A 57,195-nucleotide genomic window follows, 5' to 3' on the forward strand; every position below is an offset into this window, starting at 1 on the left:
AGAGAGAGAGAGAGAGAGAGAGAGAGAGAGTATATACACTGCTCAAAATACAATAAAATAAGGGGAACACCTAAACAAAACAATGTAACTCCAAATCAGTCTCACCTTTGTGGAATCAATGTCACCAGTTGTGTAGTAACACTTATTGTGAATCAGTGTCACCTGCTGCTGTGCAAATGGAACACACAACAGGTGGAATGAGAGGCAATTAGCAAGACAACAAACGAGTGATTCTGCAGGTAATGACCACAGGTCATTTCTTTGTTCTCATCCTTTCTGGTTGAACTTTTAGTCACTTTTTCATTTTGTCAGTGCTGTCACACATAGAGGCACCATGAGGCATCTTTTGCAGCCCACTGAAGTTGTTCAGGTAGTGCAGCTAATCCAAGATGGAACATGAATGCAAGCGGTGGCAAGAAGATTTGCTGTGTCTCTCAGCACAGTGTCCAGAGCATGGAATAGGCACCACGAGACAGGCCAGTACACCAGGAGACATGGAGGGGGCCATAGGAGGGCTACAACCCAGCTGCAGGACCGCTACCTCGTCCTTTGTGCAAGGAGGAACAGGAGGTCCTGTCACGAATCACGTCCCATAGATTATATTTTCTGTCACCCTGATCACCCTTTAAAGTTTGCAATAGATCTTTTCTGTAAGTTTCATTTATTCTGTCTTCTCCAGTAGTGTTTATTTATACATGTGCATTTTAGTTTGTCTTCTTTGCATGCAGGTCGAGGGCGACATCACGGTTGTTTAGTTTTGTCTTCACTGCAGCCAGCAGCAGCTGATTAGAGCTCAACTGGCTGCACCTGTCACTCTAACCCTTTAAAAGCTTCACTCTTTCTCCTCTTCGGTGCCCAGTAGTTGAAAACAGTTCTCTGCAAGTAGATACCTCGCGTTCATGACCCTGTCTTGTTTCCCTTTAGCCATGGTGTTCCCCTGTCATAGTTTACCTGTTCTCCTGGTTCCTGTCCCGCTCCTGGTTCCTGTCCTTACCTCTCGGCTCGACCTCACAGCTCCTGGACACTCGACTCACCTGGACATCGTCTCGCGCTCGACCCCTTGGATTATTAAGCCTTCTGTCTTCGGTTCTGACCTTCGCCTGCACGAATACGCCTCATCGTCTTCTCCTCTGGTACCTTCAGTCATCTGCTCTCTGGACTCTCAGTTTGGACTTCTTCAGTCTCCAGAACCCCCAAGATCATCTGAGACGACTTGTTCCTGATCTGGAACTAGTACCAGAACCAGAACCTGAACCAGTACCAGAACCGGCCCAATCTGCAACATTTCAACTTGAAAATAAATATCATTTAATTTTCATATTGTGTGGTGATTTTTGTCCAACATTAAGGGGGTTTGTTACAGAACTACCGGGCATGTATGGACCACTCACCACCAGCAGATTGGCACTTTGGGGTAGAAGGAGCTATTATGAAATTGGAGTCTGGCATGGAGGACATGATCCGCATGCTTAAGAACTTAAACCCTCAGACTTCTACTCAGGACTGGTGGTCAGACCCCACTCTGAACCCATGCAGTTGGGCAGGAGCCGACTCACGCAGACTGAACGCGAGAGGAGACGCAAAGGACGCCTCTGCTTTTACTGTGGAGAGCCAGGACACATCGTCACCAACTGTCCGGTAAAAGGGGTCTTTTGAACCTTTTGGAAACTTTAATTCCTCTTTTTCTGTATGTAAATCACATTTTTTTGGATGATGGTTTCCTCTGGTATTGGATGCTGTGAAGCTGGAAGGATTTTTACTGAAACTTTTTTTAGATTTGGACATTTGTTATGATGCGTAACCATGGCAACAAGGCAGTTTTCTACAACCAACAGCAGCTGATTAACATCTCAAAAGCTCAAATAATATCTCAACTACAGCCCCAAATCTCAAATGAGTTGAAAAGGATGTTCTGTGGACCCATTCTCATCTACCTGCCAGCTGTGCTCGAGTGTCTGACCACTGAGATCCTGGAACTAGCAGGAAACATGGCTCATGACAGCGGAAGGATGGGATCGTCCCTTGGCACCTACAGTTGGCTGTCCGCAGCAACGAGGAGCTCGGCAGACTGCTGGGAGGAGTGACCTTTGCTCTGGGAGTTCTACCTGGCATTCGGGCAGTCCTACAGCCCGGGTGAACTGAGGCCAGCCGAGTCTGGGTGGACGGATCGGATGGCATCTGCAGCCAGTTTCTTAGGATCCACTGTGGGATGGACCTTTACAAGAAATCCTTCCTATCTACAGCCATCAGTATCTATAACATCTCGTAATGAAATGAGGATAACGAGTTACAACAACAAATAATTTCCCTTTGGGATTAATAAAGTATTTTTGAATTGAATTGAAAACATAGTAATATGTGATTATCACATTCTGTGAAATCGAGTAATCAAAAGAGTTAAGGTTTCAAAGTTTAGTGGTGAATATTTGGCATGAGTGATGTTAATTTTTAGTTAAAATGATACATTTTATTCGGCTTACCTCCTCCTGTCTGTGGGAAAAAATTTTAGTAAACGCCTGCGCAGAAAATATATTTTCATTGATCACCCTGTCCTCAAAACAACACAATACAGCATTAAACATTGAGTCTGCTGATAAATGGAGCTGGAAAAAAATTGAAGGAAGTCAAAATCAGTTATTCAGCTCTGCCATAGCTCCTCCAGAGATATGTTTAGGTAAAACAAAAACAAAGAAAAGTTTCAATTAATTTCTTTCAGTCCAGTCAAGTCAAATCCAATCAAATGTATTTAAGAATACAGATCAACCACATTTTCATTGACCTTTGACCAAATCCACAAAACGTTGGTTATGTACTGTAACCCCAGATTCTATGAGTACAGGTGTAGCCCTTTAAGACTGTCGCTGGTGGGTTTATCCCTAGGCGCTCAGCGCTGCACTGAGAAACTTTAGTCCACGCCCACCTGCTGTGTGTGGGCCTCACCCCTGGTCCGTATAAATTACAGTGAGACCGGGTAATTGGCTCCCAAAATAGCTTTTTTTCTTCAGCCATTTAGGAACCAGTGACGCCCCGTGCTTAAAGGGCTACGCCTATACTCAGAATCTGGGGTTACAGTACGTAACCAACGTTCTATTTCGTATAGGCTTCACCCTTTAAGACTGTCGCTGGTGGGTTAAAGGCGAAGCAGGATGTAGTCTATGCCTCACTGGGTCCACTCAGACACAACATGAAGCACCTGCTTCCACACAAAAAAAATAATCACTCAGCCTTATGTGTGCGTAATTACGCACTGCGTAACTGCGTGCTCCATGCGCAGGAGCGCACTGTAGAAGATCTCTGGTGAGGAAAAAAAAGGTAGAGATAGCAGACCTGCTGCTGTGAATAGGAGCAACAGTGAATACGAATTGTAACAGTGTAACGATAAACAAAGCAGACCAACAGCTCCTCAGGATGAACCGGTTAATAACCATAAAATCAGCAGTCATGACCTTGTGACTGCTAATAAATATCTCATACTGCGACTGCATGCAGGTAGGTGTGAACTCAAAAATGAGGCTCCATGTAATAAATAATCATTCTGTCAGAACCCTGAGAACAGAATGAGTTATGGAGAACGTAGAAACATCACGTAGATAAAAAACAAATAATTGAACATGGCAATGACCAGGCAGCCGCCATACAAGTATCCTCCACTGTCATCCCTCCATGCAGAGCCATGGAGGATGAAAACCTTCTGGTGGAATGCACTGAGATTTTCTGGAGGATCCAGTTCAGATGAACTGTAAACTTTAGAAATAGCCTCACACAACCAGCGTGAGAGGCGCTGGGTGGATAGAGGACATCCTGAAGAGCTGTCCCTGTAATGCACGAACATACGCTGAAAGTGGCGTAGTGCGGCCGTGTATGCCACGTAACATGAAAAATGTGCACATGGGACAGAAAGAGGTGAGATGTTGCTTCCTTCTCAGAATTATGAGGAAGAGGATAAAACCCATCCAAGGTTATCACTTTCGATCTGAATGAGCTTGTGATGCTTTTCAGAGCAGGGTTAAAACGCAGTACAGCTGAACTGCCGTCAGCTTGAATTCTGAGACATGAGGGAGTAACAGAGAGAGCAAACAAACACTCACTCTCTTTGCCGACGTCAGAGCTAACAGCAGGGCTGTTTTAAATTACAGAATTTAAGTAAAACCTGATTTAAAGGCTCAGAAGGAGCTTTGATCAGAGCATGCAGGACCATCGTTAGGTCTCACTGTGAAGCTAGTGGACGTGACACCGGTCTGTGTCTCGGTACACCTTTCAGGAAACGCTTCATCAACGGGTGATTAAGAACTGTTTTGTCACCGAAGCCCTCGTGACAGGAAGAAATAGCTGCAGCATAAATTTTAATTGTGCTGAACGCTAGATCTCTATCTATCAGCTGCTACAGACGGGACAGCATGCCACCTAGTGGTCATGAGATGGCCTTCTAGCACATTTTGTAAAGCGACATGTGGTCCAGCCACTGTGCTCTCACTGCTTGGGACAGACACATTCCTCCCAGATTGACAGGAACGCATCTGTGAAAAACTGAGATGTGTGACGTAGGCCTGCTGATGGGAACTCCCTCTGACAGAATGAGGGGGTTTCCCCAATGATTCAGATCGGTTCTCACGGAGGGGGGGCACAAAGATAATCCACTTCTTCTGGCGCACAGGATCTATGCGGAGGCAGGTGAACCACCTCTGAAGGCGTCTCATGTGAAGAAGACCCAGCGGAACCATGATGTGGACTGCTGACATCGTCCTTACAGCAGGTGGGTGTGGACTAAAGTTTTTCAGTGCAGCGCTGAGCGCCTAGGGATAAACCCACCAGCGACAGTCTTAAAGGGTGAAGCCTATATGAAATAGAACTAAACTAAACTAAACCAGCGGAGCCATGTAATAAATAGCCAACTTCAACAAATTACGTATCATTTTGAAGCTTTTGAGATGAACATTCAAAAACCAATAATTAGCTAATCAATATTGAAAGTGTTTTTAGTACAGCTCATTTTGCTAGCACAGGTCACATTTAGTGTTTTGGTTCACCTCTGACCACAAGGACTCCTCCATGAACACCAGTTTTTACAGATTCAACTGGGCTTTTATTAACTGTCCTCCTCTTTTTGTTTAGATGAGTTTGCTTGTCTCTGGAACGAATGTGAATTTGTTTCCATGGGCAGCCCTGCAGAACTTGAGGTCCATGCAAATTTCCACAACCACCACTGTAAAGTCAAGTTGATTGACTCTCGTGCACAGCATCAACCGCTGCATGAAGGTTCAAACCAATTCACTGGCCAGTGGGAGCATTGTGATGTCGGCACTTTGAGTTGAAATCAATTACTTATTTATAAAACAACTAAGACTGTCCCCATGTATGACATCTTCGTGTTGCACGTTCTCCAGCAACACAAAGATGTTCCACCACCTCCTCAGGCAGGCCGAGCCGATCGGTGGTGCAGACTCTGGATGTTTATCTGAACGCAGGCGCTGTGAACGGGTCTTATCGTGCGCTTGTTTGTTTTCCAAGCAGAGTCTCTGAACTTTGTGGCAAAGCATTTTCCAGTGATGGACTGCTGAGGGATCACGTTCGTCAGCACGGTAACAACATCCAACAGATCTACTGAACTACTTGTAAAATATGAAATACTTTTGTGCATTCCTATGAAACGAGTTGTTTTTTTGTCCAAGCTATTAATCTTCCAGCTGAATATTCTTTGCACTTCCTGCTTCGTTTCCTGTATCTGCAGTGAACCAGGTGAAGTGTCCTCTCTGCCACATGACCTGCACCACTTCGGCTGCTCTAAAGATTCACATCAGGTTTCGTTTCTGTGACGAGCGGCCCTTTTCCTGCGACTTCTGCAACAAAAGGCCTTTAAAATGATTTGTTATTATTTATGCGTATTTACAGCAACAATACTCCACAAAGTCCTGCACAGAAAGTACAAACCAACATAAAATAAAGTGGAAGTTCTTTAGAAGAACATTTTGCCTCTTGGATCTCTAACTTCCTCAGGTCACACCTCGAAGTGTCCTGCAGTCAGAAACATATTTATTTTATAGTTTATTTTGTCCAGGGTCAAACTAGAAAGATAAACTTTGACATCACCCATAAACTGTCTAAATTAAATTTGACATATTGCCCGTTTTGTTCCTGTTTTTACAGATTTAAGAACCACATGATCTCCAGAAGCACGCAGATGCTCACACTGAGGTCACAGGTCATCACAGCACAGTTGAGCGACGGTCGTATTCCTGTCACACTTTACAAACCAGGAACTACCACTTTAAGAGCTCATGAGTTTGTTGGCACCAAGTAACGTCCAGCTGTTCACGTCTTCTTTATAACTTTATGTAATTCGGATGTGTAAAGATTCTTTTATTAATCAACAGGTTGGGGGGGACGACCAAATATAAATCTGTGATAAAGTCTTCTCCTGGTGTTATGTTCTCACACTTCACCTGCGTAAGAAGCACAAGCTGAAATGGCCTTCTGGACATTCAGGTGGGCTGCATGCACGTTCTGATGTCTGATAGTGTGAATGCTGAGTCAGCATTTTAAAAATGTGAATGCTGAGTCAGCATTCGCTCTATTGTTTTCTGTACGTTTTTTCCAATCAGACTGCTTCCACAAAGTTTGTGTTATTTTAGCTATTCATTTATGAAAAGGGGGGAGTGGTGGCGCAGAGGTTAGAGAGGGTGGGCCTGTGATCGGAAGGTCGCCGGTTCGACTTCCCAATCGGACATCACAGTGTGGGTGGGAAAGGTGCAGCACCCACATATGTCTCCATCCTCATTTGCCCCATCCTGAGCCCTTGAGCAAGGCGTTAACCCCCACTCTCCCCCGGGCGCCCTTTATGGCAGCTCTCTTCTCCGCACAGAGGGCTGTGGTTACATCAGGAAGAACACCAGGTGTAAAAACAATTGCCAAGTCTTTGTGCGAGTTAGTTCACTGGGGCGGCCCCTAAAGAAGAGAGCAGCTGAAAGAAGAGGGGAATACACACACACACATGTGCGTGTGTGTGTGTACAGCTACAGCGTGCGCTCCCAGGACATTATTACATGCAGTGTCCCCTCAGTGAGGACCGAACTTGGCAAAATGGCCTTCTCCTACTCTGCTCCTGTTTCCTGGAATATCTTGCAAAAAGACCTGAAGCTCTCGACCTTGACCTCTGGCTTTAAGACTCCTGGCAAGGAAGCAGACATGTTCCTGTTTTTAATTTACTACATTCGCCTTATAATCTAGCTGTTTTTGTTACTTTTTTTGCCATCTTATTTGTATTTAAAAAGACCTGTATGCCTTTTTATAACTGTCCATTGTTGTCATCATTCTTTGTTGAAATCAGGTCTCTCTTGTAAATGAGTCCTCGAGGCTCAATGGGATTTACCTGTCTAAATAAAGGTTGAATGAATGAATGAAAATATATATATATATATATATATATATATATATATATATATATATATAATATTATATATATATCCAAATTAAAGTAATTCAGAAAGCTATCTACAACAGGTAAGGTAATAATTGTTCATAACTTATCCAAAGTATTTCATTTCAAAAGATCTGAAATGTATTTTTATTAACAAAGGTGTACATTTGTGTGCATTAGTTAAAGCTAAGAATGAGCTCATTTCCCAAAAAGTCCCACTTCTTTGATTTTATAACTAGACCATTTTTGAGGTTGTTTGCTTACAAATAGGAAGCCTCAGCTTTTATTTACTATGACATCGCAGCTCCAACCTGACACCAGCTCACCTGTCCATGTAGACATAACTATCCACTCTTATCATCAGTGTGCGTACAACAGATCAAGTGCCACCTCAAAAAGTGAGCTTCATAAATATTAATGTCTGCCTCATGAATATTCAGAGTGGGAGCTATGAATATTTAAACTATGATGGAGCATGTGGCTGGATGAGTTAGACAGTCGGAGACCAGAAACAGATAAATAGACTTCCTCCTCTGCGTCTTCCCCTCAGCGACACACAGCAGCCCACCCGTTCTTTAATGCTACATTAATTCAAATTAGAACATATTTTTTGTGTTTTGTTTTTACGTGAACTTTTATGGAGAAACATATTAGCCTAAATAGTGCTCATAGACACATCACCAGCTTGTTTAGTCAAAGTAAACCTGCTGAGTGGAGGCTATTTGGGTCAAACCTGAACAACATGAAGATGAAATAAAAAACTATTTTAATTCTTATATATTTGGAATATTTTATGCAAAGCACATAACTCATTGGTTTAGCTGACTTTTAATAGACAAAAATGTTCAAATAAAGAATTAAAGTAATATGATTATGCTATTTATAACACAAAAATATGTAAACCGGTAGCTCAAATCTTCTGAAGTGAGGTTTTGTGGACAGTTTCTAAACAAATAATATCTTACCTGTTGTAGACTGCCCTTTCAACAGACATAAAGTTTAATTCTGACTGGATTGACCAGGTAATGGCTAATCTGAACATGGCCAAGACTAAAGTGGATTGCTGCCATCAGAAAAACCCCAATCTGAAAGATTTAACTGTGATTCATGTAAAAGCTCTTTTATAAAGTTTGTTCTTTATCTGTTAAAAAAAATCGGTTAATTTCACATCACATGGTTATTCCAGCAGAATTATTCTGATATTCCTGATGAAAGTGCCCCCGACCACACTGAACGTGCTACTGCTAGCCGCTGCTGCTAATAACAATCATATAAATTTATGCAAATAACCATGTGATGTGAAACTTACCTTAAAAGTAAAGATTTATAAAACAGCGTTTGCATGAACCAAAGTGACATTTTTGAGGGTGAAGTTGTTGATTTAGTACAGCAGCAATACACTTTGATCTTGACCCGCTCAAACTAGCCATTAGCTCATCAGTTTGCTCAGAATTGAACTGTTTCACCGTTAAAACAGGTATCTACAGCAGGTGAAACGATTGTTCATAATTTACAGAACCTCACTTGAAAAAAATCTGAACTATTGCTTTAATAAAATAATTGAACGTGCATTTCTCTCCAAACATTTCATCCATCCATCTTTACCCATTTCTGCTTTCTGGGTCAAGGGGGTCACTGGTGTCCATGTCCAGCAGTCACTGTGCGAGAAGCAGAGGACACCCTGGACAGGTCTCCAGTCCATCACAGGGACATAGAGACAAATGAGACAAACAACCATTCACTCTCTCACTCACACCTAGAGACTACTGTTGGAGTACTCAAGACCAAGACCATCAAAAAGTGGTCTTGAGACCAGTCTCAAGACCACTTTTTGATGGTCTTGGTCTTGTCTCGGACTCGACTGCATTTGGTCTCGGTCTTGTCTCGGACATTGAGGACTCAGGATTTTATTTCAAGACCAGTCAAGACCACAACTGTGGAAATATCACTAAATTGTTGGAACATTGTCCAGTTTATTTGTTTACATCTTTGTTTTTATTGGATGCAAAACTTACTGATTCAAATCCAAGCGATAACGTGACTCATTTCTAAATACATGCTTTTGTTATCGCTGTCACGCCCACCCTCTTTCACTCGCACGTGGTTCTGTACCAACAGAACAATACAGACAACAGAAGGTAACGTCACAACCAGGGGTGAAAGTACACCAGTACAGTCCAGTACTGCGTACCACTAAAAGATTTTGCACCGGTACTCAGTACCTGGAAGAGAGGCTGTCTACTATAAAGCCGTCACTCAGAACCAGTCACGGCTGCACTTTGGGTCAGAATAGATTCACCAGCAATAATCAGTCTAAAACATAACTTAATAAGTTAAAAAGTAGCTTTTATTTCTCATTTCAAATTGTTTCTGAACTGTTCATGCTGGAACCTCAATTCTCTACCACGGTGAAGTTAGTTTTACGTTGGACGTTGGACATTGGACATTCGAGCCCCGTGGCTTCAGCGGTGTGTTCCTCTCATTCGATTCGAAGCAGGCAGTTTGATTTCAGTCATTATCTTTCAGTTAATATCTTTTACATCATTTGACCCACTGACACAAAACTAAAGTTAAACTACTCTAATAGACCTGACACACAAGACACCATCATTTATTTCTCAGTTTAAAGCATTTTATAATCAGTTATTGAGCGAAAACCACGATTTTTGAACAAATAAATTATGTAAAATTAGAAAATTTTAAATGAGAAATAAATGTGGATGCCTCGTCTGTCAGGTCTAGTAAATTAGTTTCATATAAGTTTTGTGTCAGTGGGTCACATGACATGAAAATTATTGTGCAAAAACCACTGAATGTCTGATTTCTTTGTGTAGCTTTGAAAATGTATAAAAGCTGAGACATTCATTCAAAAGCAAACTTAAAGTTGCAGTATGTAACTTTTATAAAAATATATTTTTTATAAAAGTTGCATATATTTTTTACACATTTGTTAAAACTGTCACTATGTTGTGACAGTATAGTATAAGACAGATAATCTGTGAAAAACTGAGCTCCAAGACTTGAGGTCTTGGTCTTGACTTGGCCTCGAGTTAGGTGGTCTTGACTACAACACTTAGTTACCAATTAGCCTAACATGCATGTTTTTTGGTTTGTGGGAGGAAACCCATCGTGCACAGAGAGAACATGCAAACTCCACCCAGAAAGGCCCCCAGTCGGGATTCATTCCAGTGACCTTCTAGCTGAGAGGCAAAAGCTCTACCACTGAGCCACCATAACTCCAAATGTTCCATACTATTTAAAATAAGATTCAAATTCTGGCCCAAAAGATCTATTTTAACTCTGTAATTCCCTCAGGATTTTATACAAACTGCTTTAAGTTTATTTGTCATATCACAGTAAGTTTAGTGGTAAAAACACAAGATTGTCTCTTATTAAAGGTAATTTTGTGCGGCCCCCCCTTCAGTAATGAAGATCTTCCAGAGTACTGGCTTTTTAAGACTTTACCTGAAACTTTTCACTTTTTTATTTCCTGCCATTTCCATATCATCATTTTTACATAACTTTAAGGACAGGCAGCAGATGACGGAGTCCATATTTGTTCATTTTTGGGAGGAAAACTGAGAAATGTCATCAGAAAGTGAACAGCTAATTAATTAATTAATTAATTTAGAGAGACTATTATTGCTGGTGGTTGAAAGGCTTGTGTCTGTCTGTTAGCAAAACATCTCATGGACCACTGCATAGATTATATTAAAACTCTCAACAAATAACCATCTATACCTGGATAACTTTTGAAGCCAACATGATTTAAGATGGTCACCACAAACAACTGTACTTCTGAAACAGTGCTTCCCAACCACTGTCCTTGAGGAACACCATCCGGCATGTTTTACTTGTTTTCCTGGTTTGACACACCTAATTTGAATGAATGGGTGATTAACAGACGTCTGCAGAACTTTAAGTAATTAAATCACTGAATCAGGCGTGTTGGGGCAGAGAAACAACTGAAACGTGCAGGATGGTGTTCCTCAGGGAGCAGGATTGGGAACCCCTGTTAAAACAGCAGAAATGGCTGCAGATCAGTCCATTTTACAAATGCTGAGCTAAATCTTGCGTGGCTATTGCTGAAAGTCATTCACAACATGTACTCAAATCAAAGAGCCACTTGTTGCATAAGATCTTTGCTCAATAACTGCTGGAGTCAACCCTGTTTGGCTGTTAGCAAAATATTTACCCTGAACTACCTTTAACAAGTGCGTCTTTAGTTCTGCAAGCTTCTGTTCTCTCTGAAACTGGACAGAGCATAGCTTCAGAGAACCTCCTGCATCTTCCAGCTGTGTTCTTGACCCAGAGTGGACGTCCAAACTTATGCACGTCACTGCCACACATGTTCTCTTAGCAAATTTTATTTCTGAAGTTCGTGAACAAGTCCTGACCGATCTGCTGAGAAGGTTCCTTCCTAAAATAGCGAACAGCGAAGCTTATTCTGCATCACAACAGGGTTCACATTAGCAACACGGATCCCACAGATCTCATTGGTAGGATGCACGCAGATGTCACTGATGCTGTGCATCCATTGCAGCTGCACGTGTGAACTGGTAATGGAGTCTTTCTAATGCAGGATGAACGGGGGGGTGTTTCCACACACCGCTTTCTCAGTAACCACAGGAACTTCAGTGTCATTTCTGATATGTCAGAGCCTTTATGTATCTATAGCTGAGGTGTAAAATCAAATAAAACCTGCTGTAGCGCCTGTATAAAGTGGGTGATGCAATTAGTGCGTCAGCAGTCAGAAATACGAGGAATAAAATGGGTTCAAACGTGGGATGGGCTGAAAAAGTGCGCACTCAGGTTGTGCTGAAATAGTTAGGAGGGCTGTGGGGGAAGCACGAAGACTGGTTTTATATTCTGATCAATGAGGGTGACTCACTGCGGATCACCTTTCACTACAGGGAAATCAACCAGGAGGAGAGAAGCCCTGTTGGACAAGGCTGCGTGAACGTGGCCACCTACATGCACATATAGAAGAAACCGTATGTGAGGTTGGGAGACGTGCACCTGTTAGTGTGATGTCTGTGTGGGTTTGTGGTCTATAACGGATGTTTGACAGGCTGATGAGCTGTGGCACTCTCACACTGCCTCCTCCACACCTTCTCCCCTCCTCTGCCTGTCTTCTTGTGTCTTCAGGCAGTGGGCGTAAGCTCCCCCTTTCTCCCTTCTTCCTTCTTCCTAAACACCATCTTTGCACCTCCAATGTTTCTCTCTCCTGCTCCTCCACTTCCATCCCTGCACGTTGTTTTTTTAGCTGATTATGAGCTTGACGGGCCTTCAGAGAGGGGGGGGGGGAGCACACAGAGGGAGAGGAATCAAACAATCTCTTCAATTAGACGGCCCACACAAACGTAGACGTCTGAACTCTGCGCCGTCTTCATCAGCCGTCGCAGGTTTTTCATCTTTCACTCTCAGGCACCTTTGTTCCAGAGCTGAAAACACACTGTTCACAAACAAAAGGCAGAGGAAACCATTTAGCTTTGAAGCACGGGAGGCCGCGACGAGCTTTCTGAAGGTTTATTTGCATTGAGGAGAGGGACTCTCCCTGCTTTAATTGACCCATCAGTTAGTCTGAAATGTGCAAAGTCTGCACGGAGGCTCCTGATGCAACAGCTTCACACTGTAAATAATTTTAACATCACATTTAAAGGGCTATCATTCTGGTTTTACTGCAATTAAAGACAATGAAGGCGGGACAGAAAAAAGATCCTGTCAGGGAATATTACAGCTGCGGTCACAGATTACATCCACTTTTCATGAGCGTGAACTCATTTTCATGTTGGGCTTTTAAAGATTAATGATGCGAGCGCTGATTATTGTTCTGCTCCTTTAGGAGATGTGACTTTTGGGTTTTTAACTTTTATAATCTTCAAAATGTTTTACTTTATTAAAAATATTTCCCTGTAGAGAGATACTTTAAGATCTTTTCAGTTCTTTCAAAAACGTTGTTCTCTTTGAAATCTGCTTTAGCATCCTTGTTACATTTTTGTCTTCTTTTGCTCCTTTTAGCTTACAAAGTACATTTGGCTCCTTTTAGCTTACCTTTTGCTCCTTTGCACTTACCTTTTGCCCTTAGCTTATCTTTTGCTCGTTTTAGCTTATCTTTTGCTCCTTTTAGCTTACGTTTTGCCACTTTTACCTAGTGTTTTGCTACTTTTATCTTATCTACCTGGATGTCTGAGCCTACAAACCTTCTTTTATTTAGTGTTTTGCAATTATCTTCTTGCTACCATTTCTCTTAACTTTTAGCTAATCCGCTACTTTAGCTTTTAGCTTGTAGTTAGCTACTTTTAGCAGTTAGCTTGTGTTTTGCTACTTAGCAAGCTTTTTCCTACTTTAGGATATTTTTAGGATATGTTTTTGTGTATTTGTATTTTAGCTTGTGCTTTATTGTGTTTAGATAGTGTTTTTTGCAGCCATTTACCTGGCTACCATTTTGTTGCTTTAGGTTCAGCTAATATTCTGCTACTTTTAGCTTGTAGCTTACCACTTTTAGCTAGTGTTTTGTAACTTTTAATATTTAGCTATTGTTTTGCATCTTTCAGTTTACTTTTTGCTGCTTTTAGCAATTATTTGCTTTTTTCTCGTTCACAGCCTTTTGCTACTTTGCTACCATTTAGCTGCTACTTAGGTAATATTTAGCTATTATTAGTATTATCGCTTTTAGCATTTTGTTACTTTTAGCTTTCTGCCAGCAGTTTGTTTTTCTAGCTAGCGTTCTGCTACCTTTATCTAGTCTTTTGGTACTTTCAGCTGGATCAAAATGATGTATACACGCTCATGTTTTCATACACCCACTCTAACATTTGGTTTAATGTTTCTTAGCGTGTTGTACCCTGACTACAGGCCGTTTGTCTCCATCAACAAGCTTCTGGTTTACAATAATTAAATGATTACTGACCTTGCTCCTCGGCAGAGTTGGTATCTTGGCACAAACATGACTTTTCACCATAGTCCATGAATTTTCCATTAGGTTAAGGTTGGGGTTTTGTGAACGCCATTACAGAAGCTTAATGCTATGATGCTTTATCCAACCAACAATGCAGTAAAGGACTAACACAGCATGATGCTACCACCACCCTGCTTGACAGCTGGCACGGTGTTCTTCACTGTGAAAGCCTCACACTGACTCCTCCAAACACTCACTTTTTTATTGTGGCCAAACAGCTCAATTTTTATCTCATCAGACCAAAACATTTCCATGATCGTGTCCTCGAAGCAGGGTCTCCCTCTCTTTCCACAGTGATGTAAAACCATCAGAGACACTGATGTTCCAGCAGGATCCAGCTCATGGCAGCCTTAGTGGTTCCTGGTTTGTTCCTGAACACCCTGACCAGTTTCCTTTCATCTGAGAATAACAGAGAAGTATTGGTCGGTCCAGTGAAAGCTCTCAGACAAATCTTTTTGTGCTGGCCAAGAGAAACTCTCAGTTGCAGTCAGGCGTTGGGAGCTTGCATGAAATCCTCAATAAATTTGAACTTGTGCACAAGATTCTTGTTTGTAAAAATCACTGAAGTTGTACGTTGTGTAATCTTTGGTGTGCAGATTGAAATAGAAGCACGGCCTTCCTGCCCCCAAGCCTTGATGATAAAAATCATTGAAACACATAATCTAAAGATGTGGGAACCCAGAAATGAAACCAGAGGAGGAGGCAGATGACGTCCTCACTGAGCCGTCGGACAGTGACCACAGTGAGACAAAACTGTTGTAACACTGTGGTGCACTGCAGCATACCTGGAGAGAGGGGGGTGGGGGGGATTAAGACCTGTTGATGCAATCTGCGCTGAACTGTCTTGAGTTTTTCACTCTTCTCCCATCTGTCAACCTCTCCCATCTTTCCTCCCACAGCTCCTGCTCTCCTCCTCGCTCATTACTGCTGTGAAAGCATTCTTGCAAAAATAAAAAATAAAAAAAGCACGTTCTTGGAGTAAGAGAGAAAAAAAAAATCCTCAGGAGATATTCACACCATCTCCTCGTGCTATTTTGCACATCTGTTCTGTGATCTCACTTGTCATGTACCGGTATCTTCTTTTTGTAATGTAACTGCATGTTAACGCAGAACTATCACAACTCTGAATGTATATATAAAAAAAAAAAAAAACTAGCTCACATTGTGGTGATTTGTCCTCATACAGGAGTGAAAACTTAATATCTGCTTCCCATCATCATGAACTGAATCTTGCCTCTCTCTTTATTTTCTCTTATTCCATTGATTTCTCACTTTTTCAGCGCTCTGCTCTGTTGACCTGCAAACCTCCGAGCTTGTTCTCTCAGCCGTGGGCATCACGACCAGAATCTGAGTCGCAGGGCTATTTATATTTGTTCCTAATGAGGTGAGATTTCTCATCGTCATAGCAACAGTCTCTATGGATACCCTGCACTTGGATACCAGATCCCATCCTGTTTTAAATGTCTTATTATGGGCTGCGTCTTCCCCAGTGTGTCATAGCCTAATTAATTCTGAATTGCCATCCTCCGTCCCTCTCTCTCCTCCTTCGCGGCTTGTATGAAGCTCAAAGCTTTGCGACATCAGCACAAGTTTACATAACAAACGAAGAGTTCAGCCGGGCACAATTTGCTGCATCAGGTTGGTCAATAACCAATCAGATGTCCACAACCTGAAGCACAAATCAGCTCGTGCGAGTGGCGATGCTTAAGGATGGTACAGAGTGGCAGCTGCCACCAGGAAAAAATCACTTGTCACCTTACTTTTAGGTTAGTTAATATATTTTTGTACATTTTTTATCTTGTTGAAAGTCTCTGTCCTAATTCACTGTGGTGTACCTCAAGGCTCCATTTTTAGTCCTGTTCCATTCTCTTATATTTGCTGCTTTAGGGATCATCATTCAGAAATTATATTTCTTTTCACAGTAATGCTGATGACATCCAATTATATTTTCCCATTAAATTTGTTTTCTCTGCCCCTCGTTTAACTGTTTTTCAAGATGTCAAAAACAGTTTAACTCTGAATTATCTGACCCTGAATAAAAACAAGACTCAAATTATTGTATTTGGAAACCGTCGCCCTCTCAGTGAGTTAATTCCAAGTAGGCCTATCTACATTTGTCCTAACCAGTTTATCAGTTATACTAAATTGCCAAAGCACAACCTTAAACTCCTTCAAAACCCTTGAAACTCTTGTCTATATGCAGGTTTGCTCACCTTACAGTGCTCGTTAATTTGGTTGTATAATTTTCACCATTACAAAAGCTAGTGTTTTCTGTTGTTTTATAATCAAATTTTACAGTTCATCTTCACTTAACCAAGGTTTACCGAACTGTCTTGAAGACCTTTACGAGAAACTGAAATTTGCTACAATCTTTATTCTATACACAAATTCATGTGTACCCCTTAATTAACTGCATGATTATGTTAAATTGCACTGCAAATGGTTTGCAAAAAATCTTATTTACAATTCAAAAATTATGATAAAAATATTCCATATTCCTAATAAAGTGATTGATTGACAGATTATATCTGTTAATATCTTTATCTGTCTAGTAATGGAATGTGGGTAGTTCTGACTCGACCGAGTTGGGTCATCAGATTGACTCAGCATAGGTTTCCTGCTTAAAAAAATGGATTTAAATAACTAATTTCTTGAAACAAGGCCAAAGAAGGGTTGAGTTGGAAATAACAACCCAAAATGAGCCTTTTTAAATAGTTACAGCTTGGATTGGTGGTGGTTAGCAATGCCCAACTTAAAACCCAGCAACTATAACCCAGCAGTCTTTAGTGTGTGTGTCAAAATAATTGATTACCATAAACAACCAGTTTTATTGATTCTGGCTGGAAAACATTATGTTGCTGACAAAACACTCAAAGTGTTGTTCCATGTAATTTGTGTAACTGACACTCAAACTGAATTTTTTTTTTAAAGTGAACATTTCTTGCAACAATAAATTTCGTCTCACCTTTGACATTCAAAGAAAAGATCTTTATCTGGGGGGGGGGGGGGGAATTCTGGTCCTCGAGGGCCACTATCCTGCATGTTTTGGATGTTCTCTGCTCCAACACACCTGACTGGATAATGGGTGATGAACAGGCTTCTACAGAAAGAGGTAATTCATTCGTTGACACAGGTGTGTTGGGAAAAAAAAAGTAAAACGTGCAGACAATGGCCTTCGAGGACCAGGATCGGACACCCCCCGATAGATCCACCACTGACTCCTGCAACAAGACGACGAGAAGACTTCTACAGGTGCTCTTGTTATTTGATCTGAAACACACACAGGAAGTGTGAAGCAGACACTGATGGACATGTATTGATCAGGTATAAACCAAGTGAGGAAGCAGCTTCACACTCCAGACCCCGGCAGCCGAGCTCAGATCATTAGAGAGAACTCTGAGGATGTGTGTGTGTAGGGGGGGGTCACACAGGTGTTGAGCTGCCAGCGTCTCACTTCCTGCCACAAAGCAAGACAGCCAATCAATACGGCGACAGAGCAACTTCAGGAGAAAGCCTCGGTGATGACAACACACACAAACACACACATGCACAGAGAGAGAGTACAGCATGGCTGGAGTGTTTTTAAAGCAGGACTGGAAATGTTTCCCGCTCCCTCCCTCCTGATGACAGATGCTCTGAGACAACTGCATGCTCATGCACCCACACAGGTACACACACACAAACACACACACCCTGACAGGTGCTGCACTGTTATGGCATGTCCAACCCTGGCAGCTTGTTTTCCCTCAGACCTCTCACCTCGTGTGACGACTCAGTGACGGGGGGATAAAAGGACACTCCGGAGGAGGGAGAGGAGAGGAGGAATCTGACAGGAGGGATAAGTTGAGGGTAAAAAGTAAATTACATCATTATTACCCACAGTCGACGGGCGAAGCAGTGCGATGATGTTTTTGACTGCATGTGTCTCATGAAGCACTGGACCGATTTAATGCAACTTGCAGAATTCAACCCAATTCAAGATGGCTGCACAAAAATGGCTATAACTCAGTCAGTTTGACACGCTCGGCTAAAAGTTGACGTCTTTCACATTTGATCTCGGTGATTACAAATCAGTCATTTCTCCATGAGACGATTTTAGTCCAAAGCTCTGGGAGGAATAAAGGAGCCGGGCCTTTAATGAAAACATAGCTTTGACCTCTGTTTGGCTCTCTGCGTATGCAAATGTGCACGTCTGGCCCAGTAGCGCCAGTGATGCTAGTCTGCAGCACCTTCTCTCTGCATCCCTGATGTCACTATAGATCCCATTTAAAATTCACTCATTATATCAGGTGGCCTCGTTGACACAAATGTGTGCGCAAAGACGCCCACGCTCGCACGCAGGAACCCGGCACGGTGGACCGACTTCGTTACACAAGTGGAAACAGCTCAACCTGACAGAAACACAGGCACCAAAATAAAAAAGGGAGAGACGAAAAAGAAATATAAAAGGCTTATATGTGCCCGTGTTGTGTAAGCGTGTTTCATCTTCCCACTCTCGCCTATCCCCTCACCCACACGGGTTAGATCCAATAGCTGGTGCCAGGCCTCTATCTTTGCAACACACACATCTCCGTGTGAAGGAATATTGCAGTCGAGCTCTTTTTCATAATCCCCCCCCCCCCCCATGTACGCCCACACATGCACATGGTGAGGGGGTAAAAAAAAAAAAGGGAGAGTGAAATTGAAAAGAGAAGAGGTGGTGATGGTGGGGAGGGAGGATGGAGGGTGCTGATGAGAGCCAGGAGGTAGTTGTTATAGTAACTGTGTTTCTATACCTGTCAATCAGAGCTATTTCAGGCATGCTGCTTCTGAGGGGAGGGCGGGAAAAAATGGGGGCTGGGGGGGCGCAGAGGACAGCGAAGGTAAAACGATCAGAAAACGAACACGACGACTTGGGTGAGCAACGCCTGGGCTGAAAGTTGACCAGTCATATCAAATGAAAGTACAAAAGATTTAAAAAGTTTAAATTAATCCAAAAAAACCCCAAAAAACCATTTAGCTAATTTCTGCTTCATTAGCAACTTGAGATTTAACTTTTCATAGTTCACTCACAGAAATACTTAAAAGCATTCTGACTTTTATTGGAAGTGTGTTTCTGTTGTGCAGTTATGAACAAGTAGTATCTTACCTGTTTTGGATAGCCTTCAGAACAACCTCAGTTTGGAGGAAAAAGTTTAATTCTGACCGTATGAAGTGCAGCCAAAACCAGAGTGATGTCCCAAAACAACTTCAAAATTTATCAGTTCATGAACTTCACAGTCAATTTTAGTCACACATATATATTTATAGATATTTTATTGCCTGTTGCCACAATCCTTTTACTTGTGTCTGTCGCTGTAGCGTTAGCAAAATATCTCATTAACCTGTGAATAGATCTTGAAATAATCATTGGACTGCTCAGTAAGAGTCAAACCAACTCAAGATGGCCGCCACACCTGACATAAACCAGTTTTACAGATACGGAGCTAAACTTTGAGTGCTAGTCCTTTAACCTGAACTACTTCTATAACCCAAATATATTTTATATAAACTGTTCAAAGTATTTTCACTACAGTTTACTCATTCCTCCTGCCATGTGGTGGCTCTTCGGTAGCTTTCGTCATCTTCTCAAGCTGTTGAACAGCTGCATGAAGTAATTATTCATTCGCGACACCTATTCAGGTGCGAACGTTTTGACTCGACGTGCGCCTCCTCCCCAGTTTGTTCTCGAATTAACAGGAGTTACTGCGCACAACACGACAAACGGAGCGTCCCTAATGGAGTCTATTTAATTATCGACATCATAGCCAAAGAAAAAGCCTCCATTCAGCCCCGTTATAAACACATGGTGAGGAGGAGAGGGAAGCGAAGGACACAAAAAAAAGTGGGGGAGTAAGAATAGTGAGAGTACCAATGAATGTGAGATTGGGGAGTCGTTATGCAGGAGGTAATTAATACCTGTCACTGCAGTGCTCCGTTCACTGCCTTTATTCTCCTTCAGACCAATTAAAATATGACACTCCTCCGGTGGAGGAACGTCTTGTTAAAATTAAACGCCTGAGATGCACAGACACCTTTGATAAACATATCCAGAGCTACAATTGGCTTTGGCAGCAAAGGCATGGTGTATGGATAGAGTGAGGCGGGGCGGGGGTGGAGGGGTTGGTGGGGGGGGACATGGCAGCAGTTTTGTGTTGTGTCACTTCCAGTAGGAGCTGTTAGATCTGATTAAAAGTGCGTGTGCGTGACTCTCGCTCTCCTCTCAGAGATGAAGCGCACACCGGAGATTGACGTAATGTTGAGGAGAGGAGACGGACGGTGTGAGGCGAGGACGGACAAACGGTGAGCAAAAACCCATGAGCCGTGAGAGCAGCTGAAGATAGAAAAAGACAGGTGGTGCGCAGGGAGGGGATGAAAACAAAAAACAAAGAGGAAAACAAACCGGGGCGAGGAAGAGAGAGCAAAGGATGGGCGAAAATGTTCACTGCAATACGGCGAAAAGTGTGGCAATAATAAAACGAAGAACGAAACAAAAAGACGGAGGAACAACGAGAACGGAGAGAGGTGGAGTGATGGATGCAGGCAGGAGACCAGCAGCTTTCTGCCAACATCTCCGTGCATCCATCCAGACATCACACTGTGCTGCCATCTGCCACACACGCGCGCACACGCACGCACACACGAAGGGTATATACAGAATCATTAGTGTCTCCTGACGCTGAATAAATATCCAAGGATGAAATTCGTCTGTAGAGAAATCACCTGCAGGGAAAATATGACTGGATGAGATCGCGACCTCACTGCAACGTAATTTGCATGTCATCTAAATAGGATCTCCCCCCCCCCCCCCCCCCCCAGCTGGAGGGGGGTCAAACAGTGGTTCGATTAGTTAGATGGAGCAACAATAGCAGGTGAGGTGAGGCTTCTCCTGTGAGCTGCAGGACTGCCCCCTACTGGCTGCTTCACATTCAACACCATCGAAACATCTTCAAACAAAAAGGCGGTTCTGTTTTCGTTTTAATCACATTAGAGATAAGGAATAAAAAAAAACAAAGAGCATGAAGAGTGCAGCACACAGTATTCTGGTTAACCACATACAGAGTCTTATTTATACATATATTTATATACTAGAACAATTTCTCCCACCTATACAGCCTTTGATTGTAAAAACCCCCATTCCCCCGGCTGAAAGAAAAGAAAGAGCAGAAATCACAGCAGTCATAGAAAACCTACAGCATGTTTCTTTTTTATATATAATCATACATGAGGCATCAGTATTCATTACAAAAATAGGATTAGAGTCGATTCGGAAGCAGTGAGGGTTGATTAGGTGGGTGAATTAATTATTGGAAATGACGGCCCACCCACTAACCCACGTGACAAACACGACCCCAAACATCTGGGATCCTTTCATGAGACGCACAGCAGTCCAGCTCAGTGAGGAGGCATCGGTGAAAACGTGTTAGGGCTCGACTAAAACTCAAAAACCGTAAGAAGAACAGAGAGTAACGAGGTAACGATGAGCGAAAGTTCAATCCAGAAAACATAAAACGAAGGGAAACGTGAAAATTATTTTTTTGAAATACAGGAATAAAGAAAAATTTTTAGATAAAAAAAAAAAAGTGCAAATAAGCTCAGAGATCTCGCTTCCTAAAGCTGCTGTTAGTGAGAGGAAGCAAAGCTGAAGAGGGGCTGATGGAGGCCGAGTGTTATTGCTGAGGCCGCATTTTATTTGGTGTTAACGTGTCAGAACAGGAACGAAGGGCTGAAGAGGAGAGTTATTGTTGAGGGTAGTACGGATGTTGTTGTTGCTGGGGGGGCTGCTGTGGGTAGCCAGGGTAGGGCTGTCCTGCTGGAGGGGCTCCTGGGTATCCTCCCTGTCCTGGGGTGGTCTGGTAGGGCATGTAGGGCACGTTGTACTGACCGTACGCATACGGGTTGTAGCCCATGGGCATCTGGTAGAACCTGGACGACACAATCAGAGAAAACTCTAATTCAACTAGAGAAACTTAATTTCCCGTGAAAATGCAGTGTGAATACTTATTGCTGAAGAACTTGCTGAAAAACAGCTGAAATTCACAAAAACATGCTGAAATGTAGCTGAAATGGGAGAAAAGGACTAAATTAGCAGAAGAAAACAAAAAGAAGACATATTTGCTGAATTAGGTTTAAAAAAGTAGAAATTATCACAAAAAAGGCTGAAATTAGTAAAAAAGTAGCTGAAAATGCAGAAAGAAAACACATTTCCAGATGGAAGTGGAAAGAGCTGAAATAAGGTAAAAAAATGTCGAATTAGCTGGAAAAGCTAAAATTAACATAAAACAGCTAAATAGTAGCTGAAAGAGCAGAAAAAGCTAAAAGGAACATAAGCTGAAATTAACACAAAAGTTAATTAGGCTGAAAGTAGCAGAAATTATCAAGTAAAACTTGAATTTATGTGAAAACAGCTAAAATTAGCTAAAGGTAGCTGAATAGGTAGAACAAGCTTAAAGTAGCAGAAGAAAGCAGAAAGAACACGTTTGCCCAGTTAAGCTGAAAGAAGCAGAAATTAGCACAAAAAGTGGAGATTATCTGAAAAAAGATTTAATTTAAAAAAACAGCTGAAAAGTAGCTAAAAAAGCAGAAAGAAGCTGAAAATACAAGAAGGAAGTGGAGAGAGCGCATTTTTGATGGATTAGGCTGAAAAGTTTAAATTACTGCAAAAAAAATGTGGAATTAGCTGAAAAAGCTTAAATTAGCATAAAAACAGCTAAATAGTAGCTGAAATAGTAGAAAAAGTTGGAACTTTCAGAAATGAGCTGAAAGGAGCATAACAAGCTGAAATTAGCAGAAAGAAGTTAGAAGAAGTACAAAAATGTTGTAGTTAGTTGAAATAATCTGAAAGGAGCACAAAACAGCTGAAATTAGCTGGAAAAAAGTTTGAATTTGCACAAAGTAGCTGAAGCAGAACAAAATGTGAAAGGAGCAGTAAATGGCTGTAAACAGATGTAAAGATTAGAAGGATGTAAAATGAGCTCAATTCATGTTCTATGAGAAAAAAAGTGGCAGAAAAGGCTAAATATATCACAAAGCTAAAGTTGCACCAATACCAAAAGTCATAGGAGGATTGTCCTGAAAGAGCTGAACGTTTTGATTTGTTGAAATAAATTGAAAACTGTGGGACGAGAACCATGCCAAAAAATGTACTGAAGAAAAATGGATCACAGTAGTGTAAATGTTTCATAAACATTCACACTATGATGCGTTTTATGTCACTCGTAGGTAAATCATCTTAAATTTAATGTTCGGATAATTCGGTTGTACAGACACTTTTATTCCAGATGATCTGTTTGCCACATTAAGGTGCCAGTGGTCAGAGCTGAAAGATAAGTCCAAGTGCAGAAAGAAGTGCAGGAGTTCAGGGAGTAGAGTGAGCAGTTCAGTAAATAATGACAATAAAACATGAAGCACAGCCAGTTAGATTTATAGACCAGCACCTGGAGTAATCCACATGGTGCCAGAACGCTACTTTATTTAATCCCTGTAGGTTTTACAACTCAAACTGCTCCATGGAGCAGCTGGTTAAGTGATGCTGCCTCACTGCATTCAAACTTTCTCTGGGTTTCTTTAGGTTCTCTGGTTTTCACATGCATGCTAGGGTAAGAAGAACAGTGCATCATGTGCCAGTGCTGGCTTCACAGAGAACTTCTGTCATTCATTTTGTGTTGCTTGTTTTATGTAACTGTGCAAATGGTGTTGGAAACTTTACTCCTTCACAGAAACAGAGTTCTATGTTTTGAGAAACTGCATGTTTGAAACGAGTGTTGCAGCTACGATTAAAGAGGCTGTAACTGTTGAGACTTGTTGGTGACACAAATCGAGGGAAAGCTGTAAGAAAAAGGTCATTTTTCATTGCAGCCTCACAGAGGGTGTGGGTCTTTGCAACTGGGTGACCATCAAGTTGGTTTTAACAGATAGTTTTTAAAAATCGTGGCCTATTTTTATGTGCACGGCTTGTAAAGCTGCATTCTTGGCCATGCACATTATTTTGTTGCCCACATCCCATCAATGTGATTTGAACCTACCTTTACAACCACCCCCACATTTAGGATTTAATCTGCTGGAGCACACTTTTTAAATAAAGATAGGCAGAACTTAACCAGTTTTTCAAAAATGGTTAATCGTCGGTCTGGTTTTAGACCAGAACATTAGCCTCGGATGTTTTCTGTCACAGAAGAGCAGCCCTGTGACATACTGCCTGTGAAGTGCACGTCAGACCAAATATTGGACATAAATGCCCTTTAAATGTAAGATCAAGAGTTAAACGATGTCAACCTACATTATTCAACAGAGATATGAGCTGTTGACTAAAAATGTATTCAACTAATGAGAGCAGCTGTTTAAGATGTGGCTCTTTCAGAAAATTACTGATGAATGATCTTACTGAATGTATTTTATAGATTTATAATCAGATTGTGTCAGAGTTACAGCACCCGAGGTGTTTGGATGACTGGAAGGAAAACTCACCCTGGATAGCCTTGGTAGGAGGGATAAGGTGGTCCTTGTGCCTGGGAGGTTGGTGCCACAGGTGGGGGGTTATTGTTGGGAGGACCGGTGGGTGCTGGGCTGGCGGGTGCGGCTGCCTGAGGAGTGAAGCTTGGGGGTGGTGGCCTGGAAGGAGGTTGGGGCTTCGGTTGGGGCTGCTGAGCTTGCTGAGGCTGCTGGGGCTAAAACAGAACAGACGTGTGAAAACACAAAGACAATGCGGTTTGTAAACCAGATTCAGTCTGCGGGCGCTTACAAAGACTGTTCTGGGAGCAGGGGTTGGACCTGGGGCCGAGACGGGGGCAGCAGGGGCGCTCTGATAGGCGGGAACGTTGAAGGCCGGAGCGCTGGGCTCCCGAGCGATGCTCTGCTGCAGCTCTCTGAAACAAGAATTTAAACTTCACAACCGGTGCCGTGCTGCAGAGTTTACTTCATTTTCACTTTTCCTCTCATCTACTGCACACGACCGGCATTCCTACATCTTAAATACGACGTTTAAAACGTTAGGAAACAAGTTGTGTTCAAATAAATACATCAGACACGCGAGAAGGCAGTTGGTTTTGTTCTGACTGTACGCACTTGAGGAGCTCGTCCCGCTCCGTCTTGCGAGCGAAAACGATGTCGCTGCATTTGTTCTGGAACTTGAGCAGGATTTCTGTCAAGTCGTTGTAAAACTGAGGAGAACAAGGACAAAAGGGCGAGATTTAAAAAATAAATAAAAAAAGCTAATCACCTGGCTTGCTAAACATGTAGTGAAAAAAGATAAATAAGGGGAACAGTTTCAGAGTTCCTGCTGATGGTGTGCAGATGTGCTGAGCGAGTACCTTGGTGCCTTCGCGCAGGTTGCTGCAGATCTCCACGTAGCTGTCGTGAGCTGAAGCCAGTTTCTTTAAGACCTCCTCCCGCTGGTTGGCATCACTGTTGGACTGTTTGAGGCTTGCGAACTCCTGGTGGGACGTCTACAAGGACAATTGGGTTTCAGAAAACACACAACCAGACATGTTTTATTTTTTGCATTCATGCAGAGTAAGTTGTAAACTCTTTCTGCACATGACACCATTTTTTTTCTGTTTCTTTTATCTGCACCTGCTTACATCATGTAGGTTTTATTTTCCCCCAGCAACAGAGACCACCATGACCTAAAAACAACAAGCGTTGGGTTTGTTGGTGTACCTGAACTTGTCCCAGCAGCTCTTCCTGCATGCTGAGGCTGGCCTGCACCTTCTGGTTGTAGCTGCCGTACAGCTGGTCGAGCTGGGACATGGACAGCTGCTCCTCGTTGATCGCTCCGTCCTGGGCGAGCGCCTTCAGGAACGTAGTGGACATGTCGAACGTCACGGCCTTGATTTCTCCCTCCAGGACCTCCCTCTCCTTCTTCACCTCATCCAGCTGGGCGAGGAGGGAGCGCAGCACGTTCACCACCTGAGGAGGAAGAGGAGGAGGAAGAAGAAGAAAGGATGCGTTCTCATCATCTTTTTTTTCCCCACTTAAGCACAGTTGGAGAGACATAAACTTCTGGCTTGTTCTTTCCCAGTTCTGCTTGCTTAGTTGTTTAAGATCCCCAGTGACTCACGATGCCAAGTCAGCAGACTGCAAGAAAAATGGGGCTACGCTAAAGGGGGGAGGAAAAAGAGCCATAAAGCACAAAACGTCCTCTGGGTCTGTTCTAGACACAAGAAACCAGAACAGTAAAAATGATTGTTTTGCATCGTGTGGACACACACACCTCGCTGCCCTGTAGTGTCTTTGTCGGGTTGGCGGAGGGGATGGCGGCGGTGAGCTCGCTCTCAGGTTTACACAGCAGTGCGATCATGTCACACTGTGTGTTGTAGCGGTCCCTCACCACCTGGTCAGCCCCCACCGCCTTGTCCAGGATGTTACGGAAGTTGGTGCCCTCTGAGTAGAAGAACAATGAAAAGGAGGAGCAGATAAGGTGATGGTGGTCGCAGATAGAAGACAGAAGACGTGAGTAAGACGTGCACCTGCACGAAGGGGCTTGTACAGATCTCCTGAGGGGGTTCTGTTCCAGCGCTGGTTGAACTTGGCTCGCAGCTCGTTGTCTGTTGTCTCCTCGTCGTCCAGCATCTTCAGAGACTAATCAACCAACACGAACAAGACAGATGAGCAGTCACAAACACTAACGGTAAACAAAAACCAAAAACTGTGTTTTAATCCAAGTTCAACGTAGAGCTGTTGTTCCCTTTTATTTTTTTCTAACTTATTTTGAGAAACTTGATGCTACAAATGCTTTGGACAGAAAATAAATTCATATATTTGTACTTAAACATTTAGCAAGAGCATCAAGAAGTACACAAAGATCATGTCAGTCACCGCTCCCATCTATAAACAGGCGCACATTTCATTTAACTTTATTTCACTTCAGAAAAGAAGCGGAGGACGATAAAGTCTAAACTCTTCAATCGACCCGAGCAGGAAGGACTGATTCAGAATAATTCAGCTTTGTGGGAAAGTTCCCAGGTCATGATCAGGAGCAGTGGAGACAACGGATTTGGGGCAAGCAATTATAAAATGAGCACTTTCAACTGTATGGCAGGCCATTTGTCTATTTATTTGAGATCACTGATGTCAAAAATCATTTTCCCACACCATCTCTCACTTGCTGAAAAGCTAGGTGAGAGTTCACGTTGGGAACTGTGTTGGTTTTTATTTTGCTTTAAGTTTGTGTCAAATAATTTGAACTAAACACTTTGTTTTATTTTTTTGTAATATTTTTAATCCAAGAAAGAGATACCTTTTTGGAGTTTATGAAACTTTACAACACACGGTCTGTGAGACCGTACTTCTTTTAACGCCATAATAAAGATATTAGTATGTAACAAACCATGATTTGGGGGGGGGAACTGTTCGTTACACCCCCAGTAAATAAATCTCAAATTTTATTTAAAACATACTAACAGTTTGTTTTTGGACAGCAAATTTGCACTTTTTACTATTAAAATTTGGCTTTATGCACATAAAAACTTTTTAAAAGAAAAAATAGGGCCTTTCTGTTCGGACTTTTTACAGTTTGACAAAAAACTTGGAAACAGATTGTATGTGTTTTTTTTGTTTATCCCTTTTGTCAGTTTAATTGTTTGTCAGCAAGCTGTTTAAAAAAATGGGTTGGCTGGAGTTAGTGGACTGAAAGATGTTGGCCCACAGATCTGTAGATTAGACTTCAGAGATGATCCTAATCTGGGATTTACGCCATGAGTGATGATTTGGAGCTGTTAAGCATTAATGTGCTTCACTGGTAAGCCTTGGCAGAAACACCAACAATCACAAAATCCAAAAATTAAATTAAGCAGCATTAATTTCATAAGCTGCTCTTTGAAGAAAAGCAAAGCCATATGACAAACATGCTGTCTGAGGCCCGCAGCTCTAAAAGTCCAGTCTTTACTTTTAGAAACAGATTTACAGCTACAATAAGTAGTGGCAACGCCCGGACCACTTCACTGACCTCATCCAGGATCTCTCTGTTGCGAGTTAATAGCTCAGGCAGGTCTTTGATTAGCTTCTCGATGCTCTGCAATCCTCCCTGCCCCACAATCGATTTGGCCTTCTCAGCAATGGATTGTGGGATAGAATCTCCAGACAGATCCTCCAGAGCAGCGGGCAGGTTCAGCGACGCCAACACCCTAACAGAGTTTCAGATTATCTGTCATTTATTACAGCTCCTCAAACATCAGCTGCTCTTAAAAACACTCGCTGTAAAGCCACATTTTGATTATAAACACAGCTTTAAATTATCTCCAGCCTTCAAACGTGTTGTGAATTAAACTCAACACCATCCTTCTATTGGATGAAATAATAGTCGAGCACTCATCGGAGCAAACGAGTGCTCTTGTCAACGTTTTAATGGTACCTGGTGCACTCTGATGTCATGAATTGTTAATGTCAAAAAGTCGCTCAGAGTGCGTGATGCAGGTGATTGCAGGGAAACTTGTACAGATGCTCTTCAACTAACCCGTTGCAGAGATTGGTGGCCTCCCTCATTGTTCCCACCAGTCTGTTCACCGTCTCGGCTTTTCTCTGGCTGTAAAAGCTCATGGACTGCTGCACTGCCATGGGCACCATCTTCTCAAACAAATCTGAAAAGATCAACGTGATCAGATTTACAGAGAATAACCTAAATGTGAAAGTTGTTTCGAGCATTTTTTTTTTACAAGAATGTGGTCAAATCTTTGTAGTGAAAGATATTTAAATGAGACTAGCAGTCGTCAGACAAGTGATTAAAATATGTTGCAGAAAATTGTGGCTGAAGATAACTCTCATCATGATTCTGATATTGGTTCTGTCAATCAGCAGGATAAAAATTAACAGGAAGTGGTCCAAGTTTCAGTCCAAAATCCTAATCTGTTGGTATTTTACATCACATGACTTGGGCACAAGAAAAAGCAGAAACTTTAGTTCTGTACAAAAAAATAATTCAAGTTGTTTCCCTTTGTCACTTATTCATACTTCTTTTGTAAAATTCCACTTGGCACTTATGACATTATTTGTCTGAACTCTAAATAATCTGCATTTTTAAGAGAAAACAAGTGAAAATTTCTCAATTCTTGCAATTTGTCAGTTTAAGAAGAGTGCATAATTTAGTTTTTTCATCAGTTTAATGTTATGAACTTAATCGTCATGTTTAAATGTAGAATCAATGATGGATGTCTCTATAGATGTACGTCCTACCTGTGAATTTCTGACTGAGTGGAGGTGTGATGGTGGAAGATTTGACCAGCGCTGCCTTTCCGATATGTTCCAGGTCTTTGACTTCAGGCACACGGTCGTGGTAGATAAAGTCATTGTCCTTCTTGGCTGCAGTGAGGGCTCGATTTATCTTATCAGTCAGGTCCTTTACGCTCACATACTCGTCGTAACGAGACGCAACTGTCTTCACCAGCTCAGCCGCGTGCTGCAGAGTTCAAACACTTATTAGATTGTACGAAGGTAATGGTGACCCATCATCCCCCTGTCAGTGTGAAACAATAAAAATAAAACATTTGAAATCTGTACCTGCAGACGAGCAATCTCCTCTCCGAAGCGCTTCTTCTGTTTGGCGAGGATGCTCTGGTGCAGCTCGGCGTTGGCCTGCATGATGCAATGCTTTGCTGCCAGGACCGGCAGCACTTCCTGAAAATAAAAATACTAACCAGGGAGAGGCAACCACAGAGCAACACACAAACACGTATGTGCAACGCACACGCATACAACAGCAAGGCAAATCAAAATCAGGGACACGCACATCAGTGAAGTCAAATCACAAAAGCCATTCAAAAACAGGCACGTGCAGCAAGGATTGTGCAAACACAACACAAGCGCACGCAGACAGACAACCAGCGTCGCCACCACCACAAGGGATGCAGGAAGAAAAGGAGACGAGAGAGAAAAAACACAAGAGCTCATGAGTGTTAAACCTTTCAGCAAAAGCTGCTACAGCTCAAAGAAACATCCCACACAGGTCAAAGGTTGGAATCAAGTGGCTTAGACAAAAAAAAAAAAAAGATCTTGAGAAATCTTGAAGAAACACTTATCAGAATCCCTTCAAGCTGTAAAAAGTGACAACTTAAGTGTCACAAAGACATAAAATAAGTAATAATTAAGGTTTTGTTATACGTTTCATAACTTGAAGTTTTCCATTTTTATACACCACATCCAGTATCTTGTTAACTTCCCACTAGGTAGTTAAATCCAACAATTCCCAGTAAGAACCCAGGGAGAACAGAATAGTCCCACAACCTGCATCACCTTTTCAACACAAAACCCAGACACACGACACTCAACACACCACAGAATCTAAAGTATGTTCTTGACGCGCTGAACGCACGACCGACTGGACTGGGCTGTCTGCTGGTTATCGTGTGAACTTTGTGTTTTAGCCACTTACTTTAGGAAGGGTGTCTTTGAACTGACACTGCTTAAAGGCCTCGCCGTAGAAATCTGCAGCCTGATTGGCCAGCTTTGCAATCACAGCATCTTTCATCTTGTCTATTGAGAAAAGACACTTTTAGACAATTGACCACAAAAACAGACATCAGTGCGCTCTCAAGCTGAGTTCCCTAAAACAACTCTTTACACGCTCATCTGTAGCTCTGATCACCAACATGAGGTCGTACTTTAAGGCATCTTGTGCAGCAGCTGTGAATCTGTTGATAGCTGAGACTTTTCTTCACAGAGATGTTTTAACACCACGCCACAGTGAGAAAACATGACTGTTAGCCTCACATTCTACAAAGTGTGAAAACTCATTTACAACAATAAAAATAACTACTAAGCAGATTAGAGGTCTATTTTTTTTTTAACAAGGGCTTATTTTATGATGTAACCTACAAAACACTTTTTTTTTTTGTAAAAGTTTGCCCACAACTTGGAACGGAGAACTGGGACAGAGGCTGTGCTCAGCCTGGATCAAAATGGCTCCTGTCACGCCTTGAAATTAATCTTAAGATAAAAAGAAACTGCACTGGTGTGTAATTACAGAAACTACTAATGTGAAGTGCAACAACTCTTTAAATTAGTGACACAGTTTGCCTCAGAGATTCAAACTTAGAACTGCATAGATGTGCATTTTTGGGCTAAAGCATGAACTTGTTGTACAGCAGTAGACACACAGCGATAATTCATTATGGGATGAAATGTTTTGGTACCTGACGTGGCTTTGAGGAAGAAGACCTCCTGAGCTTGGGCCAGCATGATGCTGCTCAGAGTGCTCACGGTCTCAGGACAGATGTCCATGGTGGGCTCTCTGTTCAGGGCAGAGAGCACCGTGTCCTTAATGTGACTGAAGGCCCCGCTGGCCAACTGGAAGAAGAGACACGACATCAAACATGAGTTTTGTTGTTCAAACATCCACTAAAAGTGGCGTGAAAACAGAAACCAGACCGTGTGTAAACGACATCGCTCTCTAAATAAAAGCTGTCTGTAAAATATCAACACATGAATAACAAATTAGGGCTATTAAGACACAGGGGGAGTTGTATCTGCAGAAAAGTCCAATCAGAGTATGGATCTGATTTGTAAAGGAACATGTGCTCTAAAGCTCAGTAAACCTTTAAGATTTGTCAGACTGTAACTACAGTGTGCAAAGTACATAAAAATAAATAAGATGATTTCTACAATGAAAACAAATCTTTATATTAATGGAGAGATAGTATAAAATTTTCATCCCGTTTTTTGCAATCACTTGCAAGATTTTCCTGCACATAGCATTCAATTTACGACAGTAAAAAAAAAAAATAGTACAGCACATCAAGGACTTTGTGAGGTGCAGACAATCAAACCACTTAAAAGTATTGAACACTCCAGCTTCAGATGTAAATAAACAATGTTATGAAGTAACTTAAGTTCAAGGCTACATGTGCTGATAGAAAGTGGAACACTTTTTAAACCTTGTATACTTCTGATAAACACCTCTAACACCACAGGCATGAAAGTACCTTTAGGTAAAATCTGTATATCTGAACATATAGACCCTTTCCAAAAAGTTAGAATATCTTGGAAAAGTTGTTTAACTTTCATAATTCCATTCAAAAAGTTTATCTTTAATAGATGATAGATTCAGGGGCCACAATTTAAACAATTTCAAGTATTTATTTGTTTATTTTTACATCATTTGGGCTTTCAGTTCACGAAACCCACGAAAACAGGATTAAAAAAAAAAAATTAGAATACTGTGAAGACATCAGCCCACACGACTCAGTTTTTGCAGAAAAAATAAAGAAATTAGGATCACAACAAATCAATCAAAATATGGTAATTTCAAAACAATATGTCAATCTTCAACTTGGTTGGGAATCCCTTTGCCTTAATCACTGCCTCGATGCAACGTGGCGTTGAAGCAATCAGCCTGTGGCATTGACTGGGAGTTATGGAAGCCCAGATCTCCTTGATGCTGTCAGCTCTTCTTTGTTGATGACCTGGTGCCTCATTTTCCTCTTGACAACACTCCATAGATTCTCAATGGATTTAGGTCCGGCGAGTCGGCTGGCCAGTCAAGCACTGTGGCATGGGCATCAAACCAGGTTTTGGTGCTTCCAGCGGCATGGGCAGGGGCCAGGTCCTGCTGGAAGATGAAATCTGCATCCATACAGATCCTCAGCAGAAGGAATCATGAAGTCCTCTAAAACATTCTGGTCGACTGTTGTGGTGACCTTGGATTTAAGAAAGCAGCGTTTACCAACACCTGCACCAGACATTGCACCCCACATCATGACTGACTGTGGATATTTCACACTGGACCTCAAGCAGTATGGGTTCTGTTCTTCACTCTTCTTCCTACAAACCCTTGGACCTTGATTTCTGAATGAAAGGCACACTTTAGCTTCATTGGAAAAGAGAACCTTGGACCACTGGCCAACGGCCTAGCTCTTCTTCTCCTTGGCCCAGTTGAGACATTTCCTACGTTGACTCAGGTTCAGAAGTAACTTGACCTGAGGAACCCAGCAGTTGTAGCCCATCTCCCAGATGTGTCTGAATGTGGTGGTTTTTGAAGCTGTGACTCCCGCCTCATTTCACTCTTTCTGGATCTCTGCCAGATTCTGGAATCTTCTCAGTTTCATAATCCACTGAAGCCCACGGTCATTTCTTTTGCTGGTGCATCTTCTCCTGCCACATTTTGCCCTTCCACTAGACTTTCCATTGATATGCTTGGACACAGCACTCTGTGAACAGCCAGCCTCCTTAGCTATGAACTTTTGTGGCTTACCCATCCTATGGAGGGTATCAATGATGGCCTTCTGGCCAGTTAGCAGTCTTCCTCATATTGAACAGAACTGAGACAATTGAACCAAACTGAAGCAATTTAATAACACTTGGGGAAACCTGTGAAGGTGCTTTGAGTTTAGTATCAATCAACCTTTATTTAGACAGGTAAATCCCATTGAGCCTCGAGGACTCATTTACAAGAGAGACCTGATTTCAACAAAGAAAGATGACAACAATGGACAACAGTAACAACAATAAACAGTTATAAAAAAGCATACTACAGTTTTTTTTTTTTTTTTTTTTTTTGTTTTTTTTTAACAAATAGGATGGCTAAAAGGAAAAGGTAACAAAACAATAAAAACAGCTAGATTCCAAGACAAATGTAGAAAACTAACAACAGGAACATGTCAGCATTGGACCCTGCCAGGTGTCCAACAGATTTGTAAATTAGTAAATGATTGTAATTAGTAAATGATTAGTGTCACACTCAGTTTTAAAACTTTTATGTCCTGCAACATTTGGGCTGATTTCTCCACAGTATTCAAATTTTTTGAAATCCTGTTTTTGCTGGTTTCATGTGCTGGAAGCCCAAATTATGTAAAAATAAACAAATACTTGAAATCGTTTAAATTGTGGGCCCTGAATCTATCATCTATTAAAGATTCACTTTTTGAATGGAATTATGGAAGTTAAACAACTTTTACAAGATATTCAAATTTTTTGGAAAGGGTCTGTATTTCAATCTCCAGAAAATCGTCAGGAAGACAAAGAAAGAAAGGAATATTTGTTGTTTAGAAATGATGTAAATGTTCCATGTCTTGAGTTTTTAAAAACGGTAGCTTGTTAGTGGTACTACACACACCTGATAGTATTTGGCAGCAGCCTTGAGGCATTCATCGTTATCAATGTTCTGCTCCGCGGCAATCTGACTGGCCAGAGCTGCACAGTTGAACAACACGCACGTTTTCTCGTAGCCTAAACTGGCCAAAGCTGCAACACAAACACAAATAAATGATAAACACCATTTCACTGTCAAAGTAAAGGAGGAATATCCTGGCATTTAGTCTATAGTGCGTGTCCAGTCAACATTTCTGTTTCTCAACTTGACGTTCTTCTCTAAAGTTCATTAAAAAAATTGCCACTGTCGTATCAGTCACGTTCCAGGTGCTGAACAGATATCTGTATCACATGAAGAACCCGAACTTGTGTCTAATATCAGTTTAATTCTTTATGACACCTTGTCAAGCCTGTTTGAGTACACAGAGGGATATAGAGACATGTTGCATGTTAGAAAGCTTTTGTTTCTCACTGGGTGCGTGTTCATGTCGTTGGACAAAAGCCAAAAATAGAAACACGTACACACAATAAAAAACATGGCTAAATGTACATGAAGGGAAAAGACTAAACAGTCTTTTTACTATAGCAGCATCTTGTTCTCCCTCTGCAGCCAACTGCATACACGGTTTACAGCACAGCACACTGCAGACACACACAAACATGCTTAATAAGAAACGTCACTCACAGAGTTTGACTGAGCCTCCGAACAGAGATCCTTTATCAAAGGCATCCTTCCATGTGAAGGTTAGGCAGAGCTGCAGAAACAAAACCATGTTCTGTTGCTCAAGTCATTTAATTAAGCTTTAATTCACTTCCATACGTGTTGTGTGTAGGATCCATTACCTGGTTTTCAGAGAAGGGAAACTTGGGCTCAATTGCACACAACTGATCATAGTATCTGTAAGAAAAAAGTGAAATAAAACCATGTTTTGGATAATGCATAAACCCAGATCATGTCATCTAATGATCGAAGAACTTGAAATGAAGAAAAATGTCACCTTTAAATAAAAAGGAAACTACCTGCTACAGACTGATATTTGGTCTGTGGTTTGAGGAAACTGCTTCGTCAGGCATTTGACAGTGACTCAGGAAAAAAATACCAAGGTGATCAAACGCACTGAAGCGCGTGTGCACCAACAACACCGAGTCAGTAGCTTCTCAGCTCTTTGTCAGATCAGTACATGGGTCTGTGATGAATGTCAACACTCTAGTTTTGGATATGACAGCATACAGTCACAAAAATACTTGTGAATCCCATATTTTTGGTAAATCAATCCTGCATTTCTTGAAAAGCACACAAACACAAAAAAAAAAAAAAAAAAAAAAAAAAAAGGTATTTCTATTCATATTACAGGTAGTTTTTAGTAAATATGAGCTGAAAAAAGTGCACAAGGGAAAGCTGAGATGAGGTGTGTCTCGGGGAAAAACAACGTCCCATGCAAACACCGGTCACCATGGTGAAACTTCAGCTGTGTTTCTGGCTGCCTGTGAAAGGCCCGTCGCTCTGACTACCTGGCATAGAGTTAACAGAGAGCCAAGGAGCAGTCATGGTAGCAGTCATTAATAATGGTCCATTCATTGCAAACGTGAGCCTCAACCACAGTGCCAATCAGGCATTTGCAACAACCTCAAAGCGTTTACAGATAAAACTCTTTGGTAAAATGTAATAAGGACAAAAATAATACATGTTAGACTTCAAGAACATCAGTTTTAGGAAGTTTAAAATCAAGAGACAGTCAGAAATGCCGTGGAGCCCTTAAAGAAAACCCCTGATCATCTTTACTCCTAACTGGTCCTAAATAAAAGAAATAACTAAATGTGCCACAGCCAGCACATGTCAGGAATCACAAGACTGAACCGAAACATGACTCATTGATCAGTAATGCTTTGTCATTCCCGTCACTCTCAAATGTTATCAACACTGTACACAATAACCTTCGTTTGAAAGGAATCCTACTGCTGGAACAGCGGTGCTGAAGCTGAAAGATTCACCACAACGAAGAAAACGTAAGAGCAGCCCATTTAAAGCAAAGTATCGGTAGTTAGATCAGAAAGTACAAAGTCTGCATGCACGTCTAACAGAAATGTCGGTTAATAATAAGTGAGAGATACCTTAGATGTGAAAGTGGTGGATGAGGATTTTGTTGCCTTTCGACTGGACCAAATTAATTATTAGTATGACAAAAAGCATAAAGATAAAACAGCTGGAGGCACCTATTCAGCTGAGGAAACAGGAACTTTGTTAGACACAGATGAATCCTATTGTTTTTTTTTAATAGTTCCTTTATGCAAAGCCACTGACACAGACTGACAGGAATACTGAAGGGACTTTCACAGATTCACAGCTGAACTGTGTTAAAGAGTTTACTGTTATCAGCTTAAACTGACAAAAGCATAGCTCAAGGCAGGACTATTAGCTAAATATCAGTTTGAGAAAGCTGTATAATGTAGGAATTAAGAAGAATTCTTGTTTTGAACTTTTTTTGGGGGGGGGGGGGGGGGGGATATCAGCATCTGATTCGATAGCTGGGTTAAAGGGCTATTCCACATTTTGTTTGGCATCTGAACTACTTTAAACTCTTAACTAAAACCTACAATCCGCACTCTTGTCAAACTTGGGCCAAGCTGTCCTTCACTCAGTATAGAATCTTTAAAAGAGCTTGTTGTTTGTGGAACCTTTATTCAGTCTGTGAAACATAAAGGGTCGTTTTATGATTTGTTTGGCCTCTTTGACCACTTGAACTAAAGCTCGAGTTCTTACAACGAGCCCAGGTTAAATAAAAAACCGTGACTAAACTGACGTGAATAGTTTAACCTCGTAAGAGCTTGACGGCTTAAACTAATCAATGAGTCGTTTTTTGTTACCATCTTTAGCTTCAACTTTAGCTCTTTAGCAAGCTAACAGGCTGTGGGTGCGGCGCGCTAAGCTAATTCAACACCACAGATAAAAAAGGTTCCTGCGAGTTTTACTTTGTTGAAGCTGATTCAGGTGCTTTAAAGTACGTTTTATACCTGAGTAAGATCTCAAGGGAGCTTTCGTGTTTGTCGAGCGGCCTTCCCAGCGCGTTCTTGCGGAGCTTGTTCAACTCCTCCACGGCGCGGAGGTACTCGGTTTGCTCCTCTCCGGCTGGATAAGAGGCTGTGACAAACTTCGACAGCGGCTTCACCAGCTCCACTTCAGACGATTTCTTCAACGGGACTGAAATAAACGTTGCCATGTCGGCCCGTAAATGTGATATCTACAAGTCAGGAAAACAATAAAACAGGCAAAGATATCTTGGAGCAACGAACACAAACAACAGCGACACGACCCCACTTCCTGATTCTGACAAGCAACGTCGATGACGTCATGGGTAACGGAAGCCCCACTGCGCAGACTCAGTCCAACTGACGAAGTGTCTCAGAAATCAACACAAAAAGAAAAACAATAACAATACTATTTTTTTATTTATTTTGCTTATACTTTTTTGAATTAAACATTACAAGTCAGCTGGTAGGTTATTGTCTTCATATTCCTCCTCGTTGTTTAAAATTATTGATTAAAAATCATAATGGTTCAAAATTATTATTTGTTTTGAAACTGATCTTCAATTGTCACATTTTTTGAGTTATTGGTTTTGAGTAACAATCAGTTAATTATGGTTCACCTAAGTTTGACTGCAATCATATAAGCAAGCTGACTTTTTTAAAGTTGCAGCTAAAAACATGAAATAGATAAGTTTATGTTACAGTAAAATATGTCTATTATTTCCAAACCTACATCTACTTATTCGTTCTGATTAAATAAACATTTACATATGAAATTCTGGTTTTTGAAATCTCATTTACTTCTCTCAATTAAAAATGTTCCTCATCTGTGTTAAGTCTAAAGTTACTGAATTTTCCAATAATTTCTTGAGAAAAACTAAATGTTTTGAGAATGATTAATGTGTATTTTTTGTAATAAAAATAAACATAAGTAAACATTTATTAAACTTTACTTGTTCAAAAACTGTTAAAAGTACTTTTTTTTTGGACAAATTCTGAAGCCTTTAGGGAAAAAAATGTTTTGTTCACAAATAACATTTTTCATCCATCGCAGCTCATCCTCTGATGTAAATGTATTATTTTTGTGACTTTAAATCCAGAACCTCATGAATGGGAGTCTTTATTTTTAGAGACAAAAGTAGTTTTATCTTTTCACATCATTATAGTTCATGTTCTTGTATACCAATAGATTTGCGTCTTAGTTGATGCAAGTTTTTTTCTTTAAACCCAACTTCCTTTCCTTTTTGTATCTTTGTATATGTTGCACTGATTTGTAATTCAATATTGTTTTTTGTCCCAACCTGTATTTGCTTAGTTTTGATTTTCTAAAACAAATTGCCAGTTAAAATATCAGTTTTTTATTTTTACCCACTTCCATCAGCAACACATTAGTTCCTCTTTTCCCAGTCTGAACAAGATTGTATCATAAATGAAGCAATGCCAAAACAGGCAGCTCTTCATTATGAAGGATTACTTTTTATTACTGGTAATTAGTAATTTAATACATGAATGGATAACTCCAGTCTTGAGGAGTTTAAGCAACTGCAACTATTGTATATCGTCTTCAGACTACAGGAGTGTCAAGACCTAAAAATAAGTTTTTTTTTGTTGGGAATTTTTTTTTTTTCAAACAGAACAGATTTTTCTGGACTGCTGATTATTGATTGATTATTTGTCATATACAGGTCAACACAGGGTCTTTCAGGTGAAACTAAATGCAGGTCCGGCTTGCAGTGGTTCTTGCTCTATAAGAACAATGAGTCAGGACACCAGAGAAAGTTCTGAAGTCATTTATTCCCAGCACGTGGTTGTGTACATCTCCAGCATATGATCCTGTGCACACGAGAAGCATAATTGACATTAACAGTGGTCACCTCTCTGACGGGCAGACGCCCGGTTCAGGGCTTCAGCAGAACTGTGCTCACCAGACTGCTTTTTGTTACTAATGAAGGAGCTGATGAAGTTTTCTTCCTGTAAACATGTCGCACAGCTACAGTCCTGGCTCTGGTGAGTGACGAGACACAAACAGCTGCTTTTTTCATGTCGTTCTCATCTGATAAGCGGATTGGGTAGGATGGTAGGACTACAGACTACACATCAAAGTAGAGGGGGGGGGGGGGGGGGGGGGGGGGGGGGGGGGGGTCTCAGTGCAGGTTTGGTCTCCATCATGAAGGAGAAGGGGGAGGGGTACACTCATTGACAAATTATCTGCCAGATTTTCACATGCTCTTTACTAAACAGCAAGCTAAACAACTTTTTCATAACAACAGGAAAAGCTCCCGACATAATATAAGCTTTGCAAAAAAAAAAAAAAAAAAAAAAAAAGATACGCACAATCTGCAACATTGAACTGTAAACTGTAACCTCCTTTAAAAAAAAAAAAAAGCCAAAACTGATCAACCAAACCAGAGCAGAGACCTGGGAGCTGCGACATTTCCTGCCACTTTTCAAACAGCTCTTGAAACACAACGATCCGTGTTCAGCTACATGATAAGATTAGAAGATGGAGGCCATGATTTTTAAGATTACTCAAACCAGGCAACATCGCAGATGAACGTCTATTAGCCTGATGCATGATGGGATGTTTGCAGAAAAGCGGGATCCGGAATCAGGGGGCACAAAGCATCAAAATGTATTTACTTCAACACCAGTTAGTTAAGTGCTTCTAATGGCCACCATGTCAATGTTATCTCTCAAAAAGTGCCGACTGGTAACCTTTCTGGTCCACTTTGTAGTAGGTTTTTAATTGGCGTTAATCCTCCACAGGATAGAAAGAGGTTTTTAACATTTCTCACACATGTACGGCCAAAATCCCAGAAGCACATTTCTCTTAAACTGGTGTTTTGAAGTCCTCACACAAAGAAGAAGAAAGGATAACGGAGTGTATGCGCTCTATATGCAATAAAGAGACTCATCTAATAAGCCAGTATGGCACCAGAAAAAAAATTAACGAGCAAATTCACTGAGAGCAACAGAAACAGCAGACCCATAAATAAAGCTTCAACTAAAAACGGTAAAAGAGCAAGTCAGTCAGGACATATTGAGCTGAGAGATATGGCTGCAAATCACATGAAGTCCGACTATGTGGCAAGATATCATAAAATCATCTAAAATAAAAAAACAAATCGAAGCGCCTCAATCCACAAAATGAGGGCACTTCCACTCATTTAGTCGGAGTACTTTACAGGCCACCGCGCTCAGCTGATCAGATAAATTAAGACATCCCCATTAAGAATGTTAGGTAAGCAAAGGTGAGTTTCTCTGGTAAGCATCTTCATACGGATTCGCATGCTGTTCAGCAGTACACGTTAATCAAATACTGGCCTAGTGCTGGTTGTGTGCGTTGTGTAGGAAGGGCAACGAGCAATAAGAAAACTCTTCATCTCTCGCAGGCCAGAGCACCATCCATCCCCCTCTTTATACAAATAACGATTGAATAAAACAAAACGAGATCAAAATACATGAATTTGTCGACTACTCCCTTATCTTGTATCCTCCCGTCTCTTCTTATAACTAACCCTCTGTTAATAATGTTTTCAATATGAAACAGTGGACACACCCATGTCAGATGCTAACATTTACATGGCTTTAACTCTGCTTTCCATCGAGCTATTATTAAAAGAGATCGGGAGGATGTAGAGCGATAAGAGTAGAGGCGTGCAGAGAGGGATGAGAGGAGGCTGCCGCTCCAAAACAGAGGGTGGAGAATTAGTGATGCCATCTGTCCTCCTCACTACTTCATGATCAGATGAAGTCCTTCGCCAAACTCATCTGGAAGCGCACACACGAGAGAAAAGGAACATTAAATCCTTGTCAAATAAACACGCCATGGCTCGTTAAAACACTCAGTTCCTTATTTTAGTATTTTTAACTGACCTTTGACAGTGCTGATCAAAAAACAGCTCTCGTCATTTAAGTTGTAAACCATCTGGAAACAGAGAGATATTTGAGTTTGCTTCGGTAGCACTGAAGCAACAACTCTGATATCAGACGGAAGTAAAGCAGCGCTGTGTTTGCGCCATCATGCGCCCGAGTAGCATGCAAATCAGAGAGGTTCAGACAGAAGAGGTATTCACCGTCAAACAGTACAAACAAAACCCTGGCCGTCTGTTCTGCCTTTAGGTTTGGAATGAGTTCATTAATAAACACTAAATTAAAACCATTTTAGAAAATTCTAGACTTTCAAAAGTAAAACCAGGTAATGTTTGATTTAAAATGTTATTTATTGTTAATTGGTGAACGTCAAACTAAAAAAAAAAAAAATAAAAAATTTATACACGGCTATCAGTAACAAAAGAGGTATGACGTATTTATTGATACAGTAGTCCCTCGTTACTTTGCGGTTCGACTTTCGCTGACTCGCTCTTTTGCCGTTTTTCAAAGTAAGATTGAACACAAAAAAAGTACAGGACATGATTGTCAACTTTAATATTTCTCAAGTGATTGGGACAATACAGGATACTGTACAGTAAAAAGTTAACGAAAAAATAAAATACTTCAGACAGGCGCAGCCATTTTGTAGTTTTCTCTCAATAAGCCTACACTGTATACTGTACACTTTGCAGAGAGTGGTGAAGGCTGCACAGAAGTCTGTTGGAGTCAGTCTCTCCACCACCACAGACATCTACACCTCCAGATGCAGGGAGGGCCACCTGCATCATGAAGGACCCCACTCACCCAGCACACACACTTTTTGCCCCGCTCCCCTCAGGAAGGAGGTGGAGGAGCATTAAGTGTAGAACCACTAGACTGAGGAACAGCTTCTACCCTGGGGCTGTTAGATTCATGAACCTCTAATCAGTATAATCACTGTGAAAAAAATCTCATGTTGCTGCTGATCAGTTTCATGTTGCTGCTAATCTGTTTCATGTTGCTGCTGATCTGTTTCATGTTGATGTGTTCAATCGTGCTCATCTGCTCACACAGACTCCTGCTCATGTTCATGCTGCTGTTCGACATAATGTTTTTACGCCATTAGTGCTTAGTGTATTATTTAGTTGGTGTTTTTCTTAGTTCATATCTTAGATGTTATCACTGTTTTTCTTTTACATTTTATTGTTGGTGGTAACTGGGACCCTGTGTACATAATTTCGCTCCACCACATGTGGTGCGAATGACAATAAAGAATCTGACTCTGACTGCATCTCCGCTCATAACGACTACATTTCCCAGAAGCCAACATTGCCCCGCCCAGAAGCCCTGTTGCCTTATGCTGAAACACTAGAGGGAAAGTTTTGATCTAATCAGAAAATGTTCGGTCTCTCTTTATTCAGTGACTGTGACTTCGGCATCCAGCGGATGCAGAGAGCTGCATGGAACCCACTGGGAACCTGAGCAGAACCGGACCTTCAGACTCATCGGTGAATCTGACAGCTGCTAGCTGGCCCATGAGAACTTCAAAGCGGGGAGGCGCTGCTGTAGGTCCGGCTTCTCTCTGGAGCCCACCGGGACTTTGTTAATCCAGATTTGGACTCAGTCTGGTCCCATGCTGGCCATCCGAAAGTTCAACTCCCTCCAAAATGCATTTCGGTGCTCAAGGGCTGCACAGAATCGAACCAGAACTTAAGCAGAACCGGCAGGTAGGTCTGCTGGACCGGAACCGAGCTGTTTCTGTAGAGCTGGCGAGTAACATTTTGCAGTACTGTGTAGTTAAAATTAGTAGGTTTAAGAGTTTAGAACATTGTGGGCTTCGTCGCTGCAGGGTAGGTCTGAAGAAACTGAACCAAACTGGACCGGAACCGAGAGCTGCTGCTGTTCTGCAGAACTGTTGAGTAAAATTTAGTAGTTATATATACGTATGTTGTTAAAATGACACAGGTTTAAGAGTTTAGAACATCGCAAGAGTGTGGGAAAGGGTTTCTAAAGCCTTAAAATATATATAAATACTAAAATAAATGTAACGTCGCTACTTTGCGCATTTTCACTTATTGCCGGGGGGGGGGGGGGGGGGGGCGTCTGGAACGTAACCCCCACAATAAACGAGGGACTACTATAGTTGTATTCCTATACCCTGACTCACTTTGGGTTTTTCATTACATTTAGCAGTCCTTTTAGTCAACATTAAACTTGGTTAAACTTATTTGCCCTCTCATAACTTTTGTTTATATTTCATATTTTTACGGTGCATTCAATTTTTTTGTCCTGATGTTTTAATGCAACCACCTTTTTTTGGGTCGTTTCAGAGGTTTATACAGATAAATCTTATTGCATTTATAGAAAATACAGAAAAGTGCATCAGCGCATTAAAATCAGATGTTTAAATTTGTTTTAATTAAAAACAAACATAAAACTATAAAAAGATTTAAAGTGGGGAGTTTTGTTAAATACATTGTTCGTTCTATAGTAAAACAGAACTTTTGACTTCAACGCAGCTCAAAACACAAACACAAAAAAACTCCATTACTCTTTACTTTCTGGAGTTTAAATTGGCTTTACAAAATAATTTGAAGACTGTCAGCAGCTTCTTAATGTAATGTTTATGTCCCAATGGTTGCTAGAGCTGCAGTGATTTATTTGTGCAGTAGCCTATATGAAATATGCAAACAACTTTGTGGTTTTATGCGACAGTGTCACGTTAATAAACTTCTTTGTAGTGCCTGTTACATACAGCTTGCACTTTAAACAGGATTGATAATGAAAAACCCAAACCATCAGACTGGTAAAGGAGCATCCATGTGTGCTGATCATACCTGGTCACTTAGCAGTATGTGGATGCCTGTAGGACCCTGTCTGTACACCTGGTTGATCGTTCCCAGAGGAATGCCGCACACAGAGGCCATCTTTCGGATGAGCTCTGCAGCTGTGAGCTCCTCCAAGTACAAAGCATGATACACTGCACAGAAACAGGGCAGAGAAGGTTTTTGACCCCCAGACTTGTGCTGATTACTCTCAAACTTTGGATCAGCAGGCAGGATCCTCACCGTGTAAACTAGTGGAGCTCCTGTGTTCTCCGTTTTCAATAGTGCAGTGTCTCTCCAGCAGGGGGCTCTCCTGCAGAGACTCCTGACAGATGTACACAGTCAACCGGGGGCGCACTGACCTGCACACAGGAAATGCAGAGTTTAACCTACACACTTCCTGATGGTAACGAGCCGTTTAGTTTACACACATAAAAGACAAACAGAAAAACATTTTGCCAAACAAAAGGTGAAACACAATAATTTGTTGTGTGTTTCAGCTATAGATGGAGAAAAGATTTGTTTTAGCAAAGTAAACCAAAAAAAAAAGTCACCTGGATTTGAGTGCATTGAAGAGTCTAATCCCATCTGCTGTCCCACAAATCTGAACCAGATCATCCCGAGTTAACTTTAACAAATCAGAACCTACAAAAAACAAGATCAGTCGCTTGTAATAATGTCATTATTACTCAAACAGTGTACAAGCAGGTGAAACACTGAACTTGTTTTATAAACTTTCTCCTCAGCCAAATTAAGACATGCAAGATGCTCGTCTGACGTTTAGAGCCAAAAGGTCCGATCACAACGCTCGCTGGCCTCACGAGATTATCAGCAAGCTGGAGTTCATTTTAAACGACCCCGCCCTCACATCATCAGTTACATCCGAGCTGTTGCTGTGGTCATGAAGTCACTTTTGTGCGTACCTGAGAAATGCGAGAAGAGTCGAGCGTAGGAGTTGAAACGATTTTTCAGCAGCCACTTCTGTGTGTCCTGTATGGAGGCAGTGGGGCTCAACTGCTGCAAAGCAGAGGAAATAATCCAGTCATTAAATCTGTTAATATCCTCCAAAAAGTCATAAAGCCTTGAGGAAACATTTTGCATGATTAAAATATGTCACATTTGTCCATAACCATTAATATAGCAAGCTTTAACCATAAAAAATATTTTGACTGTGTATCATGTAAAATGTTAAAAATAGCATTTTAAATTCTAAAAACCTAAAGCGATGGGTAATATAAATGTTATCAATGGGTGAAAAGCAAATTGAAACAGTACATGGGAACCTGCAATAGGCTAGTGTGCCTATTTATTACAATCTGAAATATTTGTATGTATAGTCATAGGGGTGTAACAATACATCGACTTACATCGATATATTGATTAAATGTTTAATGATTCAATGATATCGTGGCAAAACTAAAACAACGATTCATAATCGTCATCTTTAAAATTGGCTCTTATTTCGAAATTCCCAAGGCACGTCTGCGCGCAGCCGCGCTCTGCAGCCGCGCTCTGCAGCTGCGCTCTGCAGCCGCCTCAGCAACATGGCAGACGAGGCAGAAAACAGATAATGAAATTCACTCTCCTGCTGGATTTAAATCAACACTGTGGAAATATTTTGGATCCCAACAGAAGGTCGGCTCAACAGACAAAACTCGTGCCGGTGCCAGTGTGAGTTAAAATACTCGGGAAACAACAAATTTGTCCGTTCACCTGAAGAAGAAACATGCATTGAGAGCCATGTTATGTAAGCTCAATATCTATTTTTGTTTCATTATAACTGAAAGTTAATCAGGGCACTTTTAAGTTAACTGGTTTTAAAAATGCACTTAAACATGACAAATGTGAGACTATACTGAACAAGTCATTTATTTTTTATTTTGTCATTAATTAAGAAAAAAAGTTTTTTTTATTTATTTAAATGCCTGGTGCCTGTAATAACAGAAATAAAAAGATTAAATTACATTTTAATTGTTTGTGTAAATGTATTTGTATGTAAATGAGATGGGCATTTGATATCGCAATATATCGATCGCAGACTTGTGAATCGAATAGAATCGAAATCGTATCGTGACAGACTTTGTGATATTGAGAAAAATCGTATTGTCATACAAACAAATCAGTATAATATCATATTGTGGTAAAGCTGGTGATTTACACCCCTATATATTCACTTAATGATTGTTGCAGGCAGCACGGTGGCGCAACTGGTAGAGCTGCTGCCTCTCAGCGAGCAGGTCCCTGGTTCAAATCCCGGCCGGGGGCCTTTCTGGGTTGAGTTTGCATGTTCTCTCCGTGCATGTGTGAGTTTTCTCCGGGTACTCCGGTTTCCTCCCACAAACCAAAAACATGCATGTTAGGCTGATTGGTAACTCTAAATTGTCCCTAGGTGTGAGTGAGAGAGTGAATGGTTGTTTGTCTCGTTTGTCTCTATGTGTCCCTGTGATGGACTTGCGACCCGTCCAGGGTGTACCCCGTCCCTCACACAGTGATTGCTGGACATGGGCACTGGCGACCCCCGTGACCCAAAATAGAAGAAGCGGTTAAAAGATAATGGATGGATGATTTGTTGCAGCAGTGACTTGCACAATGCAAAAAAACACAGACAAAAACCACAGAGCTGAATGTCAAAACCTTAAGCTCCATAATAAAGCATTGAATGTTCTACTGAGTTAACACTTATTAAAATAATTAAAAATATATGAAATTCTGGATATTTTACTAATAAATTGTTGAAATTTCTAATACCGTATTTTTGCTGTATAAGTCTCACTTTTTTGCATAAATTAGCATGCCCTTCAACTTATACAGTGAAGCGACTTATTTATGTTTTCCCCCCATATTTAGAACCCAATTTTTGGCTGAGAGCTGACAATTTCATTAATTCTGACATTGAAAATATTGAACACTACTATGTTCAGCCACTAGAGGGCTCGAATATATGGCAAGCCAAGTGTCTCATTAATAGGTAAAAGTGGCTATTAATGAGACACTTGGCTTGCCATACAAGCCACCTTCATCTCGCTCCAGAACTCCTGGAGCAAACGTCAAATCAGCTGCATTTTGCCGCACTGCCCAGGAGAAATGCAGCTGATTTGACCATTAAAGTGCATTTATTAAGGAAAAGTTAGACTGAGACACGCCTTTGCTACAATTTTGAGCAAAAAATTGTTTTTAAGTGGTTATCTTGTTAAATTATTGTTAAAGTCCTCCCGTGCATGCTCCCGCCATTTGGCAGCCAATCAATTTTTGGCACAACACTGGCCTATACTTCTGGGTGGTCAGCGGTGACACATAATAGATGCGACTTATACAGCAAAGCAACGCATTTATATTTTTTCACTTTATTAGACATATTTGGACTGATGCGACTTTTACGGCGTGTGATGTGTACGGCGGCAAGTACCGTAATCTGGTAATTAAAAATACAGCATTCAGGTGAAAATGTGGTTACATCATTAAAAAAAGAGGTCAAAACAAGAAAAACAGATGATTGTACAACAGATTTCACGAGGCTCTACAGAACTACAACTGCATCCATATTGTATTAAATTCTAAGAAGTGTGCATGCTGAAAATTGTGTTAAAGCATAGTGACAAACGAGCAGAGCTGCAGTGTAAAACTGTGCAAAATGTACACATTTTAACTCGTCACAGGAAGGTGCCAAAGTTTAAATGCATTACATCGGTACACTTCCTGCGACAAACCAACATCTTTTGTCAAAAACTGTTTCTGTAAGTCTACCCACTAACCTCTGAGTTGCTCTGGACCCCAGGGTCTGCCTGGTGATTGGGAGAGGATGAGTCGCTGGAAAACAAACAATTAAGAGTGGAAACATAAACTAATCATATAATTTCAAATCAAACAAAACCTAACACATTCACACTAATAAGTACCTGTCCAGTACTGAGGACGTTGAGTAGGTGGACAGCGGGGTGGAGGTAAAGGAGGGGGTAGCTGCCTGGTTGGTGCTGGGGAAAGCGGCGTCTGGCCATGGCGAGCACTGAGGAGAGACACACAAATCTAAATACTCAACTAGAACCACACAAATTATACAACAGCAACATCAAATGAACAGAAAGTTTAAATTTAATATTTATTAAAAATCTAGCTTTGCACCATCTCCACCCCTCCTACTGACAAACATCAGGGATTATACTATCCCCTTCACACCAACAAGGGTCTAAGTGTCCTAAAAAGAAGGTGGATGGCGTGATAAGGAAGAGGAGGAGGAGTGGAGGAGAGGAGAGGGGGTGCTTACACTGCCTCTCTTGGCCAAGGAGTCGCCACAGTCAGCGGGAAGTGTCCGCTTGCTGGACTTTTTCAGCTCGTGGTCGCCCGAATCCTCTATGATGGGCTCAAGCCTCGTCTACACAGACACACAGCAGAGGTTAGCCAGCCAGCGACACACACACACAAACAAACAAACAAACACACAAACACACCGAGATCCAGGTTGTTCCAGACAGAACCATGACACAAACCTCAACATGTGATCTAAAAGCACCAGTGTCATTTGAACACACACAACATTTGATTCGGTGCTTGATTACATCTGTAAATCACCTGATCTGAAGAAACAAGGAGGGAAATAAATAAACAGTGACGTTAATACACCTTTAAGAAAGTTAAATGTATTAACACCGCTGCTTCCGAACATGACAAAAAGTTTCATGTTTGTTGTTTATGTTGTCACTACTGCAACACCTGGGGTGAATAACTCGAGGCAGTGTACCACATCTTCACTTCAAAAACCTGGTTTTGCATGTCGACTACACTGCAAACCCTTTTCTTAAGCGTGTGAGACTCCCCTCTGTAACAGGAAGTGGTTTTAGTTTATGTCACAACAAAAAACATTACACGAAATTGATCAAATGTTTTCTTTAAGATGCATAAAAATGTTTTATTGGACTGAGGAAATAAAAGCAAAGAAAACATGCAGGATTTGGTGGGATTATTGTGAACAAGTTGGACTAAAACTTGATTTTTAAAACCTAATATAAGTCAGGATTTTGTGAACGCAATGCAACACCAACGTCTCTAACAGACGTCACTGAAAACAAGGCAACACAAAAACGTTTAACTGCAAGAAATACGAGGCAGCGTCCGTGCAGGAAACAACCAGAGAGCTCTGTGGACCACAACAAAAGGTCTTAATGACTGAAAGATGTTAACAGAGACTAATAGAAATATGATGGCATGCGATGCTTTCTGACATCAAAGAAAAATAAGTTAAATTTCTGTCAAATGAGCAGAAATAAAAGAAAGTCACATTATTAAATCTTAAGGTTTTGCTGGCAGTGATGCACTCTTTGACCTGTGTCTGACAAGCGTGCAGTCACAAGCAGACAGCTCTAAGTACGAGTCTTTACACCTGGAAGTAAAACGTGTTCTTCGTGATCAGATCTCAGTTACCCGCTTTATAATGCAAATAAACATGTAGCCACTCTGCCAATAAACAAGTGGACAGCTGCAGAACTGATGCCTTCAGTCACCTGATTTACGTTTCAGATTCACCAGTCGTATTTAATCATTTATTTTTCGAAAACGCTGGCACTTGCACTAGGTTGTAAACGCAAGCTCCAAATGCAGGAGCTAGCATCACGCTACAGAGGAAACGCACTCAGTAAGAATCATAGCGATCTACTAAACGATTTAATACAAGCACTTTTTTTATTTTAAATTTGCTCACTGTGAAGGATTCTGACATTTCATTAAAACCCTTACGGGAAAAAATACATGTAAAATGTCAGATTATTCCCACAGATTACCATTGAATTGTTCTAACTTCAGGGAGTATTTTGGATAATTTTATCTATTCGTATATTTGTCAGGTAACGACGGTTTGTGCGGAGTCTTATCAGTTCACTTGATGGCTCATTAACGTGGCCCAGGATGGATCGGTGTTCAGGCTGCTACACAAAACAGGACCACCTCCGAATCTGATCTGAATACACCTCTCCCCAGTGTGTCCACACCTTTAATTTAGAGCTGCCATCTTGTGGTTGTTTTAAACCAGGACACGTTAGTGACAGGTCTGAACAAAGACCATTAGCCGATGCATACTGACCTCTGATAGGATAGTGGTATCATAGGAAGGCTGGTACTTTTCCTTTTCTTGAGGAGTGCGCTTCTCCATCTTCTCCCTGTCAGTCTTTTGTTTACGGTCCGCCCCCTTCGGCTAAACAGGAAGCAAAGAAAAAGAAACCACAAATTAAAGACGAGTGCACGCACCGCCTGGGTTGAGAAGCAACCATAAAAATGTCAGGAATGTTCTCTGCATGAGATTGAGTGTATACTTTGAAGACTTTGATTTGGCAGGATGCAGAGTGGAGGTGTTCTGTGTACTCTCCACCGTCTCCTTGAGCGAACGTGTCCAGCTGGATCCTGAAGGGGACGCCCTTCTCTCCACCGTGCTTCCTGGGAGTAAACTCTGTGCTGATGCAGTGCACCTGCGGGCGGCGAGGACACGAGAGGACACAGGGGCCATCAAAGCTCGCGTTTGATGTGGAAATTCAGAGGCGCGCACGGCTGAGGGCATGAAAGAGAGTGGGGATGTGTGTGTCTGAGGTTTGATCATGTGCTCTACCTGCACAAAAACAGACGTTCTTTTGTTCAAGTCCCACAGAAACTCTGCAGCGTTAAGTTGGGAGGAGTGAGTCTTCGGCTCAACAATGCCAACCGACATGGGAATATCTGTTTCACACACACGCGGATATTTGAGTTGCAACTCCCACACGCACACACGAGAAAGTTGAAGTAAACATTTCTCAGCAGGTATGTACCGATGTCAAGGAGACGGTCGCCAGGACGATTCCACTTCCAGCCCTCCAGCTGCTGGTGTTCCGTGTACTGCAGCCGTCGGTCATGAAATACTACTCGCACTGTGCTCTACAGATAAACACACGTGTTGGATACGAGTTACATCAGTTACGAGAAGCAGATGTTTATCCAGTAATTCTCCCACCTTCACCATCTTGTTGTTCAGCTCCGGTAACTCTCCTGTTTCTCTGTTGTCCAACAAAAAAATCTCATAAGACTGGCCTGAATGAAACAGAAAGCACAAAACGGAGAAAAAGAATGGAAGTTTTGTAATTTCATAGACTCAATAACAAAAAACATGATTTATTTGTAGTTATTTAGATGACGTGAAATAAAACTGTTTTCAGTCGCACAACTAATTCCTGAACATTCTCATTGATCTTATCAGCTCTCAGGCTTTGTTTTGTTTGTCCAAAGATAAAAAAATAAAGCAAGACTAAACTTGCCTTCAACTATATCACGTGTCAGAAATAAGCTAAAATTATGTCCTTACCAGTTTAGACTACACTTATGAAAACACTCAGTTAAAAACAGTTAGCAAGCTAAATGCTGCTGTTATTTACCGACCAATCATTAGATAATTTACTGTGCGGGTGTCACGCTGCTGCCATTCAAAAAACAATGTTAGAATGACAATAGATAATCTTTAATCTGAATGAGACACTCAAGATTGCTTGTATTTACAACTCTATGTGTAAAAACTGGTTAGACTTGTTGCTATGAACATATTCTGGTAAGATAAATACTAGTGAGAAATTTAAAACGTGCTTGAATAACATGAAATCTGAAGGTGAGCAAGGATTTAAAATGCATTTCTTTTTTCAAACCATCTCCAACTAAACAGTGACAAAAAAGGGGCAGAATTTATGTTACCCTCACTCACAGATTACAGTTTTTGTTGCAGAAATCATATGGCGTTTTACCTCTCCCCAGAAGTGAACCTCAGAGCCTAAAAGTCAGTAAAATAAAAACCTATACTTCTGATTAGCTCTTCACAGTCACGTTCATAACTGAGCTTTTACAAAAAGCACCGTCTCAACCTGACGCAGATGTTTCCACAATGCTGGTTCTCAGAGCTTCCAGTCCTGCAGAACACCCGATTAACAGGAAAGAATGACCTCAACAAGTTCTGCAGGAGCCTGTTAATCACCCATCAGTTTAAATCAGGTGTGATGAAGCAGGAAAACATCTAAAACTTGCAGAGGCTGTGAGGATAAAGGTTGCTACAAATGTTTTTTTTCTCTTCCAGAGCTGAAAAAAAAAAGGATTGTTATATCACAGCCCTGCTTTGGGAGTCCTTGCAGTTTAGTCTCAACATCACCTGAGCAAAACGTTTTGTTCTCATATTGCCTGACAACTACTGTGGTCAGAAATTTGAAGTGGGAGCGGTTAATGCGGAAATGTCAACAGTCTTGCTTTTCCGCTAGCGCCTAAGGTAGTGCACTCAAAAGTGTCCTGCGCTTGAGTTTCTTGTGAAGTATGTGATGGATGAACTTACAACAAACTTAAGGAATGGGAATCATTGTCCCAGATAGTGTAAACCATCAGGACATGTCACAGGTAGAGATTTAGCCTGAATAATAAACTTTCACTTTACAGAAAAGCATCTAGAAATTGTGGAGGGTCAGATACTGAAGAGCGTCTATAGATGCTAGATCCTTTATTTAATCCATTTATGTGTGTATGGGTAGAGATCATGCCTGAAAACAAGTGTTTGTTGTGTAGAAGGAAGAGGGATAAGTTTAGTTTCATCTACTGATAATAAAAAAAAGTGCAACTCCAGAATGTAAGGAAGTGTCCAAAATCCATCAAACACAAAAACTGCTTTAACGGTTCTCTTTGAAGGAAAAAAGATGGTAACTTTTGCCAAAACATGTACACTGCGATGTGTGAATCACCTTGGTTTAGGTATGTGAGCGTCTCGTCATGTAGCTTGACAGCAGGTGATGTAGCGGCGCAAAGCACATACTGGAATGGGGGATTTTTGGTCTTATTTTCAGGAGGCAGGCTGGAGTCTTCCTGCTTGAAGATGGGCAGAGCCAGCACATCGCTGAGAGACAGAGAAAAAGAGGAAACGGACAGATGTGACACAGCTTGAAGATATCCTGTTTAGAGCTCGACTTTAGTCTCCGATCTTTTGCTTGTAGTTTGTTGATCTTTTTTGTTTTTGTTTATTATCACAACTACAGCAAAAACATATTTTATTCATCAAGAGTTCCTCATATCTAATGCATCAGAAAGGTGTGTCACACTTACATTCTTGGACAATATTTAACCCCGTCAAAGAGTGGGATTAATAAATGAACCGGCTGTACGTGGACTTCATCCACAGATCAAACAGTCCTCTTATTACTGGTATGTATTTATGAGGTTGTAGCAGAATAAACGAGCAAAAACCCCCAGAGACAGACAGAGCTGCTAACATTTCTCACGCTTGGCACAGTTCAGACGACCTGTCCTCAGCTCACCCAAACAAATGCTGCAGGTGTGTCCGTGGGTGCCAAGTCAGCAGAGTATGTGCGTTAATCTCAGTGCATTTTGGGAAAAATAAAAACAAACCCCATTTATGCAAAATATGCAAACTTTAGTATTTCATTACTCAAAGTTTTGGACATCGTGAGTCCAGCAGTGTAGTTAGCAGCAGACTGTGGGACTTCTTAAAACTAATTACAAACTACTAACAAATTGTCTGACCCTTTGCTTTCAGCCTGATCCTGCCAACTCGAGTACTGTAGGCCCGCTGAGCCACGCCACCTCAACTTGACTGCATCCAGAAATCTGAGGAGTGTTTCATGATGCACATCAAGACATTTTGTCCCTACCAGCTGCTGACTCGCACCCCTCAACCCGCCCCAGCATCACAGATACCATTCTCCATTTTCACAAATTCACCAACGTGCATGCCATGAATGCAGTACGGACGAACTCGCTTGAACCCACAAGCGACTGTCACACACAAACGTCACACTCGGATAAACACACTAAAAGCAGATGGAAGAAGGGGCTGCTGATAAGACACACTTGCTTGTCCTACTCGTAGAAAGATCACGGCCTCCCACTGACCTTTCACACAAACTTATAAACAAGCAAGTGAACAGGTGCTTAATAACGTCGCTACAAGTTATTATTATAGAATTAAAAACCTTTCACAGGAAGCACTCGTGCATCCTGCACAGACATTATATGATTATAAACGTGTTGCTGACCAAGCAGCATTTTAGAAGTCCTATCACAGAATAAATGTTTAAGTGACAACGCTTGTGTCATATTTTTAAGGTTGGCATCACAAAAATAAGGTTTTATTTCTGGACTGCATGGATTTCTTAATTTTTATAAAATTACAAAAAGGCTCAAAGTTTTGCTCACTGCATTTAAAGCTAATGGGATAAAATACTTAATTATTATGTCAGTGCAAATATGACGGCAGTAGTGTGCTTTTGGTTCTACAATGTTGTACGAATTTGTGTTTGCATGTTTTGAAATAATTTCTCTGTGGACCCTTTTGCAATTATTAATGTGCATGCTCAACGTCAGTATTTTGTGATGCACAGATGTCTAGATATATTCAAGCCTATTTCTAGTTCTTTGTCATTTAAATCGACTGCCATCGATGTATATTTGTTACTATAACTAATAGCCTCCTTATCAGACAACAACAACAAAAAGTAGAAATATTAAGCTTAATGTTTGAGTAAAGGTAAAGACAGATAATGTTATTGCCTGTTAGCAAAATATCTTGTGACCTTTTAGTCAACATTATTCAATGTGGCTGCCACAAAGTCAAACATTAAAACACAAAAATGATAAATTGGTGGTAGTAGCTGAGACTGCTCTCCAAATGAGAGCATATGAGCGTGAAAGCATGTTATTTTTATGATTCTCAACACAAGATGATTGTTGTTGATCTAAACAGCCGTGAAAGACAGCGGGAGATATGCATTCGTTTAAAGAATGCTACTTCTGATTTAAACCACAAAAATGAACGCAGAAAAATCCTAATGCCTGTTATCTTATTTAAAATATAATGTTCAATCAATGTGACTCCTTACTGATTAACAGGGAGCAAAAGAGCCAATGATGTTTAAATCAGAGCCAGTAAACCCACACTCCAAGCTGAATCAGAACCACTGCTCAGACATAAACAACATTTTGTTTTCACATACCACTAGGTTCAAAAACAGGCAGCATTTCGACAGACTTCCTCGTTGAGACAAAAGTTTACGCATCATTCAGTAATACACCCATAATTTGAGCAACAGGGTGGGCTGATTTAACGAGCTTTCCTGGAATGGTATAATAAACTGTGTTTGTGTGTTGGAGTTAGATAAATTAATGTTTGTGGCTCCCTAAACAAAGAGAAACCATGACGCCCTGGAAGGCAACAAAACAGGGCCGAGACTGTTGTTGTCCTCGTTAACCCACTGCCCCATGATGAAGATGTTGGAGTCCGTCTCTAACCTCATGCTGTAGGCTCCAGCTCCCAGCTCCTGTCCGATACCCGACAGACTAGCGTCGAAGTCGTGCACGAGCCCCGACTCGATGGCGGCATCGTCCATCTTCAGAACCCAGGCCATCGGCCCCAGATCCTTGTCCTCGGCTTCTACCCGGAGGGCCGCCAGCTTGCTTCAGGTAAGAGGAAGAGGAGGAAGAGGGCTCCGCAGCGGTACTGCAGGAGGAGGAAAGTTAGGCTGCGAAATGGTCGGTTCCCACGGGGAGTGAATCCACCACCATATTTCTACTTTGCGTCTGAAAAGCTCCCCCCCACACCTCCCACTCTCGTGAACTATTCGACAGAAACAATAAGTTGGAGCCCTCTCAGCTAACAAACAGTCGTGGCAGAAGATGCGAGCTGATTGTCAGCATGCTAACCCTCGCTAGCCGCTAGCTTCACAAAGCCAGTTTGCCAAAGCTAGCGCGGATTTAGCAGCCTCGTCACTCCAGGCAGCCACCAGGCTGACTGGTTCGTTCAGTGAAACGCAACAAGCTAACAAACTATTGTTGGAAGTCCGAAACCCGCATCCCACGCAGCGTCCGCACAGCTAACTAGCATCAACTTCATTTGCTTAGAGTCGTCTGCCCGGTGACCTAAGACCAGCTCTCCTCCTCTAGCGCTGCCTGTACCGTCCCAGTCCGCTCCGCTCTTCTCATCGTGGGTCTTGAATCACCGCTGAGGCTTCCCGTCTTTAACTCGCACCCCTTTCACCGCCCAGAACGTAACGTTTGACACAGAAACAAGCATCAACATGGCTCCCTCGACATACAGACTGGCTGTGTGCGTTAGCTAGCTGCTGGGTCACCACCACCGCCAGCCTCAGAACGATGCCAGGACGAAAACTAACCAATCAGGAGTCGTCTCTTGTGCCCAGCGCAGAAAGATTAGCCAATCAGGAGCCTCGGAGCTTCCGTCATTGTGTCCAACTGTAGCTTGGCTCCGCCTCCCAGAAAGTACTTATTTACAAAGTAAACGTCAACAAACGCAGCACGTACACAACCGCCACATATTGACAAATAAATGAGTACTAAACACAAACAAGAGAACGTTTTATTGGAGAAAGTCGAGGCAAAATGGCGTATCAACGTGTTCTTTTAACGCTGCTAGCATTTAGACACCATAAAGCAAACAAAAGTGTTTGCGAGCTGCGCACCGTGTGTAGCTGCCGCCGTCGTGTTTGGGCGCAGAAAGCTGGAAGTTTTCGGTGTAGGATTGCCAGAACAACATTTGTGAGTCTGAAACAGCTGTCACTCCTCTCCCCTGGTCACTTCTGCGGCAGACGAACGCGAGCCTCCCCAGCTGAGGTCCAGACGGGACCAGTGAAGATTCATGCCACTGATCATAAAAAGCGCAACAATAAAATCCTCTTTGCCGACTCGCTGTAATGACCTCTGAGCTGTCTGATTAATAATTATCCGTCTGACATGATGCAGACGGGTCTGGATGGGGGGGTGAGGTGATCTGAGACTATTTAGGCCCCCCCAGAAGAAAAGAGGCCCCGCCTCGTGACATGAGTCCAACTTCTTAGGAAACTCAGAATGTCATTTATACAGAGTCTATAAAAGTATTCACCACTTGGATGCTTATTATTTTAGCAGTCATGATCCATATAAACTAGCTGATTTATACAAAGTAGTGCCAATTAAATAAAACTATGTAATGAAAAATAAGTTACTGCATAAATACTCAAGTCTTAATCCAAAAAACGTTAAATCTGGTCCTCTGGACATTCCAATATATATATATATATATATATATATATATATAT

The 57,195-nt window shown here is 41.5% G+C and overlaps 2 protein-coding genes across 3 annotated transcripts; both read right to left on the reverse strand.

Moving 5' to 3' along the window:
* Positions 1-21,945: 21,945 nt before the first annotated feature.
* On the reverse strand, positions 21,946-37,717 carry LOC119425796 (programmed cell death 6 interacting protein). Of its 2 annotated transcripts, none has more exons than XM_037693344.1 (18): positions 37,422-37,717; positions 35,253-35,307; positions 35,095-35,164; positions 34,435-34,562; positions 31,517-31,670; positions 30,757-30,857; positions 29,886-30,002; positions 29,562-29,784; positions 28,846-28,969; positions 28,339-28,516; positions 26,861-26,972; positions 26,605-26,774; positions 26,052-26,300; positions 25,703-25,837; positions 25,458-25,552; positions 25,135-25,258; positions 24,861-25,060; positions 21,946-22,319 (listed from the first exon to the last, which is right to left on the reverse strand). In XM_037693344.1, the coding sequence occupies exons 1-18, from the start codon at positions 37,625-37,627 to the stop codon at positions 22,133-22,135; spliced, it is 2,628 nt and encodes an 875-aa protein (XP_037549272.1). In that variant the 5' UTR covers positions 37,628-37,717; the 3' UTR covers positions 21,946-22,132. The 2 variants fall into 2 exon arrangements, with proteins under 2 accessions (XP_037549272.1, XP_037549271.1); XM_037693343.1 differs by having other exon boundaries at positions 29,886-30,017.
* Positions 37,718-40,497: 2,780 nt separating this feature from the next.
* Positions 40,498-55,631, reverse strand: ubp1 (upstream binding protein 1). Its single transcript, XM_037693306.1, has 16 exons — positions 55,394-55,631; positions 52,834-52,985; positions 51,081-51,157; positions 50,899-51,004; positions 50,703-50,809; positions 50,413-50,565; positions 50,184-50,294; positions 48,375-48,482; positions 48,010-48,116; positions 47,866-47,920; positions 45,037-45,130; positions 44,668-44,758; positions 44,357-44,475; positions 44,126-44,268; positions 41,313-41,364; positions 40,498-41,207 (listed from the first exon to the last, which is right to left on the reverse strand). Exons 1-16 carry the CDS (start codon positions 55,507-55,509, stop codon positions 41,170-41,172), a joined length of 1,629 nt encoding a protein of 542 aa, XP_037549234.1. The 5' UTR covers positions 55,510-55,631; the 3' UTR covers positions 40,498-41,169.
* Positions 55,632-57,195: the final 1,564 nt, after the last annotated feature.

This window comes from Nematolebias whitei, chromosome 19 (genome assembly GCF_014905685.2).
Source record: "Nematolebias whitei isolate Nwh7 chromosome 19, NemWhi1, whole genome shotgun sequence".
Classification (NCBI taxonomy): domain Eukaryota; kingdom Metazoa; phylum Chordata; class Actinopteri; order Cyprinodontiformes; family Rivulidae; genus Nematolebias; species Nematolebias whitei.

Bases quoted from the DNA above. Each gene is read 5' to 3' on its own strand.
- LOC119425796 (XM_037693343.1), bottom strand. From the start codon at position 37,627: ATGGCAACGTTTATTTCAGTCCCGTTGAAGAAATCGTCTGAAGTGGAG. The intron at 28,970-29,561 runs GTAGGACGTACA...TGATCTTTTCAG, and splicing joins ACTCAGTCAGAAATTCACAG to ATTTGTTTGAGAAGATGGTG. The intron at 26,775-26,860 runs GTGCACGTCTTA...TCTTCTACTCAG, and splicing joins GTACAAGCCCCTTCGTGCAG to AGGGCACCAACTTCCGTAAC.
- ubp1 (XM_037693306.1), bottom strand. From the start codon at position 55,509: ATGGCCTGGGTTCTGAAGATGGACGATGCCGCCATCGAGTCGGGGCTC. The intron at 48,483-50,183 runs GTCAGTATGCAT...GTGTCTGTGTAG, and splicing joins ATACCACTATCCTATCAGAG to ACGAGGCTTGAGCCCATCAT. The intron at 44,476-44,667 runs GTGACTTTTTTT...TCCTGTGTGCAG, and splicing joins TTCAATGCACTCAAATCCAG to GTCAGTGCGCCCCCGGTTGA.